Below are 60,948 nucleotides of genomic sequence, written 5' to 3' on the forward strand. Positions count from 1 at the left end.
TATCACCTAGATACCAATTAGACCTAAGTAATAGCACGAAAGAAAGAAAGAAAGAAAGAATGGAATTTTCCTAAAGTCTTATAGACTCTTAAAGAAAAGTAAAGGCGTCCCCCTACCGTTCCTTGAGACTGTACTAGACTCGTTCTTGTGTGATGAGACCAACGAACCTAATGCTCTGATACCAAGTTTGTCACGACCCAAATCGGGCCGTGAGTGGCACCCACATTTATCCCCCTATGTGAGCGAACCAACCAGTCTGAACCCCATCATTTCAAACATAATGAACTAAATACATTGCGGAAGACTTAAAAACTCATTAACAAAATAAATCAAATAACTTCTAAAACTCAAACATTTATTATTATCCCCAAAATCTGGAAGTCATCATCACAAGAACATCTATCCTCAATTTACTAAAGCTAAGAGTATCTAGAAAGCTAGAATAAACAAAAAGCTAGTCCATGCCGGAACTTCAAGGCATCGAGACATAAAGAAGATCCAGTCCAAGCTAGAAGAGTTAGCTCACCCTAAAATCCAGTGTAATGAAGACTGGCTAGAGTTGCGGTTGAGTTGAAGACGACGGCACGTTTGCTGCACTCCACAAATAACAAGGAAAGAAACATACAAGTAGGGGTCAGTACAAAACACGGGTACTGAGTAGATATCATCGGCCAACTCAAAATAGAAAACAATATATATCAAGTAATAATATAAAATCAAATACATTACTCAACATGTAGCAACAACAAGTACTATGATCGTTAATAAGTAGCGCCAAGTTCACACATGAGGATTCAAGCCTCAATACCATACTCATTTGGGAATTATGTTCATTACATTGAGCATATTAACATCTTTCAAGATTCATCACCTTTATTCTTGTGTCGGTACGTGACACTCCACTCCCCTACTACTATGTGTCGGAACGTGACACTCCGATCCCCTAATACTACGTGTCGGAACGTGACACCCGATCCCCTATTACTATGTGTCAGAACGTGACACCTGATCTCCTATTACTACGTGCCGAAACGTGACACCCGATCCCCTATTACTACGTGTCGGAACGTGACACCCGATCCCCTAATACTACGTGTCATTCCGTTACGAAGTTCAGAGAGTCGATTTCAGTACCCATTTTTCAGAATTTCTAAGTGTTTTGAAACGAGGCCCCCTCGACGGTCCGTCGTGCGTTCCGTCGTCTCAGCCTGTTTTTCCAGAAATAAAATCTGCTGCTCAAAATGACTAAACAGGTCGTTACAAGTGTGTATCATCTTTTAGAGATATATGTATATCATGAACCTTATAGAAACTTGTCACCTGAACACTAATTTGTAGAAAAATTTCAAAGTGTCAGTGATATCTAGACGCATACAATCTTTTCTTAATTTGCCGGCAAATGAAATATAAAATGATATAAATAAGATAACTTCTACCATGTTATTTGAGATCTTTTTGAACACCTTGACATGCCTAGCTCCGCCACGCACCCGCTTAGACTGCCTCATCATGCTTAGTATAACTTTTTATATTAGCTTCATATCCGCCTTGTACCTCTCTATTGTCATTCCTAACCTCATAGAAAAAAAGCTCACAAGAAAAAGGTCGCCTTACTCCTACTTTATGTTTGCTCCTCGATGAGAGGCTTCCCCAACATATTCTTCCTTTTTAAAAAAATTCGGACCTACCACGAACGTAAATCGTCTCGAGCGATTAATATATCAAAAGACTTGAAATATCGAGACAATTTCATATTTAAAATTTGGGACTATTTAGAAGATATTTTGAGTTGGTTGGAATTGAATAGTGAATGTATATTCATATATATTTAATATATTCAATTTTTTAGTGTATCATAATATGTGGTCAGTGTGTAGTAACTATATTCAGTTCTCAGTGTATACCATAATGTATAATCAATATATACTTTAGGTAAATCTTGGCTATATTTTATGCAAATAAAAATATAACTATATTTATTTTAAATTAATAACTTTATTATATAGTATATGAAATTATCACTTGTGAAAATAGAGGGAAAATGGCTTTAGATCGGTATACATTTATGTATATATCTTCCTGGATATATATATGTGCATAATTTTTTTGGAAAAGGGCCTAAAACATTCTTAAATTATCAGAAATGGTACAAAATTACCATTCATCCACCTATTGGCCGGATATATATATGTGCATAAATTTTTCGAAAAAGGACCTAAAACATCCTTAAAGTATCAGAAATGGTACAAAATTACTCTCCATCCGCCTATTGGCTCCAAAATACCCTTCTCATCCACATATTGACTCCAAAATACCCTTTTCATCTACCGCTGGGTTCAAAATTAACCACTTATTTTTAACGATTTTAAATTTAAACTATTTTAATATTTTTCTAATATACGACGCTCAACTATTTGTTATAATTTAAATTATTAATATAATTTATACACCAATCTACTACCCATCCATTACTAATTAAACCATACCCAATTAATAAACTCGCTCCATGACTAATGCACAACAAGAAAACTACTACCAATGAGTCTTTCTAAAAATTTGAGGCAAAAATGTCTATAGAAATACATTAACATACATTCAAGTCCTCAATTAAAACATATTATAATTCAAGTGTCTAAATAAAATTACCGATAAATTTAAAGTCTGACTATGTTCATCTTAATTATTTATTCGCCTCAATTATATGTTGTTACTTAATAGTTTTTTAAAAAAAAAAAGAAATATATTAAAGTGTTAATATTTAAAACAAATAATAAATACCTATAAAATTATATTAAGAAAGGTGCATGAATTAATTCGAGAGGTACTACTGCTTTACTTTTAATCATGAATTCCGAATTCAAGCTTGAAACAGAATCCTATTGAAAGTGTCCTCCTATAAGCGGCTCAACCTAACTTTAATTGGAGCTTCAATTCAGACTCAAATAATTTTAAATGTCATTTTCAGGAATCCGTAATTTCGTGTTTAGGACGATTTTGATTTTAGAAATGGTTTATTAATTGGGTGGGGCTTAACTAGTAATGGGTGAGTAGTAGATTGATTTATGAATGATATTTATAAAGGGAAAATTGTATATAATAGCAAACCAATAACCTAAAATAAATGGAGTAGCTAGGATTTGATTTAACTGTGCTCCATAGCAAACGTTTGCAAAAAATTGTCATGCGCCTCTCTCCCAAATATCTCGCTCGCCACTCTCCTTCAATCTCTCGCTCGCTTTCTCACTTTTTATACAAACACAAGTGTATAAAAATTGTTTCTGATTGTACAAAGCAGAGAAAATTGTATAAATACATATATTTTTGTTCCCCTCTCTCCCCTCTTGCAGATCTCGCTCGTCACTCTCCCAAATCTCGCTCGCCACCCTCGCCTTTCTCACTTATACAAACAGAAGCGAAATGTATAAATTGTGTTTCTGTTTGTATAAAGCGTGAGAAAATTGTACATACACATGCAAGTACATATATTTTCGTCTTATACACTTATAATTATACAATAAAAATACTTATCTGCCCAATTTCTTTTGCCTTTCTCTCTTTCTTGTTTTATACAATTTTCAAATTGTATCTAATTTCTCTCTTTCTCGTTTTATACAATTCGATTCAATTGTATATTCCTTGTCAAGTCTCTTTTGTCTTTCTCATTTTATACAAATTCAAATTGTATATAATCGTTCTATACACTTATAATAATACAATTCGTTTTATTCACTTCGTTGTTATACAGTTCTCTGCCCAAGTGTCTTTCTCTTTTTTTTGTATTTGAAAGTTTGAAATAACAAACATTTGTTTATAAAAGAAAATGGAGATCTTTGATTTATCAGTGCGGCATCTATGGATATCTTGATATTTTATTTATGAACAATGATTTGCTCATTGGTAAAATTATATATGAATTTGGAATATTTTGATAGTTTTTAAAATTTACGGGATTTTCATATTCATGAGAAAAAAAATACAATTTCAAAATTTAATTTACTTGTGAAAATAGAATTTCAACTTCAAATCAATCAAATTTTAAATCATACTTTCATATCGCTTATCATGATTCCATATCGCTCATAGGACCTGGATGAATGTAACTTTTTGCAAATAAAAATTGTAGCGCGCATGAAAAAGCAATAAAGAACTTTTATCATAAAAATTATAACTTAAATTACATTTTGAAAAAAAAATGTTCATTATTATATCAATTGTATCCTTGATAAAATCATCAAAATACAAAATCAAAAACATAATTTTTAACATAAAATTACTATGGACAACTAGAATACAACCACCTTTAACGGAATCATAACTTTTGTAAATTGTCATATCCTAAAATCAAAGTGAAACGCGATTGATATTCAACACTAATTATCTCTCAAGCAATCTAGCTTTGAACTAATTTTTTTTTTTTTTATAAATGACTAATCTTTAAAAAAAATAAAAATAACCATGATGAATCTGGCATTCATGGTTGATTGTTGGTGGTGCAACTAAATTTATTAGAGTGGTTTAAAAGTACAAGTTAAACTGATGAACACAATAAAATATTAATAATTATGTGAAATTAGGTCTTATGTCTAACTGAGGATAAGGATTGTCCAAGCCTTATAAGGAGTCTACTCATCTCGTTTGTCCGGCGAAAAAGACTTTATGAATGGGGTAAAAGAACTTGGGATCGTCGATCTCTTCCTTAAAGATTGGGATGAGTCGATGTCGGTCGATGGTGTGAAAACACTTCCTAATGTCGAATTCCAAAAACCTACCATCGATGTGAAATTTTGACATTCCACGTTCACCCATCTCATTAACCATCGATGTGGAAATTTTGGCATTTTTAACACCCCACCTCACGACCAGTGCTTAGCATCTGGTGCGTGGGCAATTTTTGATTTTGGAGGGTCCCAACATCGGGTGAGACGGGCCCCGCTCTGATACCATGTGAAATTAGGTCTTACACCTAACTCACACCCCAAAAGTTAGCTCAAAGGGAGAAGGATTTTTCAAGCCTTATTAGGAGTCCACCCATCTCATTAACCATCAATGTGAGACTTTTGTCATTCTTTAACAAAATAAATGTACGAACTCGAATTTTTCGTTCAGGGAACAACTTTTCACTAGTCTCGATCATACTCACCACGTGTCACCACATCATTCATCCATCTTGACATGTCTGGTTTCAGCCATATAGTAGAGTTATATTTGTGAACTTTTGGAAGCAAAGTGTAGATGACAAAAAATGAAATTAAAGTTGTCTTCTTTTTAAATTTAATTGTCTTATGAAAAATTAAACAACAAGACTTTTGTCTTGTGTAGATGTGACAGAGCAGCATGACTTGTGTATATGTTCTAAACCATGCCTGGTTAATGAATGATCAGATTGGACCACCAAGAGTAGGGATTCCCCGGCATTAATTATAGATTTCGAGTTTCACTTTTAACTATGACAAAAAAAAATTGATAGATAGTAATTTCTCACTTTAATAAATTAATCGGGGATTTACTCCGACATGGAACATAAAACTAAAAACAAGAAAGTATATATTAGTCATGAAAGGAATTCGAATCGTAAAACATCTCTTGTTATGAAATAATAATTAATGAAAGCGGTATATACCATATTTGTATAGGTTCAGCCCATTCGTTTTGCGATGGACTCAGCGGGACTTATTGCTTCGTCCATCGCAATGATAAAAAGCAATAGTTAATGATATCTTGATTTTTATAAGATGCTTGCTACTATTTTGGATCAATTACTTTTAATAAGTAGGATAACTAAAATGGATTTGAGCCAATTTTTTAATTTCTAAAGCTAGATCTTTGATAATGTTTGCTAGTGATTTTTCTTTTTTAAAAAAATAATTTGATTAAAAACTAATCTAAAGTAATTAATTAAGCCCACTCACCTATGTTGTAAACATCATTTGATTTCATATGTTTGGGGATATTGCTATTTGTTTAGTGGGTTAGGATCACAAGAAAATGACTTTGAAAAAAACAAGATGAAACATAGATAATGATATCACATATAGCAAAATACTGAAAAGGAAAACAAAGAATGAGAGATCATAAGATTTTGTGGTCCAGTAATGAACATATATATATATATATATATACTATAAGTTTGGCCAATAATAATAATAATAATAATAATAATAATAAATAAATAAATAAAAGATAGCCTGAAATCCTGCATACATGTGGGATCTTACATTAATTAGTAGTTTTCACTTTTATGTCACTATTTTTTTTCTCTCTTTTTTGGAGTCAAACTTTTAAGTTCACATTTGAATAGAGAAAACAAATATCAATCTTTGAGTTATATTAATTGTTCCATGTATTCCCAATAATTCATACTTTTAGTAATGAAGTGTTTATTTTGCTCAATTTATCTCATTGTTAGTGCCATTAGTAGAGCTTTAAAAGTAACTATAGAAAAGAAAGTAACTATGTCTAATTGCTTTCATTTTGGTGTGAAAGAAAGAACATGATAATTTCTTGTTCTGAATAAGCTACTATGACTCTATAAAAAAAACTCAATCTTGTTTGAGTTATTTTTCGTGCACTTTAACTAATTTTATGATATATCTTTCATCTCGCACTAGTAATAAGTATCAAGTAATTCTGTCCATCAAAGTTAAGACGTATGAGAAGAATTACCTAATAACATTTTCTTACTGTTACTGGAGTTTGAACCTAAGACATGATCATTACTTTCAATCACTTTATTGATCACTAGATCCGAGTTTATTGTCATCTTTGTTTTACTTTTATATTCTCTTTATTACGTTTTTTTTTTTTGAAGTTTTGTGATAAGTGATATATAGTTAGGGTTTTTAAATGTTACTTTAGAGGTAATGGCAAAACCTAATAAAAGTACATATAATCATATTGTCTTTTGACATCTGCATCAGCTTTTGGGTTCATTGATTTAACACCACCAAATAAAAGGAATCATAATGTCATCCATTTTGGCTACTTAATTTATGCACTATCTCCCCACTCGTGTCCCTGGCCTCTTAAATATACATTTATTTTACAAAAAAAATAAGATTATAATGTATAAGTAGTAGTATTATAAATTTTATCTTAATAGTTGTGGTCCTAAAACTCTAATGAATTTATCCCCTAAAATATGTTACATCGCATCAACGTATCATAGGAATTTATGTATGTTTTGTAAAGTTATTTAATGAGTCATATACACCATATTATGAAAAGAAAAAAAATTATGTATTATAGTAAATTATTAATTTAACATAAATGTTATGTTATAGGTATAGTTTTGTTTGATTATACTTCGCAATAAATTTTTTGCTATTCGTTTTACTCCCATCTCTCTCAGAAATTGAGAGTCATCTCTTCCTCACCTCTCTCACTTTATACAAACACAAGTGTATAATTTGTTTGTATAAAGTGAGAGAGACTGTATATAGAATACATATCTCTGTCATATACACTTATAGTTATACAAATCCAAATCTTCTTCTGCCCTTTATCTTTCTCTCTCGCTTTATATAAACACAAATTACACAAATACAGTGTATAATTTGTGTTTGTATAAAGCGAAAGAGAGAGAGAGAGAGAGAGAGATTTGATATATAAATACAAATGTTTAACTTGATTCAATTATATATTAACTCGATATTGTATACGAATTCAAACTTTATGCAGATATACAAAAACATCACAGATACATATGCATAATAGTTGCATATATATAATTATTTAATTGATATAAAAATGGAGTTAGAGGATCGGGACGACATGTAGACATGAGTGGATTCAAAGGTAACCAACGATTTCAAAAAAAAATAACTTATATATATAATGCATAATTTTTCGACGAGGGTTCGGATGAAAGATTTTGACCATTTGGATATGATCTAAAGCCACATGTAAAGGTTTGAAAGACATATGTATTACCCAATAGAAAAATAAAAGGGGCAAAATAAAGCTACATATACATGATTGTTCTAAAGTTTATCATAAGAGAAGCACAAAATAGTTTTTAAGTACATGCTCCCAATCATAGCATATAATTACCAAGTGAAAAAAACATTAATTTCTAATGAAGGAATCACAGCATGAAATATCAAGTTTAGGATCTCAACTACTTAAATATTCTTGTTTTGGGACTTTAGAAAATTTTCAAAAAAGCACATCTATAACTTATATAATATAAAAAAAATACCTATTTGCCTCATTCCCCAATGAAGAAATTATGAAAAAGTTGTTATTTTTCACTTATATGGTCCCCATTTAAGTATATGATCTGATATTTGGGCCCCTAAAATATGACCCATAAGAGTCTAAAAGGTAAAAATTTCAAAGATAAAAAAAAATACTTATATTGTAAATTAATAAAGTAGTATAGTGTAACACTTTGCACTTTTGAAATTTGAATCATTTGCCTGCAGCAAAGCAAAAAAAAAAAGGAAGAGCCTTATATTATTATTATTATTACTATATACTATAAAGAAGAAAAAGATAAAGAAAGTTGTAAATTTGACAACCCATCTTTCAGAAACTCTCTCTAATTTAAGCAAAAAAAATAATAAAAGTTTGATTTATCATTTATTATACCCCTTTCTTTTAAACTATAGTATAGTACAATTAATATCATAGATGAGAAGAAATTTCTTCCTCTTCTTCTTCTTATTCTTCATTTCTCTATATTTCTTTGAATCACAAAGTTTTGATTTTCTTCTTTGTTCATGCAAGATCCAAAGAACTCTTCACAAGCAAGGTAACTTTCTCTCCTCGTCTGAACTAACATCATAGTTTACTGTAATTTAATATGTTATAATATGTTGTCTGTCTTATTTTTATGATTATTTATGTTGTACGAAATTAACGGTTATAGTTAATAAAATGGAGAAGTTTGTTGTTAAATTAAACTGATCAAATTGATTGTTTAGTTATATTCAATTTTACTTTGTGGATTAAGCTTCATTGATTCAAAATTGAAGTTTTGCGCCATAAATATATCTGTCTTTTTAAAGAGAATATATGTTAATCCCTACTAGAGAAACATTCATGTATTAAATTTTAAATTTATGAAATGTGTTTTTGTTGTTTAGAGTATTTAATTATGATTAATTACATATATTTTCACTTTAATTTGTTAAAAGTAAAATTTACTTGATTGATCCATATACATTGTGTTTTTTTTCTCTCTTGATAATTTACTTATCTATGTTTTAATTAATAATCAAACTTTTCCAGCTCAATCAGACACTCCGTACAATTTCTAGTAAATTACTTCAAATTTTAATATATGGAAATTATAGTTTATCACTTCAACATTGAATTCATATGATTCTAGTCTTTAAGAAATGACCAATAGATCATTTTCGTGCACATTTAAATAAATCATTAATTAGGGATAGACAATACAAGTTCAATGGAACATTGTTCACTCAATTCCAATCACATATATCTCAATCTTTTCTTTTTACACCAATTGCTATTCTTAGTGGACAGAGTTGCTTGTTGCTTGCTGTTGGGAGATAATAGGTATTCCGTGAAATTGTTTATGTGTGTGAAAACTAAAAACTAATCCGGACACCACTATCATTAAAAAAAAAAAAAGTGTGGGTGGGGGTGGGGGGAGTTCTGACAAAACACATATTTGTACAACTTCTGTTAGTTCTTTCTACCTCAGCAAGTGACCCAATTTTGAGCAGTACACTTTAGGCCCATATCAAAAGCCTTAACACGATGGGATGGGTTTTCTTCCAAATAAAATAAAAATAAAAAAAGTTAATAAATTGGGGGGGAAATGGTGGAAAGAGATGACAATTTAAAAATCGAATCCTAATCAACAAGCTGAAAATTCAGATGGTCAACTAACTGAACTACTAAGATTTTGTATAATTAAATAAATTTCATGTTGTACAAGGTCAATGAATTCGATTTCTCGACCTTTAACATTTGGGTTATTTGTGAATTTTGATCTTTAATCTTTGTCCTTAAAAAAAAAAAAACTTTTTTTGTGAGGCATAAATTTATATTTTTGTACCACAATGTCTCAAAAGGTATGCTTAACTCACATGACGTTTGACATAAATTCGATTGCTAAGGACAAAATTAAAAGTTAATTCATTTAAGCGCGTAAAAAAACAGACTAAACCAAGGTTTGACCTATCCCAGGAAGACTTGTCCAAACATAAATTCTTAGACATTTTCAAAGTTTGGCTCAGTCTAGAGAATTTTAATTGACTTTGATTTAGTTTTCATCACTTTTTTGTTCTTTCTCATGACTTTCAAAGGTTATCCACCTTTTCATAAAGTCAACCTTGATATTTCAATGGTTTATTTAGTGAACAAATTGAAAAATTAAAGTTCCAGAAGAAGCTAAAAAGAGTATATTAGTTCAAGTTTCACATTTATATCCCATCTATGGTGTTCTTTTTTTTTTTTTTTTAATGTTTGTGTTTGTGATATTTCTTCATAATAATTGAAATTGACAAGCTTATTAAAAATTCAACTTATGTTGTGTTTCTTGTGTGATATTTTTAAATAATTGAAATTGACAAACCTTATTAAATATGAATTTTAACTTATACATGTGGACAAATTAAAAAAAAACAGTTGTAGGTTACTTGCAATACTTCTTAGGTTATCAGTCCATACTAACTATTGTCCCTTGCTAGATTTTTTTTATTACATATGATTAAATTTTTAATTAGTGTAATTGTATTTAAAATTGTATCATAGATTATATACATTGAACAATATAAATGATTTTGTTTAGTTGCAATATGGTCGATCTTTCAGATGATTATATCACACTAGACTTGTTGTGAAGATTTATCTATTATAAATATTTAACGATCGATAGTGCACAAAATTTAAAATGTTAGATGTGTTTTGTAGGAAGGCTTGGTACCAAAAGGCAATGGAAATGGCTTCTCTATGGAAAACATTTGCCAAGCCAAGTGAAATTCCCACAACAAATCCAACACTATGGAGAAGCATATCTAAGTCATCATCAAGAGAGATATCAAACACTAATAATAGATCACAAAAGCTAAGAAGATGCACTTCTTTAAGAGTTGCAACATCTTTCACTAGAGTATGTCTATGTGCACCAATATCTTCCTATAGTGAAGTGTTTCAAGTAGACCATCATCATGTCGTTCCACCAAGGAAAAGTAATTGTAGAACAAAGCCAATGATGAGTAGTATTTCACAAGAAAGAATACCAAGTGGAAGGATGAGTTTGGAAGGGAGGAAGATATTTAGGGGAAAATCATTGAATGATGATGTGTTAATGAAGAGATTTGTGATTGAAGAAGAAGCAATGATGCAAGTAAGAAGAAGGAATCAAATGGAAGTTATTAGGAGAAGAAACTCTTTGAGGAGAAGAAAAAAACTTGGGCCAAGTCCTTTAAGTAGAATGGTTTTGGCTGAGGAAGATTAATTCAACTAATTTATTTAATAGTATTTACTTACTTTTGATTAGTTTCTATGTCCATTTTAAATATAGCCATTTGAGTATGTTTAATTTAACCTTCTTTCTAATTAAATGGGGTTAATTGTCTCATGGCATTCATGACACTTTTTGGTCATTTGATTCTATGAAAATTTCACAATTCAACCAAAAAAAAATATATACTTCCTTCTCCCATTGATGTATTCTTTCATCGAGATTTAATCCAAACCGCGATGATATTTTCTTGTTCCTGAATGAGTCTGTTTCATCTTTTTAGGTTTATGCTCTACTTCGGATAAAGATCCGTCCGATTTGGATTTGTACATATAGGACAAATGCTTCCATTACCATTTATAGCAATATTGGTCCATTATTTATTTTAAACTTTTCTTAAGAAATTATTTCTATCCATCTAATTTTATTTGTCATATTACGTTTTTCTAAAGTTAATTGACTAATTTTTAAAGTTCAATTCAATATTTTAAACAAAATTTATATATTCAAAAACCATACTAGAAGTATTATAAATTGTAATTTTTCTGCATATCAATATGATGAAAAATATATATCGTAAAATGTTAATCAAAGTTCTTATGGTTTGACTCTAAAAACGGAAACCATGAAAATTAAAAGTGGATGGAGGGAGTATAAATAGGAGGGTAATTTTACCATATCACCATTTGAATATAATAAATACAATGTCTTGAAAATTGTAATAGAGAAATGACTATAATTATTGAAATGGTAAATTAGGAACTAAGTGTGAAATTATTTATTAATTTCATATGAACAAGTATTATTAGATATTCCAAAAAAATAGTACAGTGAACAACGATTGTTTGATAGAGGAAATATATATTAAGTAACAAAATGAAAAGTCTATGCTTTTGTTGATGAAAATTCTTAAGGTCTATGATAATATTTAAATTCTACGCAGGTAACGTGTCAATATAGCCAATTAAACGTCTTTCTTCTGTGTTAATTTATATGATCGGTAATCTAACAAAGAGGGTAAAAAAGTTGACAACATAAAGCCACCAAATATTTCTCCATCTGCTCCCAATGTTCCACAAGTTTTCTCATGCCTTTTTTCCTACAACAAATAAAGGATTTAACAATAATAATATATTTGTTGCTAGAGGCGGACCTATATTTTGGAGAACTAAGAAAAGCACATGCATCCGCTAACTTTCAAAAAAGTTATATATATATATATATATATATTGAAAAACTATCAAAAATTAGTATCTAGTTAACAACGCACTCGTGGAAAACATAGGAGTGCCCTTGTGTTACTAATACAAACTAGAGATACCACCCTTAAGACCAGGGTTCAAATCAAACTAAAGTCCTTTTTTATTATTTTTATTTTAAGTTTAGCTTAAAACTCATATTTGGCTAAGGTTATATTGGTGCACCCAAAGTCTTCTAACTCGTGATTCGCTTCTGTTTATCGCTATATTATGTTTAGCGTTAACAAGAAATATCAATATTTATAATCAACATTCTATATAAATACCACTAAATTAAGAAATTAGCGATTATGTATACAATGATACTAATTTAATACCACTAAATATTTTTTGTGACAATAAATATTATTGTTATAAGTAAATAATCGTTATAGTGTTAAAAGATGTGTAAATATTATTGTTATAAGTAAATGCTAATATGGCTAAGGGTCAATTGGTGTTGCATCAAGGCCTATGTCTCTTGGTCGATGACACTTTTTTCCATTTAATTCTATGAAATGTTCACAATTCTCCTACCAAAATACTAAGCAATAGACTAATGAAAAATCTAATTAAGACTTTTCCTAAAGCATCGACAAATATTTTTATCAATATTATAAAAAGTGGGGTGTGAGGTGAAACGTACAGGGAGGCATAAGTCTCAAAAGATTAGGCTAAAATTTATGAATTTATAGGATGTATGTCTTATGTATCGTTAATTTTATAATTTTATTACTAATAAAATAAATAAAAGTAAAATTTTGAATAATTCTATCAATAAATCCAAAAGAAATCATAAATAATATAGGAAAACATATATTATAATTATTATTTAAAAAGATAACAAAAATAATGACCGAGAGAATCTTTAAAATAATGTATTATCTGCCTATTATTCTTATCAAACTGGGTGGGTATGGTGGTGGAGTTAGGGTTAATGGGTTTTCGAATTGGATAGGTGGAATTTTATTTAAGTTAATCGAATAAATTATGCTGAAGAACTTTTACACACAGATACTAAAAAATAGTTTAATTATTTTTAATGGTTAAAGTTTGATAATTATAATTCGTGGTTACATGTTATAGGAAGGAGAGAAGCGAGCGAGACTGGAACAGAGGAAAGAGGCGAGTGAGAGAGGGCAAAGAGTGGGAGAGAGATGAATTGTATATGTATATCGGCTTGTATTTTATACATATGTATTTGTATATTATGACGAATTATACATATACAAACCTGACTAATTATACAAATTCGAAGTCAATCCACATAATTAATGTATATTGTTAGTCGCGAGTGGTAATTATAACAAATTATAGCTATGATGAGTAATTAAATAATATAAGTTTGCTTAACCACATAATTTTCTGAACGATCAAATAGGAAATAAAATTATAATTATAGTAAAAAAAAAGTTATGTAAGCGTCACATAGGATAATAAAATTAGTGACATAATAATTAAGGACAAATATTGACTCAAAATTGAATGGTGGAGACAAATATATCAAAAAAATAATTAACCCTTTTCTAAAATTATAAGTACAAATATGATCATTTTCTTTTATAATTGTTTTCAAAAAATAACAAAAAATCTTTAAAATGAAATCATCACCCATCTTCAAATTTATAACATAGTGCTATGAATCTCAATGTATCAATTTCATACATGATTTTATATAAGAGTTATTTTATTAATTTATAGTATTTTTTAAAAGAATCACTACAACGTGATAACATAAAGTATAAAATTATCATATCAATAACAAAACATATTATATAAAATAAAACTGATTTTAAAATAATGAAAAATCTATTTTAACGCTTTAAGCATATACTTTTACCTCTAAAATTATATTTATACCGCTGATAAATTTACATCTTATATTTATGCTCCAAAATACTTTTAATATATTACATCTCAAAAAAATGATTTTTAAAAAAACTTTTAGTATTAAATTTCACCATCTTTATACGTTTTTCTTTATCATTTATCAATTATGAATAGAGTCATATTTATATATATAAAAATTAAAAAAAAAAAATCAAGGATAACAAAATTAAAACTTATAGGATTCTCTGTGTGTGTATGAGGATGAAGTTGACTAATATATGAGTTTGTTGCATCACCAAACCAAAGTTGAACTTTCATCTGACATGACATGACCAAATCATAAAAAAAATATTGCTGATGCAAATGGAGGAATATAATATTTAGCGTTTGGCCATAAAATTTTGAAATATTATCTTAAATCGGTGTTAGTTTATAAAATTTATAAAAATTTTAATTTTAACTTTAAATTACGATTTTGATTTTTTAATATAAAATTTGATTCATAAGTGTATATTTTATTATTTTAAATTTACTTAAAAAAGATTCATGATTGATATGAATAGATTGTTCATTTATTAGAGTAGTGAATCTTTGTAAATTTATGTTTATTTAAATTTATAATAACACGTAATTAAAAATATTTATTTATTAAAAAGATATAAAGATATGTGATTTATTAATCCGTTAAGATATTTTTATATCTTAATTATAAATTATGTAAAATTTCAGAATTATCATGCATGCTTATAAAAGAAGGGGAAAAAAATAAATATACTCCCCAAATATCGTAAATGAGCATGTTTGTCATACTTTTGTAACATTGATACCCCTATCGTCCGAAAAGTAGAGCATATATGCCCTTCACACTAATGAAAGACGAAATAGAGACACGTGACAATCTTATCAATCGATCTGGTATTTAATAAAACGTCAAGTCAGTAGATAAGATTATGATACGTATATTTCCGCCAGTATAAAGAGTATATATGCTCTATTTTTGAACGAGAAGGACACTAGTGTCCAAAAAAATATGACAAAAGTATTTGCATATCATTTATGATAGTTTAAGGGGAGTATTTGTCCCTTTTCCCTAAAAAGAAAAAAGAATTATAACTTATGAAATTCAAATTATATGTCTAAATAAAATTTTAATTCTAAATAAACCTGATTTCAAATAAAAAACCCTAAATAACGACAAATTTAAAATTTATAAGTCTCTACAAAAACATCAAATTATCTATTTATATCGTAAATCCGACCCTAACTAATTAACCAACTATCAAACACGCCTGGAGCACGTTGCTTTCTAATTTTTTAAAAAAAAATCGAAGAGGCAAGTGTCCCTTTTCTTGCCTTTTGCTTTTGAATATATCTTATTTAAAGTTTTAATGTGGCAAATATATATATATATATATATATATATATATATATATATATATATTTTATCAATATAAATGAAGATCAACCAACCCTAATTTTGATTATTTTATTTATTTTGATTTTGATGAATTTTTATTTCGGAATGCGCCTCCAAATATTATTATTCTATTATATCTTTTTAGCATAAGAAAGAGCTAGTGGCCTTTGAATTAGGATTGTGTATCAGTCGGTTCAGTTTGATTTTATAGTTTATTGGTATAATTTCTTGATTATCGGATCGTAGATATGTTAAACCGTTATATAACTATTAAGATATTATTTTATCGGTTATCTATTTACCCATTAAGATTTGACACAAAAAAAATTTGAAAACCACTTAGAAACAAGGGGACAACCTAAACAAACAATGCACATGAGTTCAGTAGTTACATCATGCTCAAAAGCAAATACTTTTACGTTGTAAAATAACCAAGTGTTTGAGATAATCAAAAATAAAAGTAGGAAACCAAACTCTATGCAAAATGATATAATATAATTATTTAATTTACTATCAGGTTATATCAATTATTCCGTTAAGAAAAAAACCCCAAATCACTAAAAATCGATAACTCGATAATAAAAAAAAATCAAAACCGCTAAACCAGTAATCCAATACTAATAAATCAATAATTTTTTTCGTTTCGAATTATCAATTTCATTTCAATTTTTTAAACAATTTTGATACTACACAGCATTACCTCAGATTAATTAAAATTCAATATAAATATCAAAATATCGAACGACAACAAAAAGAAATCACGTTATTGTACTATGTTGTGTTCCTTCTACCATGATATCAATGTCATTGTCACGACAAACAATATTCGAAATGAAATACATATATTAATTAAATTTAAAAAAAAAAAAAAAACCAAACATATCCGTTATAGCTGAGGCTGGATCACACCAATTATTGACTGACAAAGTGACCACCAATAAAATAAAATAAAATTAGCTGAATAAGAAATTTAAGATACTAATATGACTTATGTGGTGATAATATATATATAAAAAAAAAGGGGGTTACATAAATATTAAAATTTAATAGTTCGGTTGTATCTAATTTTTGAAGGTTATACGAAAACTAGAAATATATTAAATATTTTTATACGTTTTCAATTGAGAGAAGTGTCATATACATTTATAACTTAAAAAATAGAAAATCTTTTATCGTCATTAATTAATGCTCTATTAAATATAATTAAGTTGTTTGGTCAGCTCCAAACTCCATTAATTAATTACTAACTTATTATCAGTTACCCCTTATTGAATTATTAATAAATTCATAGACAATTTTTTCCTCCTTTTTTTCTAGTTTATCATCTATTGCTATGTTTGATATACGTAAAAAACACTTTTAACTTTTTAATATTTGATGATAAATTTTTTATAAAAGAGAAATATGAACTTAAGTTTACAAATAGAGAAAATAAATTTCGACATTTCAAATTTATTATCTTCTCTCGATCTCACGAATTCCAAACTCCAATCCTTTAACCAACCAACTCATTATGCTTTCGTAGTTTTCTGCTAAATCACATAATAAATATTTTTGATAAAATATTTTTTTTTATTTATTTAACACCAAAAAATAAGTAAAAGTTTGATTTTTTTTCCCCCCCCCAAAAAAAATTACATTTTACATTAAAAACATTTTTTCTTTCATACCAATCAGGACAATTGAATCCGATTAATTTAAATTTACGTTATCCGGACAAAAGGATGAAAGTATAAACTGGAAAAGGTAGGGGGAAAAAAGGTCAAAAAAAGAACAAAAAGAAGAGGTTAATAAACTGTGGAAGCAACAAAGAAGCAGATTCTTTGTATATATAATTGGGTAATTAGACTAAAAAAAAAGAGTCTAAAAGGAGCACCAAGTTTATGGTAGTATTAGTATAACTAAGTGGAGGAAGAAAAGGGAGAGAGATTCTAGAGAGAGAAGGGTAGCTCAAGTTTTGCTTTTGGGTTTCTTGTTGGACTTGGCTTTTTGGCTTTGGTTTCAGCTTTTTCTCTGAAAGGGGGTTTTAATGGAGGACTTTAAACATAACTTGAGGTATTTGGGGTTTCTATCTTTCATAAATTAATTTACTTTCTGTAGACTCTGCAAGTTTGGATGGTGATTTTAGGGCATAAAAATGTGTTCTTTACTCCTTTGTGAACTAAAAATTTGATTTTTATTTTTGTGTGTCTTTATATGTGGTGTAGAATTTGGGGGTTTGTTTTTTGATTTTGATTTTATAATTTCTTGATATTATTTGTCTGTTACATTCTTGGTAGTTGTCAAGGAAATAAGGACAAAACAACAAATTTCATCATCAGAATGTAATTTTAGCATCTATTTGTAAAAAAAATATCTATTTTTTTCTGCCCCTTGTGTTTCTCTCTTCTGATCTCATCACCATCTTGAAGAAGGTTGAAAAGCAGCAAGGAATTTATTTTGTTTTTGAAAAAAAAGGAAGAGTATTATGAAATCATCTGGATGATGATGATGATGACATGAACTTGTGTGTTATTGTCTTTAGCTAGTTTAAAAATTGGACCTTTCTTTAGTTTGATTCCTTCTTGTTCTTGAAGTTTGAATTTTAAAGTCAACTCAAAGAATGAAATATCTAGAAAAGAAATTAAAGGGACCTAAAAACTAAGTTGGACAGTTTCTTCACTTTCGACGTTGCACCCATGCCGGATTATCCAAAAATACACTATTTTTGAAGAAACTTTTAGAGATTTGGACACATTTTTGAAGAGTTTGAGCAACATAGACTAAAAATTCATTTCCCTGTTTGCCTTTTCCTTTATTCATTTTTTGGTTTTCCCATTTCTATGTGGTGAATAATTTTCCTCTCCCTTGATCAACTTATGACAGCTAAATGTGTGAATCCCAAATTTGAACTTATGGAAATATCTTCTTTAAATAATACTGATGACTTTACTTCAAGATGCTTATCAACAAGGGGACCTAACTGAGTAAATTAGATGATTTGCAAATTTTTGATGTATTTGGTTTTAGGTGCGCAATCTATGTTTTTTATGGAGTGCTTGCGTTGCATTCTCCGAGGCGGCTCGAAATGCCTCTATCTTGGGTTTCGTTCTAGAATATCTCTGTTCAATACAATGAGTGTATGAAGTTGCTTTCGCACTGCATGTGTTCAATTAAGTTCTTTTTGAATGACAATTACGTTAAGTTTCCTTCTCTTTCAGGGTGACACAGTAATGCTAGAAACATGGGGGAAAAAGGCAGTTGGTTTTATGCCCTCAAAAGGGTTTTTACGTGTAACTCCAAGAAGAAGTCTGCCTATGTAAGTTTTAAAAGTTTGGTTTCTTGAACTTGATATTCTCATATTACTTGTATCTGTCCCAGAAGTTGTTATTTTATGATGAAATAAACCAACTTCAATAATTGATGTAGTTTCTGTCAATCTAACTACTAATCCTGGTTGAGAATTGTGTTTATAAAGTGGACCAAGGGTGAACTAAGTATTTGGAAAAATTCAGCTCTGGCCTGATTTCCTTAAATATTCCCTTACAAATCATACTAAGATGGTGGGAAGAACTTGCTGGATATCTATGCTTCTAACATTATTATACAATCCTTAGCTAAGTTGGATGATTGTTACAGGGATCAGGGAAGAAAACTGCAAAGGAAAAGAAGAAGGGTCGTAGAATACTGAGGCATGGAGAGTTCAAATCATTCCTCTTCAGAGAACCAAGCAGTATTGAGAAAATACTGGGTGAGGTTGATGATCAGAACCTACTTGTTAGGCCTCCTACTTCTGAACAATCTGGCATTCCATCTGCATTCCCTGTGGCACCAACTTCTCCAAGAATCAATTCACCTAGAGATGCGTCTCCTCAGAGTTCTTATAGGGCTACATCTCCTGGTGTCACTTCTCCGAGGGTCGCCTCTCCAAGGGTTGTCTCTCCTAAGGCAGCTTCTCCAAAGGTTACCTCTCCCAAGGAAGCTTCTCCGAAGGTTACATCTCCCAGGGAAGCTTATCCAAAGGCTACCTCTGCTAGTGCTCCTTCCCTAAAGGCTCTCTCTCCTAGGGAAGCTTCTCCAAAGGCGAACTCTGCTAGTGCTCCTTCCCAGAAGGCTACTGCTCCCAAGGAGGCTTCTCCAAGGGTCTCTTCCCCTAGATCTACTTATCCAGAGCCGAGTAGGAACCATAATGAGATTAGCTATGCTAACAGGCCAGAAGCAACTTTGACGCTCCATCTTTCAGCAACCAAGATACAGGCAGCCTACAGAAGTTACATGGTAAGATACAAGATAACTCCTTCATCAATGTTTTGCTGAAAATAGCCTTTAAGAATACTACTTGATTTTGTGAGTTGGCCAGATCTTGAGTGATAAGTCATAGGTCATGTTATTGCAAACTCATGATATATTGGTAACAATTATGTCATTGTTGAAACAACTTTAATAGTCTCCCAAGTAATCATTTCCATGTCTCCTGCAACTATTTGTTATTGCCGAAGGCGAGCATCAAGCTGAGAGAGTAGATCAATTATGTGAAAAGCTTTATGCTTTGTTAAAGACTTATGGCTCTCTTAGTCTAAAATTTAGGTGTTTCTTATGTGCGGAGACTCCCTGCTGTGTGTTAGAGAACTGGTAACAGGTAAATAAATTTCTAACCCTTCGATTAAAGCTCTGGATGAGTTCATTCAGTGGTCTCAGGGTGCATTTCTACCTAAGAAGTTTGTTTCTACCACAATCAGTATCTTGTTATTGCATTTTCACTTGATCCTTAGAAATGCTTTGACCTTTTATCATTAAGATTTTCCTTGTGATAGTTTTACCTGAGAATTTGATCTTCACGATTCCTTCTTAGTTCTTAAATGCTGAGCTTCCTCAATATTATATTTGACTGATTATTTAAAAGGTCACTTTCCTTGTCTGAGAACTCCATTTTTCTTTTCGAATTTTTGACAAAAATTAAGTTACATGCAGATTATCTGAAACGGGATACGAAAAAAAGAGATTTGAACTTTTGTATATGTAATTGGGACCCCCAATCTTTTCGTATGCTGTTTTCAAGAACCCATTTCCAGTCCTAATGACTTTACTGCTAGAGTAGTTTTCCTCAATGTCTTAATTATACTCTTGAACCATGGAAACTATGACTCCTGGACACTGCAGAACCTGAATTCTTAATTCTTGATTTAAAAAAAAACATGGAAATACAGAGTCTGCATTCATCTGTCATAAGCATCTTGAAAATTCGAGTAATTTTGTTCTTATCAACTTGTTAGAAAAACTTCTTATGTCAAAGAAAACAATATAGGATCTTATGTTATCATTATTATTTCCCTTGTCGTGATTCAAGTAGGAGTGAATAGAAGTTCATTGCTTTATATAATTTTTTTATTTTTTTATAAAAAAGAACCATAGGAGTCCTTTCCCATTTTCTCCCCTTTCTAGAGTAGGTCATTGATGGGACACGAATGTTTGGTTCAGAGAGTGTATCAATTGCTAACAAGTTTTACATATCCTATGTGAATGAACTTTGTTTTCACAGGCAAGGAGGGGTTTCAAATCTTTGAGTGGTTTAGCAAGACTTCAAGGAGTGGTCAGAAGCAGAAGTGTAAAGCGGCAGACAGTAAATGCCATGAAACAAATGCAACTTCTAGGTAGGGTTCAAATGCAAATTCAGTCAAGGAGAAGTCAGATGTTCCAGGCACTCCATAGTCAAGCTTACATGAATGATAAAGAAGTTGAGAGCACTCTAAGCAAATGGACTCAGCTGGTAAGTTTAAGCTGCTACATATCTTGTGGTATTCACCTATTTAGTGGTATAGGCCGATGCCATATTTTGGAGGCACTGTTCGCCTACATTATTTAGTAGATTCAATTTGGGTCATTTAAATTGGGTAATGTTCCTCATTATTGGTGCTTTGATTATCTTGTGAAAGATTTGATGGATTCTTCCACTGGTCAAAGATGGTACGCAGCTTCTTCAACAATTCCAATTTAGGTTCTAGGAATTCATTTTTGTACATATATTGTAGTGTAAGGATATGAGAGTTGTTGAACAAAATTTCTTTTCGTCTTTGAACATTTTTTGAATTACGTTTGATGTTAAAAAGGAAATTTTGTTTTTAGACTGAAGCAGGTAACCATGATGATTGGAATAATAGTATGCTAACTAAAGATGAGGTAGAAGCAAGGCGACGGGAAAAAGTGGAGGCAGTCATCAAGAGGGAGAGAGCAATGAGCTATGCATATTCTCACCAGGTACATTAGACTTGCGTTCTTAAGCATTTAAAATCTATGGTAACCATCGCGTAAATGTGCTTTTGATAATGCAGATATGTATCATTCTGTTTCATGCTTATTGTTGACACCCAATTTTGGCCTAACATTTTAAAGATTCATACCTTTTAAGTTTTATTAATTCAATAGTACAAAATACATTATTTACAATTTTAAATAACTCTTATCATTTTTATCCTTATTTCTCAAAATTTAGATTTTTATGAGTTAGTTTTTTAATTACATTATTTTTTGTAACAATCAATTGAATATATTATGAATATTGTGTCTTTGATTAAATCACTATTTTATGGTAAATTACATTTTTTTACATGCCATTTTTTTTTTTGGATAATAAAATTAAATGATATTAGAAAGCATCAAGAAGATGCGAAGTTACAAAAGCACAGTGTGCAAGAAAGCTGCTCCAAACAGAAAAATATGGAGCTATCTTGGCAAAAACTAGTGAAAACAGTCAATAGGGAACCCTACTACTCTACCCTTCTAGAGATAGGGAACTTACAAAATCCATTTTTTATTTGTTACTTCTACTTAAATCCATTTTGATGTTTTTAGCTGAGTCTAGAAATACAATTAAATACATAAAAGATTGCACACACAAATATTTTATTAGCTAGTGGTTTTAGCCCACGACTTTTAAGATAATGGTATTGTACTAAGGCGAATTTCAATTTTCTATTGAAACAATTTCTTAGTCATTAAGTTAGTGGTGGTGGATAATATTTTAGATAATGGCTGTAATTTTCAGATTTTTTAGTCTTTAAGAAACTTTTTTAGTGTTAGTATTTTCTTGGCAAACTTTTCGCCGGAGCTTCGCCTAGTCCACCACCAAAAGACCCCAACCATTTAGCCTTTTCTTTGTTATTTTCGGTTCTAACCGGAGGTTCCAACTCTTGCAAAACCCCTTTTGGTTTTATCTTTTTTTTTTTCTGTAGCAAACAACAAGCTACCAGTGATACCATACAACCACCAAAACGAAGTAAACCAGAACCTCAACCCACCTTTCTCTCCATTTCTTCCTCCACGTTGGAAGTCACCAAACACCCCCTTTTCTTGCACCTGAAACCGGGCGAGCTCACACCAGAGAATTCTGTTTACATCCCTACTTTATTCATATAAGAAGAAACATCTTGGTGACACAAAAATAATCAATTTATTCAATTCAATTAAACTTAAAAGAATTTTAGGAATAAACAAAATTTAAGGGAGTTGCCATCTAATTTTAGGAAAACTAGGAAACTACTTAAATGATCTACGAAACCAATAGATTCTAGGTAAGGGTTCAAGTAATTTCGAAGGAAAGGTGTTAGGCATCCTTCGAAGTTCACAATTGTGGGTCCAGACTCCAGACTGAATTTATTTTTTCAAATTGAGGAAGAGATAACAATAATATACAACTATGATAAAAATGCTATATACACAAATAATAAAATATTGCTATAATATGATAAACAGCCTAAGCTTGCCTAGCTTCAATTATACAAAATAATGAATAAAGAATATAATTCGAAGTTCGTTCGAATAGCTTCAATGGGAAGCAACTCTGGGTACCTATAAAGATGATGAATAATAATAAGAATTTTAAAATGTTACCTTCTCAAAAAAAAAAAAAAGAACTTAAAAAATTTCTAAATTACACCCCAAGTATGTAAACCTTATTCACCACCACTAACTTAATGGCCAAGAAATTCTTTAAATAGAAAATTGAAAGCCGTCTTAGTACAATACCACTATCTTAAAATCGTGGGCTAAAACCACTGGTTATAAAATATCTGTGTATGCAATCTTATCCGTATTTGAATGTATTTCTAGACTGCGCTAAAAACATAAAAAATAAATATTAATAAAAGTAACAAATAAAATAAATATTAATAGATTGTGACAAATAAAATGAATGACATATAAAAAATGCAATTTCATAATAAATAATGATTTAATCGAAGATACGATGTTCACAACATTGTGACACGAAAGAATAACTAAAATTAACTCATAAAAACCTGAAATTATGAGAAATAAGGATAAATATCGATAAAATTGTAAAAATGTATTTTGAACAATTGAATAAATAAAATTCACAAGGTACTGGAAAATGTTAAGCCAAAATTGGGTGTCAACACTTGTCACTTCCTTTATGTTGTACAAATCCTGGTATTAAGGGCATCATAACAATTTCTATCTGTCTATGGCCAAGTTATTGAGACATTTCTTTAGTGGTTCTCTTTCTTACCAAATCTTTTATCTAATGTGAATCCTGGTACTAAGTGCATCATAATAATCTCTCAGTTTGTTGCTTTTGACTAGTCTTTCATATTATCAAACTAAGATGCGCTTGTGCAAATTACAAGAACGTCAAAACTTTCAATTTTCTTGTTTCAACTTCCCATTAGTGATTCTGGCAAGAAACCGTTAGGTAAAACACATAATATCTCAATTGGTTCAAAGTACTTTATCATTATTTGTTATTCTTGGCCAAGACATGTTGACAAACTCTATACTTCTATTAGCCTTATATACGGCTTACCATGTTGCATACCTCTTTTTAATAGTTGTGGAGACGCAACCCCAAATCAGCTACGGACATCCGAACCAGTGGAATTCCTTGGTGGTGGAACTGGTTGCACCACCAGCTACTTCCAGGAAATGATTCCGAGAGCCAATCTGCTGTAAAAGATGTCCATTCAACACCATCAAGGGCAATATCCGAACACAAGCCAAGTCCATGGCGTCTAAGTCAAAACTTCAGACACCTCCATTTGGATTATGACAGTCATGAATCAGTTACACCAAGGTCAACTAAGTCTGCAGTTCCATTAAGGGGAAAACTAATGCATACTCCCAGAAGAACATCATCACCAATGAGCAGCTCAAGCGTATCAAAGTATTCAAGACGCCGTGCTAGTGCTGCTGATTCCCCTTTCAATCATTCCATGAAGGATGACGACAGCCTCACGAGCTGTCCTCCTTTTTCAGGTCCTAGTTACATGTCACCAACCATCTCAGCCAAAGCTAAATTCAGAGGAAAAACCATTCTTGAGGAGAGAAATATAGGTACTCCATCAAACAGCTCGAGGAGGAGGCTGTCGTTTCCTTTGACTCCAAGTAGTACTGGATCCGTCAAGTGGAACAAAGGATCTGGAAAGGATGCCGCTTCTTTAAAGGAACATGAATCTATGGGAGATCATATGAGTGTGCATTCTACTGGTTCGACGCCTACTATAGTTGGGAGGAAACCATTTCAAAGATTTGTGTAATTTTGTTCCCTGTATGTTGTCCCATCTGTATTTAGCTCTGAAGTTACCTATGTATGTGTATTTATTGGTGTATTTTGTTAACAGAACACTAATGTAAAATAATTAAGTGTGAACATTCTCTTGTTTGTTAGACTTATCTAGTGAAGGAAGAAAGGATAATTAGTATATTTTAAAGTTGGATCTCTCTCTACTTGTACTCTTTTATGCTAAATCATGTTATTGCTAACTTTATGTGGTCACCGATGGACGGTGAATGATGATTCATGTGAAGATTATCATATTTGATCTTGTTAATTTTTTCTTATTGTTTATCTCATTTCTGCCTAAATTTTTATAACAACTGAATTATTAAAAATCTTTTTTTTTTTTTTTTGGATATTTTCCTCCTTTTTTTGCACTTTCTTTGTTAATTTATGTACATGTAAATCTAGTATCCTTATTCATTAATATGTAACTCCACAGTCATTTAAATAATAGTTAAAGATGTCATTACTTTTGTAATGTATTTATCATGTTACTTATCTGCTTCCTTTGCAATTTTTAACTTTACTTTTTCTCATGTCTATTCGTGTTCTAATACTTCAGGAGTTCGAAACTAACTTTCATTATGAATAATGTGAATATTAAATTAAGGTCCGGTAAAAAAAGTGTCTATAAATTATGAAGTAAAAAGTTGTGGATGTTTTACGTCATTTTGAAAATTAGATTTACTTTTTCTAATCATTGGGGAGGCTTCATTTTTCATGTCGGACTTAGAAATCTGGTCTTTATTATTAAAAATGAAAAAAAATTAGCCATCTTCGTTAAGGGATTTCATTCCACATCTGATTCATGTATCAGAGTGTACTAGATATATATGTTTGACAAGGTAAGTAAATGTGGTATAGAAGATTATATTAAACTATGATACGAAAGTAATTTCAAAAATGAGAAATTAAAGTGAAGACATATAATTAGTCCCTAAACTAGTGCGATTCGAGTTAAGTGTTGTTAACTAAAACAAACATTTTGAAAAATAAAAAATAAGGAAATTACGTAATTACACGACTTAAGATAACATTATCATAAAAAAAATCTTTACCATTTGAATGACTAAAAAAAATCCCCTTTTCCTTTTATCTCTCTTAACATCCCACTTTACTTCTATTTATAATTTTATTTGCGTACAATATTCTCATAAAAAATATTATTATTGATACATAACGCTAATTATTTCAAATCTATATCAATATGAATCTTATTTATAGTTATATAGATACATAACATATATATCTAATTTATAATTTATATATAATTAACTATGTAACGAGCAATGTATTCACGAGTTTTGAAATAGGGAAAATTGTATATAATAGCAAACTAATAACCTAAAATAAATGGAGTAGCTAGGGTTTGATTTAATTATGCTCCATAGCAAACGTTTGCGAAAAATTCTCAGGCGCCTCTCTCCCAAATATCTCGTTCGCCACTCTCCTCCAATCTCTCGCTCGCTTCCTCACTTTTTATACAAACACAAGTGTATAAATATTGTTTCTAATTGTATAAAGCAGAGAAAATTGTATAAATACATATATTTTTGTTCCCCTCTCTCCCCTCTTCCAGATCTCCCTCGCCACTCTCCCAAATCTCGCTCGTCACCCTCTCCTTTCTCACTTATACAAACAGAAGCAAAATGTATAAATTGTGTTTCTGTTTGTGTAAAGCGTGAGAAAATTATATATACACATGTAAGTACATATATTTTCGTCCTATACACTTATAATTATGCAATAAAAATACTCCCCCGCCCAGTTTCTTTTGTCTTTCTCTCTTTCTCGTTTTATACAATTTTCAAATTGTATCTAATTTCTCTCTTTCTCGTTTTATACAATTCGATTCAATTGTATATTCCTTGTCAAGTCTCTTTTGTCTTTCTCTCTTTCTCATTTTATACAAATTTAAATTATATATAATCGTTCTATACACTTATAATAATACAATTCGTTTTATATACTTTGTTTTTATATAGTTCTCTGCCCAAGTGTCTTTCTCTTTCTGTTTTATACACTTCGTTTTATACAATTTACTTCAACTGTATATGTATAGCGAATTATATATTTCTATATTTGCTATGGAGTGCAAACTTTGTTATAGCATACAAATATAAATTTTTGTCTATGTCCGTGCAGATGGGCTGCCCGCCCCATATGTAAAAGCGGCCCACTCCAAAACCCAAAATAAATCTCTCTTCTTCCTTAATTTTTCTTCAAACACCAAACAAGCCCTGCTGATTCCTCCATTTTCTTCTGCAAAATCGAAGTTTGCCCTATTATTTTTCTTCTTTTTCCCACTGTTCGCAGTTTGCTAGGTCAAAGAATTATTCGGGTAAGTCATGATTTTACTTGTTTTAGGTCTTTGAAGTTTGCTTTCTGATTTTGTGTTTTTGAGTGAATGATGATTCCTAATAATTAGGTCTTTTGTCAAATCATCTTATGAATCACTGGTCGTTTTGTGGTTAATTAAGTTCAAACCTTGTGGTTTTTGCTGTATTTTTCTTGGATTTAGTTTACTGAAGGCGCTATGCAACTGGTTTCTCATGGGTTTTAATATATTGTTTGCCTTTTAATTTATTGATTTTGAAGGGCAAAAGTATTTAGGTTTTATTGGCAATGATAAATGTCCATGGTAATTTGTAGACGATGCATATTGCAGATGTATAACCCGTGTGTGCTAATGTCAAACGAAAACATCACTAGTTTCAGGGGTAAGTGGAGATAGATCACTACATTGAGCCTTTATTGTGCAGGACTACGTTAGTGAAGAATATTTGCTAATGCTAAAGCTGCATAATCTTGATATGAGATGCTACTAAAGGGGGGTGGATTGATGGAGTGTGATCACAGCATTTACCTAACATTGGGGGTTATTCTAAGTTTCTATTCTAATAATCTTTATCCAAGTTGTTAATAGCTCAATTTACGATATCTAGTTTGGGTATGTGGGAACAAGAAGAAACATTAAATGTGACAGGTCAACCATTCGAACAATATGTTTTCGTTAAGGCATTTTAGTAAACATTAGCATTTATTCACTTGGTTCAGATAACATTATACTTTTATTTGGGAGACAACTAAATCTTATCATCTTATGGAAGGAAGATTTGATATTTTAAGAAAAATTAATAGTGCCTTTTCAACAAGGCAAGGAAAAGAAAAGAGCAATGCTAAGTTATAGATAGAACTTCAGCTGATAATAAAATATTTAGGAGTGAGGGGATGCAAGGGAAGGAGGAACATACGAAGGACAACTCTTTTCCGAAACCATTTTTAGGACTTAAATAAGCTTTGAGGTATATCATAAGACAAGTTAGAATCCAAAATTTGTGCTGTTTTTGTTCCACACATTTTTATCATTTGGACAATATGTATTAATTCTGGGTTCCTTTGTGACCGCTAGTGATGTACGCATACTAGATAATGACAACCTTTGAGGGCTAAACTGAAATCAGGGAATACTGCCAACAAATGTAAGGACTTGTTCCTGAGGAAATGTATTTGGTAGATGTTTCATTTATATAGTATTTCATATTGGCTGTGAGAGGTAAAACTTAATTTCATGGCACATATTGTTGAAAGTCTAGTCAATTGGTCTTGTGTTTTTACTGAATATCGAATAGGGATCTTGTTAATGGATATGAGAATGATTTTAGAGGCTTTTGGAGAAGACAATACAGGAGAATGATGTTTTGACGTACCATTGTTTACATGCTATCCCTTGATCAAAAGGAAAAGTTGTTCTCCACTTCTCCCTGTCAGTTAATTTTCTTCTTTGCTTCCATGCAATTCTAAGCTCCAAGAAGTCCTAGCTTCAGTTTCCCTTCCAAGCAAATGTTTTCATTTGTGTTATAATTATGCCACAGTATTTCTTGGAGGCTTTTACTGATAACATGAATTCTACTGTCCTTTTGGTTTCTCTTTTGCCCTAATAACATGAATTTATAGAGATTACCTTTGTCTTGATACGGCTTTGATATGTGATTCTTTCATCACCACTATTTGTGATTGGAGTTACTGATATAGATATGATGTTTGACACGGTCTATTTTGTGTCTCAGCGCTATGGCTGCTAGAGCTGAAGAACCAATCAATGAGCAAGCAGTTGCCAATGTCTACAGTTCCATGAGGTCTGAGATCACCCAGATTTACTCTAAAATTACTGAACTAGAAATGGAAGTTAGTGAGCACTCACTCGTAATCAATGCTATACAACCACTTGATCCTGCAAGGCGGTGTTATAGGATGATTGGAGGTGTTCTTGTTGAGAGAACCATCAAGGAGGTCCTTCCTGCTGTTCAACGCAATAAGGAGGGAATTGAGGAAGTGATAGCGCGACTGAATGAAGCGTTGGAGAAAAAGAAAAAGGAGATTTCAGACTTTGAGGCCAAGTATAAAATTAGAATCAGAAAACCTGATGAAGTAAAGGAGGAGGGTGCTCGAAAGGAAGGCTCTGCACAAGGAGTCCTTGTTGGTCCTGCTGGTTCAAATGAATAGACCTGTCTAGTTTTCAACTTCCATTTTGAGGTACTTTGTTGAACATGGTCAAGGAACTAAAGTACTTTATCATCATCTTTAGTGTGTGATCTATCATGTTCATTTATTTTTCGTGCCTTGGCGGTATTTTAACCCAGGCGATGATCGTGACATTTTGGAAAACCTTAATTTTATCTCCTCGAACATTAGTCAAGTGTTCCTTACCTGCTGAGACTTGTGGCTTTTTGTGCTTTGGCTATGGATTGTAATTTTTTTAGGTTGTTGGAGTACAATTTTAGACGTCTGAATCTAATTATTTTCTCATAGTACCGAAAATTATCTCATATACCATTAGTGCTTGACATTTGATCTGGCAAAACTTAGCCTTGCTCACAAATATCTTTCCACTATCAATAATGACGAACACAAGTTCTTAACAGGGCTTTACTCAGAAAAGAAAACATTAAGAGGGTAAGTACTAAGTACTATCATTGTCTAACAAATTAGATGTATCAATTAATGATCTCGTAAATATGTCAATCAGTTCATCACAGACATGAAAATTGCACTTTCAAAGCTATTCATTGCATCCAATATTCTACTACTGAGTAATAGGAACAAAAGCATAGTTCAACAATCAAGTTCCTATGCGATCGTCATTCAATGTGGTTGTTGAATGCCGTATCATATGGTATAGTTGGCTTTTTTCAGTCTTCTGCATGACTTGTAGAGTAATATCTCACAATGATTTAACTGCTACATTGAGCTCAATGCGCAAGGCCGTCTATTACGAAGATGCTCCTCGAGGTCCAGGCTTTCCGTAGCCTAGACTGATAAGTTTTTGCACCAACTTTTTCTCAGCAGCTGCCTGAATAAGCAAGAAAGGGGAAAATTACAATCAAGCTAACAGCTGGAGATATATATATCTATATACACACACACAAGATGAGATATGTAATTTTATGGACAACAGATATCTACAAATCCATGTAGTTATCATGACGTCCAAATAGAATTTTGAACAGGGAACACAAACGTGCAGAGATAGAAACTAGAAAAGGAAGATAAACAGAGTGGGAACAGAAAGAGATCAAACCTCAAGCATGGGGCTGTTCTTGGGGATATTAGAAGCAAGTACGACATTGATTCCAGTCTTAAGAACTGCACAAGGATCTATGTTAGACGAGAATAATGTCTGTACTGACTTATTTCGAGTAGTAATATACCTATTCTACGGGCAATACCAGCTCCTGTATTATCAGATGATCCCCCTGTCAACGAACTCACGCTAACAGTATTGCCCTGCACATGACATAAAGAGTGTGACAACTGAAATAGACTAGACAAATCGCAACCACTATCACTCCTCAGAAATATAACATACATTACCCACCTCAACATCTAAATATTTTGAGGGGATATGGAGAGAGGTAATGTGAGTATGGCAAATTTCTGTAGAGTTTTATGATATCCCATTTTGAGTTTTTGAGTTCCTGTCCCTACTTTATTTCAATTTTTTCCCCCGATAACTTAGTCAATATTACTTTTTCTTTATGAGTATAATCATCGGTATGACTCCCAGATCTTGTTAATTTTACTCAAAAGCAATTACATAGATGATGAGAAAGGTGGCAGTACAAAGAAAAAATTGAAGTGCAATATATATACCAAGTTCCAAACTTACAGGTCTTGTTGGAGCAGCTGCATACAAATCCCCAAGTTTGGTGGAGTTGCAACCAATCCATGCATATATCTATAGAGGATGAAAAGAAATTATTGTAAATGAAGAGTAACCTATTTATCAAAACTTGTAGGCATTTCACACACATAATTAACAAAAATCAGCAACCACAACAACTAATCAAGAAATTCATCAAATACACAACATCTCACTTTGTCTTGATAGAAGATGTAAATGGGTCAAAAATGCATCAGAAAAGTTGATGCTTCAACATGCTACCATTTGTATTAACTGTATTTCTCAATTTTCTGTTGCATTTGCTGTCAAATGTGAACTTCTAACATTTTGTCTAACTTTCTAACTTCTTATTTTCTCAGGATTATTATATAGATCCCCATGCCCAACCTATAAAATTGCTTAATGAAATAATGAACCTCTACTTGAACAGCTTTTTATTGATCAATTTGAATCATTACTGAACTAAGCTTCTTCAATCTCGACGATTGCTTATTCTTAGGCTACTATGAGTTTAAGACAGGCCGCTATGGTGAAACTGGTGGACACGCTGCTCTTAGGCAGCAATGCTAATGCGTCCACAAAAATAATAATCGAAGAAACACCTCAACTGCAATAGAAGAAAATCCCAAAGCATATTAAATGTCACTCAACTGAACCAACCACCAGTTCACCACATACTACCAAGTCTATGGCAAACTGATATCAGAAGTATTTAAAACAATTTTCCGGTGAGCACTTTTAATACCATAAGCAATCGATTTATAAACATCATCAATCAATCATTAAGACTCAATCACAATCAAATGGGCTTTGGAAGTTGGAACTACATCATTCCAATATCACTTATGTGCTCTGAATCGCAAACCCATTCCTATAGTAATATACAAAACTGTTTAACAGAACAAAACCTAATTCCCCAAAAAAATCATATTCCAAATGTGTCATAAATTTTCAACTTTTTCCTCAAATTCCTCTAACATACTACTACATGCTTACTTTACCACCTCAAAAACGAACAAAAAACTTTCTAAATTCTGACAAATTTTATACCAACAAAATAGTTCTTGTAAAAAAATGCATATCGATAATCTTTGGTTAACTGGAGTAAGGGAGCTACAAAAACCTGATTCTGAAGACGAATGATCTGAAAGTAGAGAGTAGCATCGTTAACGACTTCAGAGAAGCACGTGACTTGCACGCGACTTCCATCATCGCCTTCTTCTGCAACTTTCAACTGATTCATTGTGTCAGTAACAACGTCAACTCTTCCATCAGAGGAGGAGGACGGTGGTGATTCCTCCATTTTTTCAGTTGAAATTGAAGAAACGAATTAGGGAAATTCAAAATTTCTAGGGTTTAGCAGAGGATTTTGGAGGGATTTGAAAGAGTTACGGGTACCGGATGGAAAAAAAACCCGATCTCTAACCCCAACCATGTTAAGGTGCTATAGTAGTAGAGTTGAAAATAAATGAATTTATATTATTATTATTATTTTGATGTTTGATACGTAAATAAAAAATATTATAATAAATATAAATATACTATTTACTATACACTTTTTTTCTTGCATCTCCACCTCTAAATTCTCTTTTTGTTATGGCGAATTATATATCTTTACTAATGATTACAATTTCATTTACATATATTAAAATAAAAAAATAGAATAGTTTGTAAGTAATTTAAAATTAAGAAAAAATTAACTTAATATATTTTGGGACAGTTTAAATTCATAAAGAGATTGTTGGATATTTTATAATACATAGAGATCTTAAATTGAACATATACATCTGTTCGTGAAAGAACATGATTGTTATGAAGAGTTATATCTTAGGTTTTATAAATATAAAAACTCTCTAGGAATAGCCTAAGAAAAATCTGCATGTATAAACAAGGGTTACGTTGTATCATTGAAGAAAATTATTTGTATTTTTTTCAATATGTATATAAACAGTATCTCTTTACATGGTGTGATTAACGCCTCAAAGGCATCTTCTTATTTAATTTATATTTACTTTTTATTATTTTCTTTTCTAACAAAGACTAATCATACAACTTTAATTTGTTAGGCAGAGGCAGACCCACAAAGATAGATAAAGATGCACTTGCATTCATTAACTTTGAAAAAAACATTTATATATATACATATCTAATTCGAGAAACTACAAAAACTAAATACAAGTTACAATGAATCCATGAAAAGTGGAGAATGTCACTTTATATTGCTGGTTGTACAGATTAAAGAATTCATCCTCGCGACGAGTCTAATCTGAACCATATTTTGTTATTTTTATTATAAGTTAAAGAATTTAAAGGGGACTTATTTATAACATTAAAATCATATAATACCAAATAAACATGAAGTATCACTAGCTTGTGAAAATATTTCTTTTTTTCACTATAAGATAACAACAAACAAGATAGAAATTCATAGCTACTCTTATGTTTTGGAAGAAGAGAAATGTTTCTTCATTCTTGTAACCAATAATATGATTAGTGATTGGTGATAAATATTATTTCTTTGTTTTTAACGAGAGATTTTAGGTACTATCCTTTATAAATAATTTGTGCTTCATTGAGTTATATATGTACTTGTTTTAGTAAATAAATTAGTATATGATCATAAATTGTAATTATATTTTTAGAAAATATCTCTAAATATTAATTTATATTTTGGATCAGATTTTACAAATTTATCTTTTAAAATAATGAATCCAAAACAAATTTGGTAAAAAATTGTTTTTTACTCACAATAGTTCAAATCTTTTTCAAGTAAAACGTATATTTAAACACAATTAAATTTCAAAATTTATGATCAAAGAAAAAATCTTAACACATAAATAAATACGTCACTCTTATTCACATAAATAAATTATTACTATGATTCTACACTTCATGAAACTTGTGATTATAATTGTCATAACTTATAACCATAAAATGAAATTAAGTAAAAAGTGAAAATTGAATGAGGTTCAACTAACTATCCAATTTCATTTCTCGAAAAAATTCTTTTTTTTCTTGCTTATTTTTACAAAAATCTTTTTTTATTATTTTTTTCTAATATGGTGCTTATGATCAATAGGAAGTTATCTAAATACACAACTCTTTTTTATCATATTCTCTCAAATTCTCTATCATTTAAAAATTGCAAAATACATACTCTCTTCTATTTTTGTATATATCACTTTACGTGACGTATTGATCAGATACATCAATATATGCAAGTATCGGTTGGATCAATCACTATATGTGATGTATCGGGCATAATACATCATTTTACGTGATTGAGACGTAATACATTATTTTACGCGATTTATATGTTGGATACATCACTATAGGAGATATATCGGGACATACGCAATGTATCAACACATCGAGTGATGCATACGAAATCGGGACGTGATGTATAGGGACATTGCGTGATGCATCATAATGTTTTAGGATGTATTCGGATTCTACTAAATTTAAGGGACACTTGTAATTTGAAAAAGAATAGAAATATGATGTAATTTCTTAACACGGTGAAGTTTATGTAAATTCGCTGCAATTAAATTAGTAATAATCAAAATTTAGAATTTTCAAATACATAATTAATAAGATTACTTAATATCATAAATCTTAATAAATAATTTCTTAGTTAAATGAAAAGTTACGTCAACATGAATTATGAAATAAAATGAAACAGATGGAGTAAGACTCGACCTTCTTACTAACGCAAAATTCATTTATTTTGGACTAAATATAAAAGCAAAAAATATCATATTATTATAGTAATATAAATCAGGAGAAATGTGTGGTTATGAATGCCATAAATTTTATTATATAGTTGGAAGTTGAAACCAAATAATTAGTTGAAGCATTCCCACCATATCCCTAATTTTCCTACTCAACAATTTCTTTCAAACGTGAAATTTACAACTTTTTAGAGTATAGTTTGTCTTCACGTAATGCAAGTGATTTGGAAATTAAAAGCTTTAAGTACAAAATGTGATAATTGCTTGACATAATTAAATTACTCAATACACCAATGCACACTTCCATAATTATTAATATTATATTATATTATCGACTAAAACATATTAATCATAGTGTATTTTTGTTTGATATAACAAATACCTCTAGTAACAAAGTGATTGCAACTTATAGCACATTTTGCATTTTAGCGATCACCTTATCCTTTATCCTTCCTATATATTTATATTATAGTCGTAAAGAAATGGGAAAACGATATTTTTAGTTTTTGTGTTAAGGCTAATTTCTTATTTTAGTCCTTGTGTTATCTAACTTAGCACTATAAACCTTCAATTATATTAAATGAGTGAATTTAAAATATTCAAAAAAAAAATTAACAGAGAGTTCACTCTAAAAGGAATAGTTCGGGTATTTCATTTAAATTCTCTTTCTTTTATAACCAAGCTCAGTCTTTCCTATCTCTATTTGAAGTACAAGCTCATCGATCTGAGCTACAATTTCAAAAAAACCAACTTGATAGGCATTATCCCTCCCTCTTACACCGACGAACGATAGATTTGAGGCGAACGATTTTTTTAAAAAAGTTTTCTGTTTTCTCAAGCAATAACTTTAAAATACTCAAATTACTCTGAACTCTCTGTTAGCTTTTTCGGGTTTGTTGAAGGATTAAAATTACTCACTTGATATTATTGAAGGTTAATAATGCTAAGTTAGATAACGCAAGGACTAAAATAAAAAATTTACCTGAACACAGGGACTGAAAATATCGTTTTGCCTAAAGAAATTAAAGAAAAATTGATAATTCTTTTACTAATAAAAGGGGAATGTCCGCTCAAATACATAAAGAAAGCTCGAAAATTTTCTAGTTTTTTTTTGGTATTATATATATTGATAAATTATCAAAAAATATTATTTATTAAATATTATTATATGGAATGATCTCGAGAGATAATATATTAGATGGTCATTCAACTATGAATTATTTTTAGAAATTCATTTAACTTTAATTATTAATTCAAAAATCGCTCATGGGGAACATTAATGGGATAGTGTGGGACAATGTTTTTGAAAAAATGCCAAACAGAGTTTGGCAAGGTTAAAGAAAATTTTAGCATTTATATACATTAATTAATTACGCATATGGCTTGATTCTAAAATAAAAATAAAGAGAAAAGTATTTAAAATATTCTTAAATTTGGCGTGAATTATTAGTTTTATATTTAAAATATTGATCGTTTTAAAAATATTTTTCTACTTGACTAATTGAACTTAAATGCAACCCTGATCAATATAGCCACATGAGTGAAATGCACCCCTAAATTCTTATCAAGTTTAGTGGTATTTTAACACTTCTTTTGACTTTATGTTAAGAGTCTCAAGCTCCTATAATAAGAGTTTGAGATCGCTTGTTATACAATGTGACAGATCCGTGATGTATTTAAGTTGAATTGTCAAATAGAGAAATGTTTTCAATGATGTCAATAATTTAAAGATGAAATTAATAATTTACTTCAAGTTTCTGAAAAATAAAATCATGATATCTGAAAATGGACGCAGGTTGTATAGATAACAAAACTTTAGTCATATTGATGTTTACTTAATACTCTCTCTGTCTCATTTTATTTGGCATTATAGTTGGTCCATAATACTTGTTATTTCATAAAATCAATGCATAAATTATCATATTTTTCTTTTTTTATCTTTGCGAGTTATTAACCTTGAAATTATACATTTCACCAACTTAGAAAAGTTACGTAAATGATTCATGTGTTTTGGTTAAATTAATTAATCAAAATAAATTAATTTATATTCATTAATTGAAATTTTTAATTTCAAAAAATTTATATAAGGATAAAAGGTAAAGATTATATCATTTTCTTAATATAAATATGAAGTAAAGTGTGACATATAAAATGAAACGATGAAGTAGTTTAGTGTAAGGTAATAATAATTTTAAGGCAACCAAATTTTCCTCTCATAAATGCCTTTGAAAGACTTTAGGGCTCTTTAAAGTTAGTCACATATTTTTGTGACTAAGTTGCACTTGTTTGGAGCTTCAATCTAAGTGGACTAGAATAAAGTGAAGGATATGCTTTACCAAAATAGTGTAAGTAGGTATTTTCTCATCAAAAATAAAAATAGTATTTATCGTTAGGCAGAAAAAATACAATTGAAATTGCTCTAAATAGCTGAATACGTATCTTTAAACAATATTTATAATTTTCGTTAAATTATTGAGTCAAAAATATCATTTTTATTAATGAAAATTGTTAAATATCACGTTGCACGCCAATAGAATCTCACTGACATATATCATGAGATGAAATTTCAAATTTTGTAAAGAAAATAATTTGAAAATTTCATATTATGATTTTAAATTTTTCAAAAATAAAAATTAATTTATAAAATTTATATTTTGTAAAAAAAATATTAATTATTTAATATAAAATAGACAAACAAATGCATTAATAATGATTTTCTTTTTTCGAAGGCATAATACATAAATATGCCCTTTAACTTGGCTTTAAATCACATTTATGTCCTTCAACTTTGGGTATGCACAAGTAAACACTTAAAAACTTGTATAAAATTGAACAAATAGACACACATGTCCTACATGTCATTTTTTGTCCTATGTGGTGTCCTACGTGTCTGTTTGTGCATTATAAAAATTGAAGATCAAAGTTAAAATTTAAAGCCAAGTTTAGAATCTAATATATGCATTATGCCTTTTTCGAATAATTACAGAATATCTATCACAAATCAAGGAGTTTCATGTCTTAATCCATCCTTAAATAAGACAAACCTATAAAATCCCAAAATTATATTTAAATTTTGGTTGTTTCTTCTTCTTTCATTTTTAGATATTGATTATGAGAAGAAGAAAATAAAATTTCGTTGCCTCTTCTATCTCTAATTACTTATTTAAATTTTCTTTTCAACCCATGTTTTTTTTTTATTTTATTCATTTGATAAATTGAAAAAAGATTTAAAAATTTATTTATCACGCTTTTAATTAATTATTTTTAGAAAGGTAGAATTTTTTGAAAATTTCAAATATTTAATTTATCCATTTTATATTTAATAGAGATAGAATGATAAACTCACTGTCAATCATTATTTTTTTAATAGTTATACAAAATAAAAATAGGCCGATAATCAGGAACATGAATTATGCGTTTAATTGTGTATAGGCTACAAATTTATTTTATTCTTTTGTGTATGTGATAATTGGAAGGTGTGGTTGAGCATAGATGCATATTTGTAATGTTATTTTATTTTTTGTGTATGTGAGTTCATTTTAAATATGACAATGTATTATTGCAATATAAATATGTTGAACCAAAAAGGATCAATAATGCCCTTCGACTATTGTTGAAGGTTTAGATATATTTTTCATTCACTTATTTTGCTTAAAACATCACTATGATTATATTTTTTAGCTCACTTATATCCTTGACTAATGATCAATATTCAATTTTACAAAATTATTAAAATTTCATATGATATTTTATTGTTAATCTAATTTTAAATTCTGACTCCAATTAAGTCCATTGATTTTTTATATTTACCCAACCCAAATTTATGAAACTTTTATTTTATTCTTTAAATTTATTTTTCATAAAAATAGCCGACCTCGAAGGTTATTTTTTAGAAAAAGAAAATCGCAAAAATATACATTTTTTTAAATCGACCTCAATGGTTGTTCTTTTGGAAAAAAAAAATCAATAGAAAGTCAACCTCCTGTTGTCAGAGACGGAGCAAGGTGAGGGTTCATAGGGTTGGATGAATTCACTAATTTTTTCTTAGATTCTATATTTGTATTAAAAATTTAAAAATATATATATATTAACTTATGAATCCCTGAATAAATTGATTTTAGAATTTCCAAAATTTTAATTTTGACTCCGCCTCTCTCAACGTTGATTTGCATGTTAAAAAATATTTTACAAATTGACCTACTTTTTGATAGTTTTTTAGTAGTGGTCTAGTAGCTTTATGTTTTCCAGGGAATTAGTGTTTGAATCAATAGTTAATTGTCATGTCCAATATAAAAAGTTTTTATAATTCAATATTGGTCGTTAGCCAAACTAAAGGACATAAGTTAGTAAAAAAATATAGCTAGAAAAATACTTTTAACATATATAAACAAAAAGTACATTTAGATCTTTTTGCAATAATTGAAAAATATTTTTTAACCTTTTTCTATACAATGAACATGTGTTTTTTTTTCTCTTTTAGTCCTTTCTTCTTATTTTTCTGTCCAATGTGAGAGAAAGTTTCCAAAAGTAAAATATTGTAATAAATTTTAATAAGGAATACATTTATTTATAGGAAAAATAAATGAAATTTCACTTTTAAATTCTCTTATTATCATTATTCCTTATTATATTTACAAATTTTTATAATCTCTCTATTTTACACATCAGATTAATGTATCAGCGCATCAAATTAATGTATCTCGTGCATCAAATTAATGTATCTCGCGTATCAAATTAGTGTATCATGCATAAAATGTAATATATATTACTTAACAATTAATGTATATCGCACATCAAGTTAATGTATCAGCGCTTATATTATTGTATCAATTTATGAGATTTTTGTAATTATAAACTTATAAGGGACAAATAATAATTTTGTCTTAAAAGTCCTTTACCCATATTTATACTCATATTTACATCCCAATGAATATAAAACATGTACCTTATATTACCTTTTATGATTTAATCCTGATTAAATTATATATATATGTTCTCCTTTTAATTTGGAACTCTTAAAGATTAAATTTATTAGTTTAATGTAAAATATTAAATACAAGTAATTATCTTATCTTTTGATTCCAGAGGGAACTTATGTTATATATAGGGAAAAAAGACTGAAAAATATTTTAATTTTGATCGAAATTATTGTTACAATATTAAATTTTATCGAGGATCTTTTACTCCCTTGCACTGTTTAATAGTGTATTTTAAAGATATATATGTGCCCATGTGGATACGTTATGCAATATTTATCATGATGTCCATGTGACACATAAATATCTTTAAAATACACTATTTAGTGTAAAGGTAAAATGTCATTTTCAAAATTTAGTATTGTTAAAACAATTTCGATCTAAATTCGAATATATTTCAGACTTAATTTATATATATATATATATATATATATATATATATATATATAGAAGAGCCAAGTTGAGGACAATCAAGGGTAAATTTGTCAGTTTATAAATATTCTAGAATGTTTATTTTTATTTTATGGCATCAAAAAAGCGGTAATGAATTTATAATGACAATACAACTAAATATTTTTTCGTGATGTCATGTGTATCCTAATGATGTAATATTTAATATGGACCCACATTTTCTATAAAAAAAAATTCTTTTTTATTTTGTAGTGTGAAATTTTCATTAAACCATAAAAATATATTCAACAGAAGAGCCAAGTTGAGGACAACCAAGGATAAATTTGTCATTTTATAAATATTCTAGAATGTTTATTTTTATTTTATGGCATCAGAAAAGCGGTAATAAATTTATAATGACAATACAACCAAATATTTTTTCGTGATGTCATGTGTATCCTAATGATGTAACATTTAATATGGACCCACATTTTCTATAAAAAAAAAATTCTTTTTTATTTTGTAGTGTGAAATTTTCATTAAACCATAAAAATATATCCAACAATGGTATTTTAATAATTTTAATATTATTTAAGAGCGAAATAATAATTGTATAATTAATGACCAAAATGTAAATCTAGAAGAATCCATACATGTTTTCCTTTTAAAAGTGTTCCATAAAGATATTTTAATTGTGTTAAAATGAAGAATATCTATTGATTAACTTTTTGCAAACAATAATAAATGTTGATTAAGCTTGTTTTGACATGTTTTTGAAAGAAAAATTTTTGAACTAATTTAAAATAAAAATGTGGTTGAATTTGAAGAAATATTAATTTACGTGACTAAAAAAAATGTTTGACTATTAAAAAATTAATGATTTGATAAAGTATTCATCAAAAGATTTGAAAAATTAAAATTTTCATTTCTACGTAGAATATTTTCTTAATATCAAACATGATAAACTATTTAATAGGAAAAATTTGACAAGAAAAAAAATTAATATTCAAATCCAAGGAATATTAAAATACAAACTAAAGAAAATGAGTAGTTAAAAAAATGAAAATGTCAATAGAAGAGGGCATGAGAAATGTAGAGGAAGAAATTTTTTTAAAAAATAATAAGTTGGAAAAAAAAAGTATATTTGTTATTTTGTAAGGGTAAGATTCAAAGTTTTCCTTCACGACATGATATTTAGAGTGTAGTATCACAAAAATTATTAATGTAATTTAGAACACAACATTATGTCAATTTTATCGCATATATAAATAAAATTGCATTCATGATTGTTTTCATTTTTGTGGAGTTAGAAATCAACACTTTGATAAATACTTTCAATATTTAAAATATAGCATTATGATAATTGTTATCGTATATAAAAATAAATTTGATTTCATTATTGTTTTTATTTTTGCGGAAGATAGAACTCAAGTTTTTAATAAATACTTTCAATATTAAAATCAAAAAATAAATAGAAGTATTTCTATATATTATCGAAGACACAATAATAAAATGTATCACAAAAAATTTCACCGATAAAGCAAACTACAAACACATTATATACTTAAGTTGAAGAAGTAGAGATTTGAAAGGTTTTGAACTGTTTTCTACCAATTGATTGATCAATGATTAGTATTTTATCAGATACAAAACTTATGGTGCAAATATTACAAAAAGAAAATGATAACATCATAGAAAATATAGATACCACTTGCAAAAATATATGAAGATCGATGAACTTTTTCAAAGATATTAATATTTTATATGTTCATCGAATGTGAAATGTTTTAACTCATAATCTAATGCAATTCTCTATTTCCTTGTTGCATAGAATTTTTTGAAATTCAACTTTCTCAATTTAGGTTGTAAACGATGCATTTATGTCGTATAAACATTTGAAAAAGATTATTAAGTAATATATTGAAGTTGTTTATTGTAAAAAAAAGAGTATAAAGTATAAAAATCTCATACATTTAGAGGCTAATTACATCCTATCGTAGAAGTTTCCTCAATTACAAAATTCTCAATCTTTTTGTTGCTCTCGAATACATTCCTTAGTTGTCTAATACATTACTAATGAAATATATTATTTCATGAGAAATGTATTCGAGAAGGTAAATTTATGTATCCGAGAGATAATGGATGTATCCAAGAGGGAATAAGAATATAACTGAGAGAGGATTATGATATTTTACGTTGTAAATGTATGTACTTTTTTTAACAAAGTATGTGAAATTATAATGAGTCCGTATCACGAACCTTAAATTATTATCTAGTATATATATATATCTATATATGGTGTGGTTGGGTGTGGTTTTGAGGGGGGGGGGGTTGCAAGTTGCAAGGGTGCATGTGTTGGAAACTTGTCAAATAATAAAGAAATGAAGTAAACAAATGGATGCCATGCAATACAAATAACAATAAAAAATGCCAAGTGGAATATACTTGGCAAAGGTTTATTCTACCTTTAAATTAACACTATTTCTCTACTCTTTCCTCGACCACATCAAAATTCTTTTCATTTTGTCAATATTTACACGCTAATTCAAAAGTATGCCCTTTGACTTTTACGTTAGATTAAATTAAAAAAAATTAAATTAAATTGAATTGATTTTTGAAAATTTTAATTTGGTTTTGAATTAACATACTTCCTCCGTTTGATATTGTTTTGCCTTAGTTTTTATTTTTACGATCAAAGTATAAAAAATTTAAATAATATTTTAAAATGCATTTTTTTCATCATATTAATATGAAAAAATTGTAATTTATAGTATTTTTCATATAGTTTAGGATATCTGATTTTTTGTTTAAAATATCGAATTAATGTAATCTAATTTACCTTTAAAAATTAGTCAAATTAACTTTGGATAAGCGCAATATGACAAATATTTCTGGACGGATGGAGTAGTAAACTGTTTGTTTCTTTAGTTTGGTTTCGAATTTATAAAAATAAAAATTGGAAAAACAAAAAGATCCAGGTATTTAGAATTAAGTTGCAGTTAATTATTATCACATTTCAATATCATTTAGTTTATATTTTATGTTTGAGTATCCATAAATTATAATTGAAATACGTTTAAGTATTGTGTTTTAAATTTTACTCATGATTTATATTTAGAAAGTACATTTAAGAGATTTAATATTATTACTTGTTTTTGTATTATTTTTTTAAAAAAACCTAAAAACATAACTTGTTCTTATATTAATTATTGACACAACTGAATAACTGAACAAAAAAACAAATTAAAAAGAGAAAAATCAAATCAAATGTATTTTAATTCAGATTGAATTTCACTTTTTACCAAAAAAAGAAAAGTTAACAAATTCAAATCAAATATTACCAAATCAAATCAAAAAATCAAAAACACATCCCTATTTTTATGTCCCTTTTTTTCCAGGTAAAAGCAATTTAATCCAAAAAAAAAAAATACAAATAAGTTACTTACCACTACATCAAGCTAAAAATTTTTAAAAGATTTTTTAAAATATATTTTATTATGAAAATAACTCATATACATCCAACCGTTATATAAATTGCTTACTGTATACCGCCAAATAATATTAACAATGAATATACATTCAAACATATTGTAACAATATTTTACCATAGCAATATAATTTTCTGCAAAAGTGATCTTTTGTGTTATATTTTACTCCACTACAATATTATTCTACTTTTCTAGGTAAACAATAATTATATTTTATTTTTTTAAAAAAAATAATATTTTTTTTAGTCTATTCAAAAAGATAACTTTTTTTCTTTTTGATAATATTTTAATTAATTTCTCACGTGACATGTTTAAAGTTTCAAGTTCAAAAGATAATTTTTATATATTTGATATTATTTTTATTTACGATCACAAAATTTAAAAGTTTTTTAATTTTCTTAAATTTTGTATCAACTTAAACTAAACCATTCTTTTTAAAACTGAGGAAGGAGTATACTATTTGTAAACTAACCTTTGTGTAACACTAATACTCAAATATTGTGTATAATATTTTATAAAATAAAATTTTAAAATATTTATGATAATCTTCATTAATGCCAGACACAATAAATTTCAACTACAAACATTTTTTCTTTTTTATAATGCAAACCATAACCATTACTAATATTTATCATTTAAAATTTTCCATTAAATTGACCAGTCATAAATATTCATATTTTTAATTAAACTTTGTGATTATAACTCAAAAACAAAATTTTTTAATGTTACCCACAGGTAAATGAGAAAAACAGTGGGGGGTCAAAGACACTTGTGAGTCCAACTGGTACCATTTGGCTTTTTTTTCCTCTCATATAAGTTTGCTCTTCGCTTTCACTTCTGTGGAGGAAACAAATCCTGCTTAAATCACTACACAAACAAGAAAAAAAAGCATTGAAAAAATGGCTTTGAAGCTGAATGCCTTTAACTTTCAATCTCACAAGTATTCTTCTTCTTTTGTTCATCCACCTATGCTAAGTCTTAGATCTCCCAAGTTTTTCATGGCTGCAAGCCTTACTTCTGGTACAAAGTGGGTATCTTTTTTCCTTTTCTTTTCTGCTTTTTATCAGTTCTTGTTTGGTTAAAGAAAGTTCTTTTTTTTTGGGGGGTAAGTTTGAGTTTATTGTGAGTTGTCCTTCTTGAAACCCATTAGCCCCTTTTGATTTATTTTATCAAAAGGTTGGATCTTTGTTAAAAAAGATTGTTTTTTTTTAATTGGGTTTTTGTTTAATTTACTTCTGTTTTTGTCTTGTGAAGTGATTTATCTGAAAGTGGGGTTCTTTTTTTATGTAAATCTCAGGAGATTTGATTAGTTCTTTTTGGGGGTATGAAGAGTTTTTTTAATTTGGAATTTTTTTGTATGAATTGATAACTGGGTGCTGGTTCTGAAGTTTTATAATAATGGCATTGTCAATTTACCTGAATGTCTTGTAGGATGTTAATTAAATTTTTTGTTCTCTGTTGTACTTATACTATATGCCTTTATATGTTGAGTATTCAGGTTTTATTACTAGTTTTGTGCTCTGACATTGAGAAGAGATGGACAACACAGAGAGAGAAATGGGGGGTTGGGTGGTGGAGTACTGTTTTATTCAATGATGGTTCAATTACTCTTTAAGAGAATTTAATGGTAGCTATAAAGTCTGATCTTTTCTTGTCTAGTATATTTTTATTTTTATTTTTATGTGGAAGGAAGCTCAGATTCTAAAATGGTCTTTCCATTGTCCAATTTAATTTGTTGGTAATTTGGTTTCAATGGCTAGATATATTGGTTAGACTTATTTTGTGACTAGTTGGCTCCAAACTGGTTATGTCTTTTGATTCAATAATGAGTTTCTTTAAGGTTCTCTGTATGATTATATAAAAGATTTCTCTCTCCTATTGGTATATGATAGTTCAGTAGTATTTTATTTTCTCTGAGTCATGTCCTTTATTTTTCATTAAAATCTATGTTTTAGCTATCCATGTTACTTCCCTTGAAATTAAAAAAAATATTGTGGGGTCATGGGGGGTTGGGGGTTCTCATGATCAATATATTTGACTGAGATTCTTGTGAATTTTCCAGTGAGCTGGCTTGGTCTGTAGCAAAGCTTCAAATTTCAGGATTTCTTTGCAGTGATCCATTTACATAGCTGTTCTAGGAATTTTCAGGGTGTCGGCTACTAGGAAGTGTTTATTTGTCTTTTTCTTTTTAGTTGGAAGAAATCACCAACTGTTTGTTGTCTTTGCCATGATTTGATCCATGGTTTTCACCTACAGACTACATTATTATCGACCGCTAGGCCACAACCTTGACTGCAAGTGTTTGTTTGCTTAGACCTTTGTTTTTCAATCTGCTGCTTGCTTGGCAAGCATTTCATCCTTAGATTTGGTTGAACATGATGCCGGTATGAAGACATTTATGTCTTTTTTATATGCAAACATTTGCCTCAATTGGTACTTGATAGTCATTAGTTATCAATCCGTAACAAAGTTGTCAATTTGGCTACGCCTATGCTTGGTTTCCAACATACTTTCATATTCTATTGTTATAAAGCACAAGTTTTCTTAGCTTTCCCTTGGCTCTACTTTTTGTTTGGAGTATCAAACTACTTCCCCTTAGCAACTTGATTGTGTGGATTTATTTTTCTTAGTCGTTTCGTCATTGGTCCATGGAAGTGACCTTAACATGCTTCTATAAGATGTATAGCTTAGTTTTGCATTATGCATGGATATTAAACAAGTCCTGCTAATAATGTTGTTTGGTTTGTAATCAATTTCACTGCAATTGTTTTTAGCATATGTTTGGATAAGTCTTTGCTGGATTGTAATGTAATGCTTTATCACCTAGAAGATATCTACAGTGTCTAGCCTGTGGATTCATCAGCTGCATCCTATGAGGGGTAATTTGTCGATTGCAAAGAAAAATGAAGCAGTTAGATTGAATGAGTAAATGACTGCCTGTGGCTTCATCATCTACTTTGCCAAGTGCTCGACCAATTGATATGCGGAAAGCCTGAAGATACATTTTCTGTACCTTAGTTGATGATGTTACTTGGCAAAAGAACCTGTTTGAAGCATATTAGTGGAGTTACTTAATCATATCCAATTGTTAAGCCTTGTCTCCACTGATAAGGCAAATAAGATCATTAGGAAATCTTTTAAAAAAAACGCTGGAACCTTTCCGAATCTTGCCATCCTTTGTTCAGGACATAAATTAATTAATCTGCTGAAATCATATGTTGCCATGCTAATGCCTCTGGTCTTGGAGAGCATGATACCAAACTTGAGACAATTTTGCATGTATTGGGGGTGTACTTGGTTTGCATTTACAGTTTCAAGATTATTTTGTTGATTGAGTTTTCTTGCGTCATCCTCTCTAATAATTTGGTTTTCTTTTTTATTGTGTCCAGGGAGGTTGAGAACCTGAAGAAACCCTTTTCTCCTCCTCGTGAGGTTCATGTTCAAGTAACACACTCTATGCCGCCTCAAAAGATTGAGATTTTTAAATCTCTAGAGGGATGGGCGGAGCAAAATTTATTGACTCTCCTGAAACCAGTGGAGAAAAGCTGGCAACCACAGGATTTCCTGCCCGATCCTGCGTCTGATGGATTTCATGACCAAGTCAAGGAATTGAGGGAGAGGGCTAAGGAGCTTCCAGATGATTATCTTGTTGTTCTTGTTGGGGATATGATCACTGAAGAAGCCCTTCCAACATATCAGAGTATGATAAATACCTTGGATGGTGTTCGTGATGAAACTGGCGCAAGCCCTACTTCTTGGGCCATTTGGACAAGAGCTTGGACTGCCGAAGAGAACAGGCATGGTGATCTCCTCAACAAGTATCTTTACCTTTCCGGACGAGTTGACATGAGAGCAATTGAGAAAACAATTCAATACTTGATTGGATCTGGAATGGTGAGTTATTGCATATTTACTCATTTAGTTAGAATTTCCTTTACAATTATCTTATACATGTTGAGACTATCAAATAAATAGAGTCAGTTTGTTGTTTATATAACCAGTGGCTATGTAGTCCTCTTAACCTTATGGACTTGAATTTTCTCAACTCTAAGCCTTTTCAAAATTTGCATGTTCCGTCTTTTGGTTTACAACCCCCCATTTTCCTCCCCTCCACACGAAACAAAGAAAATAACTCATCTCTCTCCGAATAGGCTATATTTTCTTTTGTTTTTTCGAACATACTATGTTCATTTTATGGCAGAATAGATATTTGAAGTGATTTCTTACCGATTAATGCCATACTGTATCGAATATTTCAATTTCGTCCAAAATGTTTCAGGATCCTAGGACAGAAAACAGTCCATACCTAGGATATATTTACACCTCATTCCAAGAAAGAGCAACTTTTATCTCCCATGGGAACACAGCTAGATTTGCTAAGGAGCATGGAGACATCAAGCTGGCTCAAATCTGTGGCACGATTGCTGCAGACGAGAAGCGTCATGAGACAGCCTATACCAAGATTGTTGAAAAGCTTTTCGAGATCGACCCTGATGGCACTGTGCTAGCATTTGCTGATATGATGAGGAAAAAGATAGCAATGCCAGCACACTTGATGTACGATGGTCGTGATGATAACCTGTTTGATCACTTCTCAGCAGTTGCTCAACGTCTTGGCGTCTACACTGCTAGTGACTATGCAGATATACTGGAGTTCCTTGTTGGTCGATGGAAAGTGTCTGATCTTACTGGATTATCAGGAGAAGGCAGGAAAGCTCAGGAATACCTATGCGGGTTGACAGCAAGAATCAGAAGACTGGAAGAGAGAGCTCAAGTGAGGGCAAAACAAGGACCAATCATGCCATTTAGCTGGATATATGACAGAGAGGTGCAGCTCTAAGTTGCAGAAACAAGGTTGTTTGCTTGCTCTCTCCAGCAAATAGGAGGGAATCTTCTATTACAGATAGTGTGTTCAAATCTCTTCTTAGAGTCTTTGCAATTCATTGTTATTGTTCCTTTTGCTGGGGGGATGATTTCTGGTGAGATGTAGATACAGTTGTTTCTGTTTTGTGTTGTGTTTTAGGTCCTGCTATATAGAGAGCAACTCTGTAGTTTCTTTGTTTTTGTGTTCTGAACTGCATAAGTTTGTTTTTTTTCCCTTGCCTAGTGTGTTGTGACTAAACATAACATCAATCTTAAAAGAAATTTTGGCAATTATAGTCTATTCTTTTGAGAAGGTTCTTTGCATTTTGCACCCTTCCATGCATCAGCAAGAAACAGGCAAAATCAGTATTTGAATCCCTCTTTGCTAGCAAGAGGGTTCATTTGAACTTTCTTTGGCGAAAAATTATATTTTGAACATATAACAAATGTTGTTTGAACTTCTTTCGTGAAAAAACATACAACGGATGTTATTCTAACTTCTTTGGTGAAAAATTACATTCTTGAACATACCACGGATGTTGTTCAAACTTCTAGTGAAAATTATATTGTATATTCAAGGTTAAAATATTTTGGACATACAACAGATGTTGTTCGAACTTCTTCGGTAAAAATTACATTGTATATTCAAGGTTAAGATATCTTGAATATACAACAAATGTTGAATCTTTTTGGCTTCATCGCGCCTTTATTTCATCCTATTTTGAAATTCTTTTTAAGTGAAAATTTTGGTACTTGTCTTCATCAGTTTAAGAAGATATTGATCCAGTATTTTTTTTGCTTTTATAGTTAGTTCGAATTAAATAATTGTTTGCATATCAACAATAAGATATTATATTTTAGATATTATTCAGAGAGAGTTAAATTCAATTATTATCAAATCAATTTGAATGTGTGTTCATATATCTATATTTATTTATTTTTTTTTAAAAAAATATAACATTACAAAATATAATTTTTTAAAAAAAGCATGAATTAACGTAAACTCGGAGATCGATGCCCCTGGTTTTCCAGTAACTACTTTGATTAAATTGTATGTAAAGGTAGGCAACTTTTCAGCAGTTTTAGTAGTCCCATTTATGAAGCATGGAAGTAGACTACATATTTAGGTAGTCTAGTCACTAAATGATTTCACATCAATGTGAAAAAATAATATTGTTCCCTATCTTAAATTATTTATCATATTTTTAAAAAATATTTATTATTTTAAAATTTTAAATATAATTAATTATCCGGTTTCATTTTATCTTTAATATTACTCTCTTCGTTTCATTTTACTTACCCTACAACTAAAATAATTTTTTCTCTTTTTACAAAGTCTATTTTAGAAATCATTTTTTTCTCCTTCTTTATAGTATCTTTAATATTAAATAACTAAATACTATAACATTATTAATAAGATTAATCAATTTAATAATATCCGTTCGATTCTAAATTTTCCCCCCCAAGAATTATGTTATTTCAATATGCGACAAGTAAAGAGAAAACAATTGTTCTTAAAGACCGTTAATACTTCAATTATAGGGTGATGATTTATAGGGCAATGATATATACATTGAATGAATATTAAATAAAAAAATTATATAATAAGACTTAAATAAATATTTTTTTCTGCCTTTGTAGCTTAATATCATAAAAGAAATGTATCAATAATAAACTAAAATAAAAAAGAAAAAATTATCATAACTGAAACACACACACAAAAAGAAATTAAAACGAGGGATGCATAAAAGAAAATATGAAAAAAGTTTCAAACAAGGATATAAAAAATTCTTGATTCAAAATCTATATCTTTCTATTTTCCTCATCTTCCACCGAAAAAGAATGCATGCATCAAATTTTAATATCACTAGTTTAAATACGATGAGATAATCATTAAAATTCAAAAATATCAATTGAAACATCAATTATGATTCACATTCAATAAAATGTTTTTTGATCTTCGTCCCTTTAATACATTATAAATTAAAAAAATAGTGAAATTTTATAAATTTAGCTAATACGATTTCAAAAATGATTTTTTTTCTTTTTATTTAATGTAAACTCGATTTAAGTTGTACATTATTGAAAAAACTGTTTGAACTCGCATTAGTGATTGAAACACTTTAGACATCAACCAACAAATTGAGAATTTAAATCACGTCGGAGTAAAGTAAAAACACTCTTCATAACGATTTTAATCTTTTTTCCTTTTTAATTTGGTGTGAGCTCGATTTAAGATATAAAAAAAAATTATTTAAAACACTCTTGATTGTGGGTGGGGGTGGGGTGAAAAGAGGGCTTAGTTGGAACCCAATTCTTAAACCCTTGTAAAGCCCTAAATCTTATTTTTCAAACAAATTGGAAGAAAATGGATGCAATAGCAGCAGCTGAAGAGAGGATAGTTTCAGAAAGATTAAGGCAAAAACTCAACGAAGTTAATGTAGCTGCCCAAACCCAACTCGCCGGCATTCAAGACCACATTGCTTTCACTCTTCAGGTTCTGCAATTTCTTCTCACCTGCTGATAATTGTATGTTTGATTGGGGGTCCTTTTTTTGTTTAACTTTTTTTAATGTGTATGTGCAGCAAGCTTATTACAGATGTGCTTACGAATGCTTTGATAGGAGAAGAAATCAAGAGGAGATAGGGCGATGTGTGGAGCATTGCAGTGTTCCTGTGCACAACGCTCAGAATCTTTTCCAGAATGAAATGGCCAAGTTTCAGGTAAAGTTCATTTCTTTTTACGTAATTTCATTTTTTTTCTTGCTAAATGAATTTGAGGTCATATCTAAAACAATGATAATGTGCTGTTTGTTACTTGCTCAGTCCCAATTTTATGTGATACGATTTGACTTGGTACTAATTTTAAGGAAGAAATGAAGTCTTTAAAAATGTGTGGTCTGGATCATGTGTGTGTCCATAAATCAATTCACTAATGGTAAAACAGTATGTTATTATTGGGCTCTCGTTGGTCGTACTTTTTTTCCATTATCAAAAATACCAAAGACAGGTGAGGATGTATATAATTATGTTTTAGTGCTTGGTGTGAGATTCTTCTTCTTAGTCTAATGTTGCTTGTGATTGGTATAGAGAATTTTTTTTGATGAACAAGGGAAACCCGCAGCCGCTACCCTTTAGGTGCACACTGGGTAAAACCCCCGCTCCTATGCAATAGCTCGCAAATCACATAGGAGAGATAACCCGCATAAGGCAAGCCCGGTGTGACTAGCTCGACCAAGAAGGCAAACCCATTGCTTTTGTTGGCAAGGGGTTTCAAACTTGAAACCTCCAACATGGAAGTCCCAACCCCAAACCACTGGGACACCCCGAAGGGTTTGGCACAGAGGAAATTTGTTGTCAGTCGAAACGTATTACCTTAGGGGAATCATTTTATAGTTTCCGGTTTGGTACAGCGTAGGTGACGCACGATGTTAAGGATAGGCTGTGAACTGTGAGAATAGTATTTTGGTGATATTGTTTAGTATTGAAGATTGAAAGTCTTTACTTGTTAGTTTAAGCTTGAGAAGAAAATGGCTTCTACTAATAAGTGAAAAAACTTATTTCTCCTTCTTGGTAGAAAATATTATCATCATAAAGTATTTTTCAGTAACAAGACACTGCAAAATGATTTCATCATGAGGTGCTGGTTGCATTAGGGATGTGACTAGAGAGGTGCTAGGGGTCTTGAGAGGTAGATTCAGTGGGCATCAAGGGGACTAGTGGTGGGAGAAAAGTCCAAGTGAAGATAGAGGCAAAGAAGGTGGCGTCTGTGAAGTTGGTGGAAGGTAATGACGAGGAGGTAAAACAAATGAATAGGGAAAGGTATAAGATGGAGAGGAGGCAAAGTTAACGGCTACGGCAGAATAATGGCAGCTTTTGAACGTCTGTATGTAGAATAGATGAATGCAATGGAATTGGAAGTAATGAAATGGATGGATAGATGATCGTGAGAGACAAAGGAGGAATAGCTTAGTGATAAAGTTCCTGCACCTTCAACTTTAAGATTGGGGATTCAAGTCACCATAGGTGTAAAATTGGGAAGGGTAATTGTTAGGCTCCTGGGGTAGGGGGTGAAGTTCACCATATAGAAAAAGGGAGATGGATAGCCACAGCGACGATATCTTTTAAAGCTTACATATATTTTTTGTTCTTATAGGATAGATTGATTTTTCAGTTCTTTTCTTCCCCTTTTCTTATTTAAGTGAATTTTCTGTTCATTCAAAAGTGTGTGTTGAGCTTTTGTAAAGCATTAAAGTTGGTTTTCATGGTAGTTTCAAAAAAAAAAGTTGGTTTCCATGGTCCTTATGAGGACTGAGTTTATAAAATAGTGCTTACATTCATCTTAGGTTCTGCCCCTACGACATGTTGTAAAATTCCTACTTATCAAGGAAACAAAGATGAAAGACAGGAGAGAAAAAGCAGCAGCTTCTGATATTTATTTCCTTGGGCTGGAGGTGACGTTGTGTGTGAGGCATGGGAACTTCTCATGGACTTTAGAGTTATGTCAAATAGCTTAAATCTGAGCTCTGCGTATCCTTGTGAGAATGTAGTTATTCTTTTCATCAATTACTTAGTGGATCATTTAAAATTTGTTGATAGGTTGAAATTTTTACTTGTGCCTCTTGATTTCTCAATTCCATGGCACCATTTATCATGTACTCTCCCTATTGGTGGATGCGATGTTCCTCCCTTAGTATATATGTGCATATTGTGGCTATGTAGAAGTAATAACACTATGGGTACACAGCGGTGATCTCATGGATTCATAATAATGTAATCTATGGTATCATTGTTTTCTTCCTGTTTTATGAGAGTAAATACTGTCTCTTTGGGACCTAACATATTCACAAAAAGCGTTGTTGTACATATGTAGATGTTAAGATGAATGACTGGTTAGCCAAAATTAGAAATAATCACATCTTGAATAAACTATTACCCTATGTCTCTTATAAAAATCTCGAAATGGGCCGAATGTTAGATGTGCCACCATGATGATCAAAGGTGTTAAAAGGAAATGAGGTAGATCTCAAATTGCATGGAGGGAAGTTTCTCAAAAGAACATGATCTTTTCGAATTTGTGTGGATAAACTATAGTGTAAACAAAGTACCCATGCAGGCGATACCAACAAGTTAGATTAAGGTTCAGTTGTGATTGGGTGCACTTACATTAGGTCTTGTATTTTCCAAGAGGCTTTTTAGTTTAGTTTGAGATTTTTATGTCAGTATCGATAAGCCTGAAATTTAATGAATCTTTGGTTTTAAAACCTTTAAATTGTCTGATTGAGTATGGGAATGAAGGAGACCAAGTGGAGTGGGTTTGATATAGACTATAGAGCACCATGTTCTTGACCTATCTAATTGGAATTGCGGTTTAGTTGTTTTAATTTTACAATAAGTTGTTTGATATATTTGACTTTCTTTTCCAATTAATACAAATCACAATTTTGGTAATTGTGGTTGGATGGTCTTGAAATGATACAGTAGTGGTTTTAGATGATAATCTTGCTATTGAATTGCTTGTTCCTTTCAGCTACACTTTAGTAGCAATTTTGCTTGAGAAAAATATGATTCCAACAATTTTCATTAGTAATTTTATAGTTTATGCCTTTAAATTTCTCTTATACCTTAGGAAGTATTATTTGCTATTTCCCTCCTTGTTTTATAAGTTCTTCTGATGAAGGTTTCATCTAGTACTCCCTTTATTCCTATTTACTTGTTCATTTTTTACTTGGCGTATCTATTAAGAAAATAATAATTTACATAGTGAGTTTACCATTTTACCCCTATTAATTGTTAGAATTCCAAAATCAATTTACTCATGAAAGAGGTTCTATCTTTTTCAGAAGCATTTAACTCTAAATAAATTAAGGATATAATCGGTATAAAATATTTTCTTTTCTTGATTTGTCAAAAATGACAAGTATTAAGGGACAAATAAAAGGTTATAAGTGGACAAGTAAAGGGAAAAAGAGAGTATAGGCATCATACTGATGGTCAATTCTTTGTGAACAGAATGTATAAAAGGGATCTAGCCACAATTGCGGGGAACAAAATCAGGGCCATGGAGTGCTATATGGAAGAGTGTAGCCCCTACTAAGGTGAAGTGTTTCATTTGGTTGGTAACTAGGAGAGCTTGCCTGGCACATGATAAACTTCAGAAGAGGGGAAAAATTAATGCCTCAAGATGTTATCTTTGTAAAGAGGCCCTAGAAACCAACAATCATCTGTTTCTCCACTGCACAGTAACAACACAAGTATGGGCTCTATTTACCAATATAATGAATCTAAATTGGATTATGCCAGAACATGCAGCAGACCTACTAAGTTGCTAGGTCAGAAGGGGAGGTAGTAAAAGCCAGAGGAGGTGGTGGAGAACAGTACCTGCTTGTATCTGGTGGAGCATTTGGAAGGAGAGAAATCAGAGAATTTTTGTAGGGAAAGAATGCACTATAGAGAAGATTAAGTGGAAAGTAATTGCCACTCTAGGTTTTTGGTGTAAAGAAATGAACATAGAAGAAGAAATTCAACTAGTGGATTTCACAGGAGCTTTGTAAGTAGTCCTGTTTTTTTGTTGGTTTTTCTATGTAACTAACACTTTCGGGGGTGGCCAGCATAGCCCTTAATGCTGAGGAATACAATGTTACCAGTTTCAAAAATAAAAAATAAAAATATATATATTAGTATATGATTTGAAGAAGCTTGTTATCAGGGATCTGAATTTTGGGTTAGTAGCGACTCAGGGACACGTTCCGTTTCAAAAAGGAAACGATCTACATATTAGATATTACAGATCAGATAAAGCCCTAGCATATCTTTACTTTATAAGTATGACATTGCATCTAATCGAGTGAAAAAAACTCAAGAAACTTCATGCCGTTTGCCCGTATCAAATATATAGATTATAGAAAGAGAGAGAGAGAGAGAGAGAGACTGGTTGAAGGGCGAGGGTGTTAGACAAAATAGCCCCAACCAAACAAACCAAGCACATACATACTTAGTCCAACAACACTTCTTGAAGCTTTTGCATAATTTTTGATAGGATAAAGCTTTATTTATAAGCACTCCCAAATCCCAATATGTTACTGCAGCAAAATTACAAGTAGGACTTGCTTTACAATTACATATTCCAAATTCTAACAACTCCAGCACATATCATTCATAGTCAAAACTAAATTCCCATTAGTAGAAAAAATTCTGCACACATCTATACGTAATAACAGAGGTCATCTCCTTTTTATCTTCACAGCACTTCTTGTTTCTCTGTAGAGTCCAAGCATTGCATAGGGGAACTGACATCCAAATCTTTTTACGAGTTCTGCCAGCATAATATGTCTTCCAGCAGACTAACAATCTTCTAAAACTGTAGTGTACTGCACAATATACTCCAAAACTGTCAATAACATTGCCCCGATCTGCCAAACTGTATGAAAAAATGCTGAATAAACTAATTAGATATTTCACATAAGCAACACCTTCTACATAGCATATACCCTTGAGATTGTGAAGTATATTCTTAAGATTGTTGATACCATTTTTTGCCTTCTCCATCTTTTAAGATTGACTTCTAATTTTGATTTTCCCCACATTCTCATCAGTTCAACCAAGCTCTCATTTTTCCTACACAATGCTTGCGACCCAAAGAATAGAGTGGATATTCATTTGGCATATTATATTACTGGTTGAATAGGTTTGTTGTATCCAGTATAACTATAAAATTTTCCTTAGGAGGGGTGGGGGACATGAATCAATTTAAGAGTTCACTGATATAATTGGAAGGTTTATATTCTTCTTCTCCTCTAACAGCCAACTCAAAATAAATAAATTTTCTCCTCCTCTCAGCTAATAAATTGCAGAAGAGAAAATTGCCGCAGAGAAATATTTGATGATAATGATCCCAGAGTACCAATCAAAAAAAGTTAATGATCCCAGAATGCATTAGTTCTGAGAATTGAGACTAAATGTCCAAATGATTCTCACTTGATTATGTTGTTCTTGTGAGATTAAGGTGCTGTGTAAGCTTGTGAACTGATACTCGCACTTGTGTGAATAGTTTCTGTATATGGGTAATTTGTCTCCGATTTGTTTGTTTTAATCAGTAAAATCAAGTGTATTATCTATGAGAGCCAAGCAAAAGCTCAATAATAACTTCTCAGAGAAATGAAAGAACTAATAAGAAAATCTATCATGAGAGTTGGTTCTAAACCAATATAAAAATACACATTTGTTTTTAAAATTGAGAATGTTGTCTCTTCTGTCTTCAAAGCCTTCAGCCTTGTGTTCCTCTCGGATAACCCACCACACAACTACAGGGATAGTGTTCTAAATCTTAGAGGAGACTTTAGACATGCCATCCTTTTCCGATCTAACAAAAATTCCAAGGGGGTATAGGGTGAAACCATCTTGTGTCCAAGGCGGTCGAAGAAATATACCAGATTGACATGTAACTTTACGATGAAGAAAAAGATGATTGACATCCTCAGCATTTTCTTCACAGAGTGAGCATCTTTTGCAAAGAGGTATGCTTCTCTTCTGAAGATTGTTCAGGGTAAGGCATTTACCTTTAACCACTAACCAAGAAAAGCATTTGACTGCACACGTGTTTTTTTTTTTTTTTGATAATTCAACTGCATGAAATGTTCTAAGATGTATGAACCACCTTAAGTCTTGCCAAATGTCTGTACTAATAAAATTTGAGCCACTTGTGCATCTGAAGTGAGATGGAAAAGTCTCTTTCAGAGGCATATTGCATCTGCTCTGTTTCCGAGTGGGATGAATCAAATTGACTCTGGTTTTAGGTTTTGTAATTAGGAGGTTTGCCTTGAACCCTTAATAGTGGGTGGCTGGTCAAGCCCTGGTTTTGGACTTCTGAACGACTGAACCGTCATTTGTTTTTCAGATTAGCTTTCATATCTTGGGCTAGGCATCTTATCTCTCCCTCTTACTCCTTGTAACCCAACTGTGAGTCTGTGACTTAGGGTTGTGGGGTTTGTTGCTTCTATTATAATCTGATAATTTGTTTTCTTGAGTTCACTGAAGTAGTTGTAGCATTTGGAGACAGGTTTGGGAACTATGCATCCCAAAATAATAGTAGTAGTCGGCATTGCTTCATGGACTTGAAGCCCTGCACTGCAGATAAGTGTGTGCTTTAATCATTGACGTGCAAAGTGACCTCCACGAGAAGCACGTTTGGTCCATTAGATCTCAATTAAGGAGTTGGACTAATACCAACATTATTGTTCATTGGATGTTGAAATTAGTTATGTTAATTGAAATTTTATCATATCATATTACTAAATTCACATATGTATGATAATTTTAAATCTTCCATAAATTGTTATTCAATTTTAAAAAGATGAGCTTCTTCTTCTTTTTGTTTCCAGCAAAGGTGTGTGGTTCACTTCTATAGCGTCGAGCATAGATTATTAATCCAACTTATTGGTTAATTACAGGAAAGACTGAACAGGTCTCTCATGGTGTGCCAAGACAAGTTTGAGAGTGCCAAACTCCAGAAGAACAAAAGCAACGCCACAATGGAACTGGAATCATGTGTTGACCAGTCCGTTCACGACAGCATCAACGTATTGCCCCATCTTGTTGACAAACTAAAGGCTTCTCTCGGCATCAACAATTGAAGAAAATGTAGGTAGCATCGCCATGAATTTGACGAGAAACGAGGGTTTTTCTTTTTCACTTTGGAAATGTTAAAAGTTTTCATAAACAGTTTTTGCTTAGATGAGTTAAAAGTAATGGAAATCAACTCAAGATGTAACGCAAAATGAATTTCAGTATTGCAGACTAAAAATCAGGTGGCTCCTGAAGTTGCTTAATTTAAGGGAGACTGTGCATTGCACATACCCAGTAAAATAAATTGTTCGTCACTTTATACTTGTACCAGATTTTATATTCTCTCATTATCAGCCCGATGATCAAACTCAACAGGAATACTAAATGAAGAGTCTGTAAAACCTAAAATAAACAGGATGACTGTATAGTCTGTAGACATTGAAATTCAAAAAAGAAGAAAATTTATCTCAACATAAAAGCTTAAAAAAGGATGCAATATCTTGATATCTTTACAGCTAAGTGTGTGTATTCGCAAAGCATGAGAAACAGTTTTAGTTATTCAGTCTGGTTCTACTCCTTCAAAATCATCCAGTACTTCTTTCCAAATTGCAGTGTCACCTTCATATTGGACACAATTATTGCTTGGGTGCCAAACTTGCTTCAGCGTCACTGCTGCGTTTTGCATCTTCAAACTTATCAATGGCTACTTGAAGTTCATCTGAGCCTCCAACAGCTCTCATAGTGTAGTAGTACACACCAAAAACAAATCCTGTCAAACCTCCAGCCATAACCAGATTCTTAGTCTTGGGAGCAAGGGCGCTGTATCCTGGAAGTCCAGCCATCTTCTCAGAAGGAACTAACCTAAGACTTTTGTATTCTGCTTTTTTCTCCTGCAATAAGACATAGAGCCCGTTTGGATGGACTTATAAAAGCAGCTTTAAAAAAGTACTTTTGAAAGTGCTGAAACTTATTAGCGTTTGGATAAAAGTGCTGAAGTTGTTATGCCAAACGTGAAAAGGGAAAAATAGAAGAAAGAGATGTTAGGGTTATATGGGTAATTTGGAGATTGTATAAAAATATTAAGGAAAAAAACATAAAAATATGGTCAACTTAAAACAGCTTATAAGCTAAAAAAAAAAAGCACCCCTGTCCCAGCTTTTAACTTTTGGCTTAAAATAAGTTTTTTTTAACTTAAAATAAGCTATTTTGAGTATTACCAAACAGTTAAATAAGTCAAAAACCAACTTTTACGTCAGTTTGACCAGCTTTTAAGCTGAGCCAAACAGGCTCATAGAATGCAGCTGACTTGGGAATGTTTGAAACCACAAGACATCTGGTGAAAAAATCGATAGATGTGCATGTGTCTGACAAATGTGAGTATGTGATTACGGTTTATTTCATTCTCCTTTTTGGTTTTTGATGCAAGTTAAGGTTTAATTGCATAAAAGAATCAAGCCCTCAAAAGTCAGAGTGTATTATAGTCAAGTAAGCAAATTACATATAATTCAAAAATTCAGACGTTACATTTCTATTTATTTTCATATTTTATATGGCCTATACTAAAAAACAAGTATTGAAAGATGCATTCAGACATCATAATAAATGCAAAAACATGTACTCCATCAGGTTGTATTATAATATTCAAACACAAGATGCATCTAAATTTCCAAATCTAGCTTTGAATTACATTTAATTGAAGGTAAGTTATTTCAATGTTGAAAAGACTTATTTATATCTTTAATGCAACAAGGTTCAATGTACATTTAAACACTACTATCATAGAAGGAAAATATGATATTTCTCATCTCAACATTTAAAAAAGTTCAACTTCAACTTATTTTTTTTTCGTGGCGTCATAAATGTCCATTTAGTGTGTACATTCAAATAGGGGATGAATGTAAACAATATCCACTATCCATTCCCACCTTATTTAGTGCGTGCATTCAACTTTTTTTTTTTGTCGTTGTGGCGTCATATTTGCCCCCTCACCACTTATTAGATTAAAAAAAAACAAAGTCCGCCAACAACAATATCCACCATCCCACTCCCATAAGGGAAGAATGCAGAGAAAAGATAGAAGTTGAGGCAAATTGTGGGATGCAGCCAAGCAAGAAAATGCCAACCCAGTAGCCAAGTTCATGCTATCTGCACATGATGCAATTTTAGGACAAGGTTTAACTTGTGTCGTGGCCATTCCTTTATCATGGAACATCTCTATCAATGGTTTAACAAGCAACATTTGTGAGAGCGTATTTATCTTCTTAGCAATCACTCAAAAATT

General features: G+C 30.7%; 7 protein-coding genes across 7 annotated transcripts; 5 read left to right on the plus strand and 2 right to left on the minus strand.

Annotated features, from left to right (window-relative positions):
• The first annotated feature begins 8,588 nt into the window (after window positions 1–8,588).
• On the plus strand, window positions 8,589–11,698 carry LOC101245659 (uncharacterized). Its single transcript, XM_004240949.4, has 2 exons — window positions 8,589–8,752; window positions 10,885–11,698. Exons 1-2 carry the CDS (start codon window positions 8,721–8,723, stop codon window positions 11,429–11,431), a joined length of 579 nt encoding a protein of 192 aa, XP_004240997.1. The 5' UTR covers window positions 8,589–8,720; the 3' UTR covers window positions 11,432–11,698.
• A 6,085-nt stretch (window positions 11,699–17,783) lies between these two features.
• Window positions 17,784–25,633, plus strand: LOC101245954 (SUN family protein SUN17). The gene is made up of 6 exons (NM_001366877.1): window positions 17,784–17,977; window positions 19,123–19,220; window positions 19,541–20,179; window positions 21,441–21,668; window positions 22,025–22,156; window positions 24,745–25,633. The coding sequence occupies exons 2-6, from the start codon at window positions 19,146–19,148 to the stop codon at window positions 25,447–25,449; spliced, it is 1,779 nt and encodes a 592-aa protein (NP_001353806.1). The 5' UTR covers window positions 17,784–17,977; window positions 19,123–19,145; the 3' UTR covers window positions 25,450–25,633.
• Window positions 25,634–27,696: 2,063 nt separating this feature from the next.
• On the plus strand, window positions 27,697–30,293 carry LOC101246254 (probable prefoldin subunit 2). Its single transcript, NM_001366878.1, has 2 exons — window positions 27,697–27,813; window positions 29,543–30,293. The coding sequence occupies exon 2, from the start codon at window positions 29,547–29,549 to the stop codon at window positions 29,976–29,978; it is 432 nt and encodes a 143-aa protein (NP_001353807.1). The 5' UTR covers window positions 27,697–27,813; window positions 29,543–29,546; the 3' UTR covers window positions 29,979–30,293.
• Window positions 30,294–30,478: 185 nt separating this feature from the next.
• On the minus strand, window positions 30,479–33,104 carry LOC101246538 (PAC4 domain-containing protein). Its single transcript, NM_001366880.1, has 5 exons — window positions 32,780–33,104; window positions 31,642–31,710; window positions 31,184–31,259; window positions 31,054–31,118; window positions 30,479–30,825 (listed from the first exon to the last, which is right to left on the minus strand). Exons 1-5 carry the CDS (start codon window positions 32,957–32,959, stop codon window positions 30,745–30,747), a joined length of 471 nt encoding a protein of 156 aa, NP_001353809.1. The 5' UTR covers window positions 32,960–33,104; the 3' UTR covers window positions 30,479–30,744.
• An 11,829-nt stretch (window positions 33,105–44,933) lies between these two features.
• Window positions 44,934–49,395, plus strand: LOC101246830 (stearoyl-[acyl-carrier-protein] 9-desaturase, chloroplastic). The gene is made up of 3 exons (XM_004240953.5): window positions 44,934–45,268; window positions 47,631–48,135; window positions 48,521–49,395. The coding sequence occupies exons 1-3, from the start codon at window positions 45,141–45,143 to the stop codon at window positions 49,079–49,081; spliced, it is 1,194 nt and encodes a 397-aa protein (XP_004241001.1). The 5' UTR covers window positions 44,934–45,140; the 3' UTR covers window positions 49,082–49,395.
• A 1,975-nt stretch (window positions 49,396–51,370) lies between these two features.
• Window positions 51,371–58,986, plus strand: LOC101247131 (uncharacterized). The gene is made up of 3 exons (XM_004240954.5): window positions 51,371–51,601; window positions 51,690–51,827; window positions 58,553–58,986. Exons 1-3 carry the CDS (start codon window positions 51,473–51,475, stop codon window positions 58,733–58,735), a joined length of 450 nt encoding a protein of 149 aa, XP_004241002.1. The 5' UTR covers window positions 51,371–51,472; the 3' UTR covers window positions 58,736–58,986.
• Window positions 58,987–59,111: 125 nt separating this feature from the next.
• Window positions 59,112–59,509, minus strand: LOC101247433 (uncharacterized). The gene has a single exon (XM_004240955.5). It carries the CDS (start codon window positions 59,507–59,509, stop codon window positions 59,303–59,305), a length of 207 nt encoding a protein of 68 aa, XP_004241003.1. The 3' UTR covers window positions 59,112–59,302.
• Window positions 59,510–60,948: the final 1,439 nt, after the last annotated feature.

The sequence above is a fragment of the Solanum lycopersicum genome, chromosome 6, assembly GCF_036512215.1.
Source record: "Solanum lycopersicum chromosome 6, SLM_r2.1".
NCBI classification, from domain to species: Eukaryota; Viridiplantae; Streptophyta; class Magnoliopsida; order Solanales; family Solanaceae; genus Solanum; species Solanum lycopersicum.

Bases quoted from the DNA above. Each gene is read 5' to 3' on its own strand.
- LOC101247433 (XM_004240955.5), bottom strand. From the start codon at position 59,509: ATGGCTGGACTTCCAGGATACAGCGCCCTTGCTCCCAAGACTAAGAAT.
- LOC101246254 (NM_001366878.1), top strand. From the start codon at position 29,547: ATGGCTGCTAGAGCTGAAGAACCAATCAATGAGCAAGCAGTTGCCAAT.
- LOC101245659 (XM_004240949.4), top strand. From the start codon at position 8,721: ATGCAAGATCCAAAGAACTCTTCACAAGCAAG. The intron at 8,753-10,884 runs GTAACTTTCTCT...TGTGTTTTGTAG, and splicing joins AAGAACTCTTCACAAGCAAG to GAAGGCTTGGTACCAAAAGG.
- LOC101246538 (NM_001366880.1), bottom strand. From the start codon at position 32,959: ATGGAGGAATCACCACCGTCCTCCTCCTCTGATGGAAGAGTTGACGTT. The intron at 31,119-31,183 runs GTATATTACTAC...ATCCTTGTGCAG, and splicing joins TGGTATTGCCCGTAGAATAG to TTCTTAAGACTGGAATCAAT. The intron at 30,826-31,053 runs GTTTGATCTCTT...TTGCTTATTCAG, and splicing joins AGAACAGCCCCATGCTTGAG to GCAGCTGCTGAGAAAAAGTT.
- LOC101246830 (XM_004240953.5), top strand. From the start codon at position 45,141: ATGGCTTTGAAGCTGAATGCCTTTAACTTTCAATCTCACAAGTATTCT. The intron at 45,269-47,630 runs GTGGGTATCTTT...TATTGTGTCCAG, and splicing joins AGCCTTACTTCTGGTACAAA to GGAGGTTGAGAACCTGAAGA. The intron at 48,136-48,520 runs GTGAGTTATTGC...AAAATGTTTCAG, and splicing joins ACTTGATTGGATCTGGAATG to GATCCTAGGACAGAAAACAG.
- LOC101245954 (NM_001366877.1), top strand. From the start codon at position 19,146: ATGGGGGAAAAAGGCAGTTGGTTTTATGCCCTCAAAAGGGTTTTTACG. The intron at 20,180-21,440 runs GTAAGATACAAG...TTGTTTTCACAG, and splicing joins CAGCCTACAGAAGTTACATG to GCAAGGAGGGGTTTCAAATC. The intron at 21,669-22,024 runs GTAAGTTTAAGC...TTTTGTTTTTAG, and splicing joins TAAGCAAATGGACTCAGCTG to ACTGAAGCAGGTAACCATGA.
- LOC101247131 (XM_004240954.5), top strand. From the start codon at position 51,473: ATGGATGCAATAGCAGCAGCTGAAGAGAGGATAGTTTCAGAAAGATTA. The intron at 51,602-51,689 runs GTTCTGCAATTT...GTGTATGTGCAG, and splicing joins ACATTGCTTTCACTCTTCAG to CAAGCTTATTACAGATGTGC. The intron at 51,828-58,552 runs GTAAAGTTCATT...GGTTAATTACAG, and splicing joins ATGAAATGGCCAAGTTTCAG to GAAAGACTGAACAGGTCTCT.